Source organism: Henckelia pumila, chromosome 4 (genome assembly GCF_033568475.1).
Source record: "Henckelia pumila isolate YLH828 chromosome 4, ASM3356847v2, whole genome shotgun sequence".
Taxonomy (NCBI): Eukaryota; Viridiplantae; Streptophyta; class Magnoliopsida; order Lamiales; family Gesneriaceae; genus Henckelia; species Henckelia pumila.
In genome coordinates this window covers 131049618-131121706 of record NC_133123.1, presented here as the reverse complement: position 1 = coordinate 131121706, position 72089 = coordinate 131049618, and the positions used below count along the sequence as shown (strand labels likewise).

At 34.5% G+C, this 72089-nt stretch overlaps 2 protein-coding genes across 5 annotated transcripts; one reads left to right on the top strand and one right to left on the bottom strand.

Annotated features, from left to right (window-relative positions):
- Nucleotides 1-36564: 36564 nt before the first annotated feature.
- Nucleotides 36565-42255, top strand: LOC140863946 (uncharacterized). Of its 3 annotated transcripts, none has more exons than XM_073267755.1 (15): nucleotides 36565-36746; nucleotides 36822-36933; nucleotides 37025-37134; nucleotides 37656-37778; nucleotides 37916-38115; nucleotides 38670-38745; nucleotides 38838-38924; nucleotides 39032-39112; nucleotides 39216-39248; nucleotides 39428-39481; nucleotides 39565-39606; nucleotides 39806-39884; nucleotides 40000-40070; nucleotides 40152-40184; nucleotides 42143-42255. In XM_073267755.1, exons 1-15 carry the CDS (start codon nucleotides 36582-36584, stop codon nucleotides 42149-42151), a joined length of 1275 nt encoding a protein of 424 aa, XP_073123856.1. In that variant the 5' UTR covers nucleotides 36565-36581; the 3' UTR covers nucleotides 42152-42255. The 3 variants fall into 3 exon arrangements, with proteins under 3 accessions (XP_073123856.1, XP_073123855.1, XP_073123854.1); XM_073267754.1 differs by lacking the exon at nucleotides 42143-42255 and adding an exon at nucleotides 41039-41178; XM_073267753.1 differs by lacking the exon at nucleotides 42143-42255 and having other exon boundaries at nucleotides 40152-40416.
- On the bottom strand, nucleotides 40516-47953 carry LOC140863944 (uncharacterized). 2 transcript variants are annotated; one of them, XM_073267751.1, is made up of 14 exons: nucleotides 47717-47953; nucleotides 47495-47606; nucleotides 47270-47400; nucleotides 46807-46929; nucleotides 46516-46715; nucleotides 46345-46420; nucleotides 45146-45232; nucleotides 44746-44826; nucleotides 44414-44446; nucleotides 42185-42238; nucleotides 42008-42049; nucleotides 41036-41114; nucleotides 40764-40834; nucleotides 40516-40653 (listed from the first exon to the last, which is right to left on the bottom strand). In XM_073267751.1, exons 1-14 carry the CDS (start codon nucleotides 47879-47881, stop codon nucleotides 40564-40566), a joined length of 1344 nt encoding a protein of 447 aa, XP_073123852.1. In that variant the 5' UTR covers nucleotides 47882-47953; the 3' UTR covers nucleotides 40516-40563. The 2 variants fall into 2 exon arrangements, with proteins under 2 accessions (XP_073123852.1, XP_073123853.1); XM_073267752.1 differs by having other exon boundaries at nucleotides 47288-47400.
- Between the last annotated feature and the right edge of the window lie 24136 nt (nucleotides 47954-72089).

The window sequence follows — 72089 nt, the reverse complement described above, 5'->3', positions numbered from 1 at the left end:
TGGACTAAAAAAAACGTATTTTCCTTGAAAAATATAGTGTTTGGTTACAAAAGATGTTTTGAAAGGACAATTTGAAAATGCTTTTGTATAAGTTGTTTTTATGCTTTTTGGATTCTGCTTATACTTCTATTTAAAAATAAAAATAAAAACACTTTCTAACATTTATCTAAATGTCAAAACTGAAAGGTTTAACATGTAAAATATAAACTAAAATATCAAAGATGCCCCAAGGAGGTGCCCAAATTGGTGGAGTAGGTGAACTCTTGGCCAGAAGTTAGAAGTTCGATTCTCCCTAACAACATTTTTTTGGTCAAGAGTTTGACTTATTTAAGTGTTCGTTTAAGTGATAACTTCTGTATGTGATAGCTTCTGTATCCAAACTCATATTATATCAAATGCTTCACATGAAGGCAATTTTATTTCGTTTTGCCTAGCACATCTGCTGGACTCAAGCCATGCATGTCATGAACATACCTGATATTTTTCCAGTCTAAGACGAATTTTTAAAAAAAAATGTGATTCTCAACGAATAAACAAAGTAATTTTTTATGAGAATTTTTCTCTGAAATAAAACATGTAAAATATAAAATAAAATATCGAAGATCAAATAACATATATATAATTTTCTAAATAAGTAAATATATACAGTATGGTCAAATAATTAAGATAACAAAATGTTAGAAATAATCACATAAATATCACACGTCTTGTATTTTTTGATATAAAAAAATATTGACTAAATTTTCATAATCAAAATATTTGATTATTTTTTTGTTAATAATTGAACACATATATTATTGAATTGTTGTGCGAACAATTATATCAAACACTTTATATCTAGTAACTAATAATAACTACAGAAACATATCACACACATATATCATGCGAACTATTGCAACGAAAGATCATATAAATTAAAAAAATTGGAATATATTGTTGGGGAAAATTGCAAATTTAGTCATGTATGTTTGTCACTTTGCGATTTTGGTCCTCTATATTTTCACATTTCAGTTTTAGTCCTGCATATTCTGATTTTTGGCAATTTCAGTCATTTTTATTCGAAAATGCTTACGTGGAACTGTACACGTCAGCTCCACATCAGCACTGAATTGGTACCACGTCAGCGCCACGTCGAAAAAAGGACTAAAATTGTCAAAAAATAAAGATAGCGGACTAAAACTGAAATATGAAAATATAAAAGACTAAAATCGCAAAATGACAAATATATAAGACCAAAAAAGCAATTTTTCCTATATTGTTGCGATAAAAAATACTAATATTTCTCAAATCAATTAAGCAAGTGGTCTCAACCGCAGAGAGATTTTTTTTCCCTTTATATGCTAGATGATTCAAGTTATATAAAAGGCTTTAAAAAATTTAAATAAAGGCCCAAAATTTTTTTTCAAGCCCTTTATATTCTGGTTAAATAATTTAGGCTTAAAAAATTAAAATAATGGTGACCAAGATTTTTTTTAGCCTTTATATGTTGGATAATTAAATTATCTAATCTTAAAAAATTAAAGATATTTTTTTCTGATTCCATAACCAAAATACAATATATTCTTTTGGAGCTATCTAGCTGCTCTCTTGCGTGCATGCACACATGAAAATAAGTACATATTATCATGCAAATGATCAATAAATAGTTGCAACACTGAATATAGATGCAGCAACAATATTAAACATCAAAATAATTTGTATCTGTTAATAAAATATTATTTACCAACATTGTTATAAAAATATTCGTACGTGATATAATAAGGCACCGTTTGAAGTTCCGATCCACATTATTAATCAATTGATAATTTATCTTATCTAATCTCATGTTTAATTGATCATATTAATAATTATTTATCTTACATCAATCAAATCATTAATTATTTATCTTATATCAATCAAATCATTGAATTTAAATTACAATATTACTCTTAATAAATAATATTATTTATGTTTTATTAATTATTAAAAAGGCAAAATGATAATTTATTATCTTATTTAAAATTTAATCAATAAAATCAAATAAACTATTATTTATCAATCAAACTAAATACTACACAGTAATTATCATTTTTACTTTTTATTATTATTATTATTATATTAGATTATTTATCTCTATATTATTAACATATGTTTGACTTCAAACAGTGCCCAAAAATATTCAATATAAAACTCTCAAGGATTGGACCGAATATATTATTCTCATAATAGATGGGGGAAACTGGTGGCCCGTCATGCACAATTATTTTCATTATTATGGGCTTTTGTTTTATATGAACCATTTTTGTAAAAATCTTTCTTACCCATAATTTGTCATGGCCTTGTTCTTTGGGCTTTCAAGAAGTTTGTGACTCGCCATTTATGAGGTAAATCGGTTACCTCAAACAGCTGCTCGTTCGGAAATTCATCATTGATGATCTGACCTGTAGTGTCGTGACTCGCTAGACGAGACAAGTGATCTGCCACTTGGTTTTCCGTACCTTTTCCACGATCTCCATATCAAACTCCTGTAGCAGCAACACCCAACGAATCAACATCGGCTTTGCGTCCTTTTTGCTCATCAGATACTTCAGTGCTGAATGGTCTGCATGTACGATGACCTTGCTCCCCACCAAATATGATCTAAACTTATCCACCGCAAACACTAGTGCAAGGAGCTCTTTTTCTGTCGTGGCGTAGTTTAGATGGGCGGCAGAGTGTAGTGACCTGCGCCGTGATCACCAACTAATCAGAACTTAAGCATGCAATTAGTCAATAAAATAATCTTAATCAGAGTAACTGCAGAATTAAAGTAAGTCAAATACCAGGTAAGCTGTAACGCCCCGTTTTTATCTTAAATAAATTTATTTGAGTTAATCGGAGATTACAGAGTTCAAGAGCCGACTCGATTTTGATCAGGGTCTATTTTGCAAATTTTGGAATTTCAGGGACTAAAACGCAATTATTGGATTTTATATATTATCTTGACTTGGAATGACTTCTATCATTCTTCATCTCCTCCCTTACACGCCTCCTCCTCCATTTTCACGCCTCCAAGCTTTTTCAAGCTTTGGGATTTCAGTCCAAGCTCGATCCGGCCGTTGGAATTTATTTCTGAAGGCAGATTAGCGATCACTGTAGCGAGAGCTCCGTTATATCGTAAGTTTTTCTATGATCCGATACATTCTATTTTTCGGATGTTATTAGAATCGTTTGAGATTCGAGTATGTTGTTCTTGGCGGAGTTCTTATCGTTTATTATCTGTTGGTTTTGAGTTTGAGTGTCGTTCAAAATTGTTATGATTTTTGGAAGCAATTTTCGAAAAATGAGGTTTTGAGATTTGTTGGAATTGCCTTGTTATTGTTATATTAGTATCGAGTTGGGTTGATATCAATATTGAACTGCGGTCTATGTTTCCGGTTGGTTTAGTTATAGCCGTTATGCCGCCGGTTTGAGTTTTTAGAGATTTGAACCGTTTTGAGTTGTTGATCTTTGGCTTGTGTATTGATCGTCGTTGTTGATCTTCTATTTGTATCTGAACAGATTTGTTTGGAGTTTGTCAAGCCCGGTGTTAACAGCATTTGATCGTCAAGAGATTGGACGAAGAACGGTAAAGAGATTTTCCTTGAACCGTAGTTGTTGTTTAGATTGTGTAGTCTTTGATACAATCTTTTGTTGTAGCTTATCCAGAGTTGGAACTACTTGCATTGAAAGGTAAAAGCAGTCATCGTAGCGGGATAGCATACTCGGGACAGTTGGTTCTCGAGTTTCCCTTAAAATCACATATTGCATTAATACTTGTCTAGCATGTGGAACTCGTATTTTGTTGATTAATTGAGTTTGGTTATATGACTCATGTGTTATGTTTTATTATGCATTCATCTTGAGCCAACTTTGATTTCAGCGGGCAGAACAACCCTTTTTGTTTAGACGTTTTGGGGGCTATGTTGCGAGTGGCCTGGGTTGTAGAAGTTCACCTAGTGTCAGCATACTCCTCATAGTCGCACCAAAGTCTAGGGGTTTGGGATACGTGACACCACCTCGATTGGGAGAGTCGGTGAGTCGTTACGTGGTCTCATCCTCGGGATCCCAAAAATCACAGTAGCAATCCCTCTTTTATCAGAATTGATATCCCGATTTAAAGACATGCATTTCATTACGTTGATATTGGTTACGTTGTTACCTTGAATGCATGTTTGTTGTTGTATTACTTGTTATGTTGCTTTTACTGGGATTATCATTCTCACCGGTTTATCCGGCTGTTGCTTTGTTTTGTGTGTGTACTTGGCAACAAGTGGGGCAGGATCGAGTCAGCGAAGACCTGGTTAACAGCAAGAGGGAGAGTTAGTAGTGGGACTCGGTTTAGAAGTCGAATCAACATGTTTATCTAGTTTAAGATTGAAGCATGTTAGAACTCGAACTTGTTATGTTTGTTATTCGAATTTGTTTTGTATTCGGATTGTAATCTAGAATCGAAGCATGTTGGCGTTGTATCGATTTAGATCCTTGTTGATCTTAGGCTTTATGAAAGCATGTTTGATTTTGAGTATTTCTTTACACCCTGTTTTAGTGTATGTAATTGAATGCACGTCAGAAGCAAGCGCGGGATCTTTTTATTCAGCATGAGCATTTTCTGCCCAAGCCTTCCGCGCGCGAGCGAGGTGGTACCTCGCGCGCGCGCGAGGCAGTCCAGGGGGCTCGGGTTTGTTGGCCCGCGCACGCGCGAGCATTACACCTCGCGCGGGCGCGAGCCCTTGGTTGGGCTCGGGTTGAAAGGCCTGCGCGCGCGCGAGATGGCTATCTCACGCGGGCGCAAGGCATTTATTTTTAAAAAAAAACTTTTGATTGCTTTTAATCTTGGGTCCTGGTTTGATTATTTGTTGTTTATTCCGAGATTAGTTGTTTAGAACCGAGGTTTCAAATTAAGTGGTATCAGAGAGTAAAGATTCTTGGTTGAACTAGAGTGAGCGGGGTAGTTTGAGTCCGCATGTATTGGCTCCTTGCATGTGTTTGAATTATTAAATTGTTTATTTAATTCCATGCGAGCATGATTTATTATTTGAGAATTAATTGAATTACATGATTTTTTGATTTAATTTATAAAGCATGAACTACTTGAGATATAACTGTTTTTGTTATCGACGGGTATCCGGCATTCCATGCGGTTGTAAGGGCACCGAATCGTAGCGATTGAGTATCTTGTGTCCTAAAATTTGATTATCAGATGGGTCCTCGTCAAGTGATTAACAGAAATACACCGCCAGTCATTCCTACGACTGAACAAGCTAGAACTGAAGTTGATCAGTTGGATGCTACAGCGACGCCGATGGAAACCCTGCTGAAGAGGTTTTAGTCGTTTAATCCGTCGTTGTTGATGGGTACAGAAAATCCAGTTGACTGTGAGAGTTGGTTGGATGACATTGATCAGTTGTTCGATTCCATTGATTATACTGATGACCGCCGAACCAGGTTAGTCATTCATCAGCTTCGTGGTGTGGCCAAGAGCTGGTGGATCACAACCAAGAGATCCTTGGAGAACAGAGTAACAGTTGTCGATTGGTCTCTGTTCAAAACTGAGTTTTATAAGCGATTTTTACCTATTTTGTACCGAAAGGACAAAGGAGCAGAGTTTTTCAATCTGAGGCAAGGGAATCTGAACATTGAGGAGTACGTAGCCAAGTTTGATAGTCTGTTGCATTTTGCACCGCACATTGCCGACAGTGAAGAAGCCAAAGCCGATCAGTTCATCAATGGCTGGAATCCCGACATCTTCACATTGGTGAACACTGCTAGGCCAGATAACTTTGCGGATGCCATGAATCACGCAAAGGGAGCTGAAGTAGGCTTGTGGAGGCAGAGAGGTAATCAGATGGTGTCTCAGCAGCAGAGGCAGTCTCAGAACCAACCATCTCAGCATCAGAATCATCCACCTCAGTATCAGAACCAGCAGCAGAGGTATGAAGGTGGAAACAGTTCAAGAGGCAGGGGAACAATTCTTCTAGTTCCAGTGGTTCCAAACAATTCGGTTCAGGACGGAGTTCTGGATCTTCATCCATGAACACCAGCAAGTGTGGGGGAAGACACTCACCGGATCAGTGTGTGGGAGTCTTCGGGAACTGCAACACCTGTCAGCAACCGGGACACTTTTCCAAGGTGTGCCCTCAGCGTAGTAGAGATCGAGCTCAGAGTGGGAGTTCATCTACACCTACAGCTCAGCCTGAGAGACAGTCTTCTGCAGTTCACTCTTTCCAGCCTCAGCAGCAGAACAGACAGGGAGGTAACCCTAGTGCGAACCAGCCTCCGAGACAGCAAACACGAGTCTTTGCTCTGACAGAGGATCAGGCTCAGGCAGCACCTGACGATGTTATAGCTGGTAACTGTTCGATTTTCGGTTGTTCTGCTCATGTTTTGATAGATACAGGTGCTTCCCATTCCTTTATCTATGAGAAATTTGTGTTATTGCATGCTTTGCCTACTGAGTTGTTGCCTACTGTAGTAACTGTTACTTCACCTTTGGGTGGAGAAATTGTTTTTGTGCGATTAGTCAGGAACTGTGAACTCTGTTTTGAGGGAAATTTGTTAGAATTCGACTGTATTATACTTGGGTTTTCAGATTTTGACTGTATTGTTGGTATAGATGCTTTAACCCAGTACATGACAACAGTCGATTGTTTTCTGAAAATTGTCAGGTTCAGACCTGAAATGGCAGACGAGTGAAAATTCTTTGGTAAGGGTTCTCGATCTAGAATTCCTTTGATTTCAGTGTTATCTATGACTCGTTTGTTACAGAGAGGTGCAGAGGGATTTTTGGTCTATGCAGTTGATGTACTGAAATCTAGCCCTGAATTGGTTGATATACCAGTGGTTAGAGATTTTGCTGATGTGTTTCAGGAAGATGTTCCTGGATTACTGCCTATTCGAGAGATCGAATTCAGCATCGATTTGGTGTCAGGTACCCAACCTATTTCCAAAGCTCCTTATCGTATGGCACCTATTGAATTGAGAGAGTTGAAGGAACAGCTTGAGGATTTGATTGCCAAGGGATACATCAGATCTTGTGTATCGCCTTGGGGTGCTCCTGTTCTGTTTGTTCGGAAGAAGGATGGTTCTATGCGGCTCTGTATCGACTATCATCAACTGAATCAGGCTACAGTCAAGAACATGTATCCTTTACCCCGAATAGATGACCTTTTTGATCAGCTGCAGGGTTTTTCTGTCTATTCAAAGATTGATCTGAGGTCAGTTTATCACCAGCTGAGAGTGCGAGAGGAAGATGTTCCTAAGACCGCATTCAGAACAAGGTATGGTCATTTCGAGTTTATAGTCATGCCGTTCGGTTTGACTAACGCTCCAGCGGTTTTTATGGGTTTGATGAACCGTATCTTTCAGCGTTATTTAGATGAGTTTGTTATTATCTTCATCGATGATATTCTTATCTATTCAAAGAACCGTACTGACCATGCAGAGCACTTGAGGATCGTCTTGCAGATTTTGCGAGTTGAGCAGTTGTTTGCCAAACTGTCTAAATGTGAATTCTGGTTGGATCGAGTCGTCTTTCTTGGTCATATTATTTCTGGAGATGGGATTTCTGTCGATCCCAGCAAGATTGAAGCGGTTATGAATTGGCCTAGACCGACATCAGTACCTGAGATCCAAAGCTTTATGGGTTTAGCTGGTTATTACCGCCGATTCATCGAGGGTTTCTCGTCTATTGCCAAGCCGATTACCCAGCCGACACAGAAGAATGCGCCTTTTATCTGGACTGCAGATTGCGAGGCTAGCTTTGTTGATCTGAAGAGGAGACTGACCAGTGCTCTGATTCTGTCTATCCCGAAAGGTACTGGAGGTTTTACCGTGTATTGCGATGCTTCTAACCGTGGCTTGGGATGTGTTCTTATGCAGCATAAGCATGTGATAGCGTATGCATCGAGGCAGCTGAAGCTGCACGGACTCGTTATCCGGTTCATGATCTTGAACTAGCTGCAATTGTTTTTTCTATGAAGATCTGGCGTCACTATTTTTACGGTGAGTCATTTGAGATCTCTTCTGATCATAAGAGTCTCAAGTACTTGTTTTCACAGGCAGAACTGAATATGAGACAGAGAAGATGGTTAGATCTGTTGAAGGATTTCGACTGTGAAATCAAGTATTATCCGGGAAATTCAAATGCAGTTGCAGATGCCTTGAGACGAAAGCTTTGTTCTTTATCTCTTTCTACTATTGGTGTTTCCCAGTTGATCGATGATTGTTGCACTTCTGGTTTAGAGTTTGAAACAGATAGGAAGACTATCAGAGTGTTTGCTATTCAAGCCGAGCCGGAGTTGTTTATTGCGATCAAAGAAGCACAGAAGACTGATCTGAGCATTCAGGTTTCAGTGGAGAAAGTCAGATCTAGGCATCAGTTTGAATTCAAGGTTAGAGATGACGTTTTGTTTGTGAATAACCGTATTCTTGTGCCTGATATTTCGGAGTTGAGACAGCGTATTCTCCGAGAGGCTCATTGCAGTCGGTTCAGTGTTCATCCTGGAGGTCGTAAGATGTACAACGATCTGAAAAACCAGTTCTGGTGGAAGAGAATGAAGAGCGATGTTGCGAGGTTTGTATCTCGGCGTTTGAACTGTCAGCAAGTGAAAGTAGAAAGGAAGCGACCTGGTGGTCTGTTGCACAGTTTATCTGTTCCTGAATGGAAATGGGATCACATTTCTATGGATTTCGTCACGAAACTACCGCGATCTGTTCGAGGATGCGATGCTATTTGGGTAGTGATCGAACGATTGACGAAGTCTGCATGTTTTATTCCGTACAGGATGACGTATCGTCGCGATCAGATGGCTGAGTTGTATGTTAGCAATGTTGTGAGATTGCATGGGGTGCCGAAGTCGATCGTTTCAGACAGAGACCCTAGATTCACGTCGCACTTTTGGCACAGTCTTCAGGAGGAATTTGGTACTCGATTGTATATGAGTACAGCTTATCATCCTCAGACCGATGGACAGTCAGAGCGGACTATCCAGACGTTAGAGGATATGATTCGAGCAGTAGTGCTAGGCTTTGGCACTAGTTGGCAAGATTCCTTGCCTCTTGTCGAGTTCTCTTACAACAACAGCTTCCAAGAGAGTATCGGTATGACGCCTTTTGAGGCTTTGTATGGCAAGAAGTGCCGATCTCCTTTGTTTTGGGATGATTTGTCCGAGTCACCTGATTTGGGACCAGATATGCTTCGAGATATGGCAGAACAAGTTAAGATCATTCAGTCTAGAATGAAGTCAGCTCAGGATAGACATGCGAAGTATGCTAATGTCAAACGCAGACCTCTGAGTTTCGATCAGGGAGACCGAGTCTTTCTGAAGATTTCACCTTTCAGAGGCACCGTTAGATTTGGGAAGAGAGGAAAGTTATCTTCGAGATTCATCGGGCCGTACGAGATTCTCAAGGAGATAGGCGATCTTGCCTACAGACTTGCACTTCCTCCGTCTTTATCTGGTATTCACGACGTTTTTCACGTCTCTATGATGCGGAAGTATCATCCAGACCTTTCTCATATTCTTCAGCCTGATGAAGCCGAGTTAGATGAGAATCTGAGCTACTTTGAGCGACCGATTCAGATCCTTGATTGGAAGGAGAAGCAACTCAGAACCAAGTTGATTCCGTTGGTGAAAGTACAGTGGAGCCGTCACGAGGTCGAGGAAGCGACTTGGGAGACAGAATCTGACATAAGACAGCGATTTTCGGAGTTATTCGGATGACGTGAGTTCTTCTTACTGTCTTTAGTTCTTTATTCTATCTCATGAGTTGTGATTTGTATTGATTTCGAGGACGAAATCTCTTCTTAGAGGGGAAGAATTGTAACGCCCCGTTTTTATCTTAAATAAGTTTATTTGAGTTAATCGGAGATTATAGAGTTCAAGAGCCGACTCGATTTTGATCAGGGTCTATTTTGCAAATTTTGGAAATTTCAGGGACTAAAACGCAATTATTGGATTTTATATATTATCTTGACTTGGAATGACTTCTATCATTCTTCATCTCCTCCCTTACATGCCTCCTCCTCCCTTTTCACGCCTCCAAGATTTTTCAAGCTTTGGGATTTCAGTCCAAGCTCGATCCGGCCGTTGGAATTTATTTCTGAAGGCAGATTAGCGATCACTGCAGCGAGAGCTCCGTTATATCGTAAGTTTTTCTACGATCCGATACATTCTATTTTTTGGATGTTGTTAGAATCATTTGAGATTCGAGTATGTTGTTCTTGGCGGAGTTCTGATCGTTTATTATTTGTCGGTTTTGAGTTTGAGCGTCGTTCGGAATTGTAATGATTTTTGGAAGCCATTTTCGAAAAATGAGGTTTTGAGATTTGTTGGAATTGCTTTGTTATTATTATATTAGTATTGAGTTGGGTTGATATCAATATTGAACTGCGGTCTGCGTTTCCGGTTGGTTCAGTTATAGCCGTTATGCCGCCGGTTTGAGTTTTTGGAGATTTGAACCATTTTGAGTTGTTGATCTTTGGCTTGTGTATTGATCGTCCTTGTTGATCTTCTATTTGTATCTGAACAGATTCGTTTGGAGTTTGTCAAGCCCGGTGTTAACAGCATTTGATCGTCAAGAGATTGGACGAAGAACGGTAAAGAGATTTTCCTTGAACCGTAGTTGTTGTTTAGATTGTGTAGTCTTTGATACAATCTTTTGTTGTAGCTTATCCAGAGTTGGAACTACTTGCATTAAAAGGTAAAAGCAGTCATCGTAGCGGGATAGCATACTCGGGACAGTTGGTTCTCGAGTTTCCCTTAAAATCACATATTGCATTAATACTTGTTCTAGCATGTAGAACTCGTATTTTGTTGATTAATTGAGTTTCGTTATATGGCTTATGTGTTATGTTTTGTTATGCATTAATCTTGAGCGAAATTTGATTTCAGCGGGCAGAACAACACTTTTTGTTTAGACATTTTGGGGGCTATGTTGCGAGTGGCCTGGGTTGTAGAAGTTTCACTTAGTGTCAGCATACTTCTCATAGTCGCACCAAAGTTTAGGGGTTTTGGATACGTGACACCACCTCGATTGGGAGAGTCGGTGAGTCATTACGTGGTCTCATCCTCGGGATCCCAAAAACACAGCAGCAATCCCTCTTTTATCAGAATTGATATCCTGATTTAAGGACATGCATTTCATTACATTGATATTGGTTACGTTGTTACCTTGAAAGCATGTTTGTTGTTGTATTACTTGTTATGTTGCTTTACCTGGGATTATCATTCTCACCGGTTTATCCGGCTGTTGTTTTGTTTTGTATGTGTAATTGGCAATAGGTGGGGCAGGATCGAGTCAGCGAAGACCTGGTTAACAGCAAGAGGAAGAGTTAGTAGTGGGACTCAGTTTAGAAGTCGAATCAATATGTTTATCTAGTTTAAGATTGAAGCATGTTAGAACTCGACCTTGTTATGTTTGTTATTCGAATTTGTTGTATTCGGATTGTAATCTAGAATCAAAGCATGTTGGCGTTGTATCGATTTAGATCCTTGTTGATCTTAGACTTTATGAAAGCATGTTTGATTTTGAATATTTCTCTACACCCTGTTTTAGTGTATGTAATTGAATGCACGTCAGAAGCAAGCGCGGGATCTTTTTATTTAGCCTGAGCATTTTCTGCCCAGGCCTTCCGCGCGCGAGCAATTTGGTACCTCGCGCACGCGCGAGGCAGTCCAAGGGGCTCGGGTTTGTTGGCCCGCGCGCGCGCGAGCATTGCACCTCGCGCGGGCGCAAGCCCTTGGTTGGGCTCGGGTTGAAAGGCCTGCGCGCGCGCGAGATGGCTATCTCGCGCAGGCGCGAGGCATTTCTTTAAAAAAAAAAACTTTTCATTGATTTTAATCTTGGGTTCTGGTTTGATTATTTGTTGTTTAATCCGAGATTAGTTGTTTAGAACCGATGTCTCACATAAGCAAAACCTAGTGGTCAACCCTGCTATCCAGCCTTGGTCACCACCTAACCTCCCTATCTCCGGGAGAACTACCTGCAACTGCCCCATGGAATAGGACATCCAGCCAACAGAAAATAACCGGAAGTGAGCCTAACATGCTCAGTACGAGAGTATGAGTATACAGTGTTATGTGTGCATGTATGCAAGTGAACTTGATACCAAGACTCTCAGGTCAAGAAACATGCTCAAAGACCGGGCCCAGGGTATATAGCACGCCGCGCCGTCGCATCAGGAGGTGGCTCATATACCCAGTGGATAATGGTGACCTGATACTAGTACATGTGTCCAACCATAAAGGTGACCTAACACAAGACTTACGTATTCAACCATCCACAAACTCGTAGGGTGAGCGCCCTACTATAGGATACCTCTAAGGTAAAGACTCAATATGCTCATGTATGCAACATACAGTCATGACATGCTGCATATAAAGGCATATAAAATATGCAATCACATAATCCATGCAAACACATAATACATGCATACTCAATCTGGATATCTCGAATAATACTACCGTACCTTACTATGGCAGATCCTAGAAGCTCCCATCTAGGTCCAAGCCTACCATGCAACACTACAACATAAATAACCATGCATTACCTAGCATGCCAAACATCACCTACAAGGCTCTAAAAGCCTTAATTAAACTATAGTCCACTCTCTATTTTCTATAGGGAACCAAAGCCATACCTTCGTCTGTCGTCAGCCCGCTGATGTCGCATGCCCTAGAGCCTGGGCATAGTCTAGCTATGACCCCTAAACGCCTTGCCAGAGTTCCGCCGCCTGGCTGCTACTGCGGACATTGTCCGCTATAAAAAATACTATTTCCAACTCCAACTCTTAAAGAAAGAGTCCCGAAGCCCTTAAAATAGAGCCATTACCGGGAGAGGAGAGGAATTTTGGCATTCAAAATGAGAGCCTCGGACCCTTTTTTATAGGTCTGGGTTTGGACGGTCCGAACTGGGTTCGGAGGCTCCGAACCGGGCATGATTCCCACGTGTAGAGTGCATTTTTGACACCTCAATCTGGCGGGAGTTCGGACGGTCCGAACTGGGTTCGGAGGGTCCGAACTGCCACTTGTTCGAGCCATTTTTGACACATGGACTGTGCTGAGTTCGGAGGGTCCGAACTCGGGTTCGGAGGGCCCGAACTTGTCCGTGTGCTCCGAACTGTTATGGTCCTTCCAAAGTCATTTTTGGACCCCCGGTGTAAGGCCCGAAAATATTAAATTATTAATTATGGGATTTGAGAATTAAATTCCATAGTTGGGGCAAATATTGATTTTAGAAGTGATGGAAATTATAGATTTAATTTTCGAGCCGAAAATATTTAATTTGAGAATTTACGGATTTTGAGAATTAAATTCCGGGAATTCTTAAAATTAAAAGAATAAATATTCGATTTGAATATTTATGGAATTTAAGATTAAATTCCAAGTTTTGAGAATTGTTATGATTTAATTTGAAAATGAAACCGGATCAGGGGTTGATTTGAGAATATCAAAGTTGCAAGGGCTAAAGTGCAAAAGGCCGGAATTATTTAATTTAATCCGAATTTATTTCATTTTAATCCGAGTATATTTAATTTGGGAATATTTAGAGTTTCGATTTAAATTCTATTATTTTTAAATTATTTAGGATTGAAATTGAATTAAAAAAAGGCCGAGGACTGAATTGCAATTTATGAAGTTTCAGGGACTAAATTGCAATTATGCAACACATATCCGATTGTAATCAGATTTATCAACAAGTATACTTGTAATTATCATATTCCATTTAGCAATCATGAAGCAGAGGCCGAAACCTTCCTTGTTTTTATTTGATTTTTGATTTTCAAATTGTCGTAACTTTTGATCCGATCGTCCGATTTCAATTCTGAAAAGTGTTCTGGAATCCTTGCAACGAGCACTTTGATTTGATGCAAGTATTTTGATGTTTCTCATAGGTTTAGAAATCAGTATGTGGCCAGAGATCAGATTCTTATGGTTGATCGTGTTCTTGACATGTTATCGCTTATATATTCGAAACTAGATCGAAGATTGATTATGGGATAAATTTGTTATGATTCCAGCATGTATATCAAGAGTTATAGTAGATTATTGTGTTGGATATGCTGGTTTATTAGATTATAGTGCTGATATATCACACGTTCATGAAGTTAAATAAGTTAGATTCGAATTTGATATTTCGTCGGTTATCAATTTTTTATCGCTACGCCATCGATTAATGATTTGAAGCCATTTTGATAGCCTATGACTGAGATGAGATGTTCTTTTAGATCTTATCGATGATATATCAATTTTATTTCTCAGTTTCAGACTGGTTTTGAAGGCTACTGAATCAAGACGCCAAATTTGACCCGAAGAAGAAGAGGAGAGGCTTGAAATGATTTTGATTGAAGATATATTGATGATTTTGACTCGATTCTGAAATGATTGAATATAATGAAGTTTGATATGAATGTTTTGATGCTATGTTTCAGATTTGAAGCGTTCAAAACCGAATAAATACGAAGGTATAATGACGACATCGCAAGTCAGGGATTTTGAAACTCAATAACGATTATTCTTGAGTTGTCTCGCAAAAACCACATACTTGTTTATGTTTTGATTTGTTTTTGATGTTGTCGATCCATCCCAGGTAGTGGATCTTTGATTTGAGTCGATATGATTATGATACGAGATGATATTGAATTGATTCTATGCCGAGGTCGGAGGGTGACCTTATTTTCGAATCCGGAATGATTTTGATAGATGGATATCCATATCAAGATCGGTTACGAATCTTGATGGCAACGAAGATATATGAATCAATTCCCGATCGATCGATAGAAGCGTTAATTACTTTATTTGTTGAGTTGATTTGAATAAAATCTTTATGATTTATTTAACGCTTTATATGTTGCTTATACTGAGAATGTTTTCTCACCGGAGTTTATCCGGTTGTTGCTTTGTTTTGTATGTGTGCATTGCAACAGATGAGACAGGAGCTGGTCTGAGACGACATTGACAGCTTGGGAGCGAGACTTAGCAAGTGTGGACTCGGGTTTAAGCTGAAGAATGGTAGTTATATAGCATTGAATTTGACATGAAACTTGTGATTTAGAAGCTCACTTTTAGGAATTAGTGTAGCTTATCGTTTCATGCTTTTACGCTATTCGATTGATGTATTAAATGCATGATTTGATACTTGAAACTTTATACATGTATATATGCATGAGCTAGAAATGATAAACCAGGATTTGAGTTGATATTGAACTGATTTGGATTGAATGATCTGGTTTGGACAGCAACAGAACAAGAGTTGGTTTGCTGATTTTTCGAATAGAGCATGCCCGCTCGATCGGTAGGATTTGACTGATCGAGCAAGGCCTGTTTTGGTTGGAACCCGAGAATAGCAAATTTTTGCCCGCTCGATCGGTAGGATTTTACCGATCGAGCGAGGTGCTGAATTTTTTTTAAAAAAAAAAACTTTGCTCTTGTTTTAGTTTATTCTTTAATTGTTTTATTAATCGTTAATTGCCCTTAAAACGAGATTAGCAACCCGAGATCCCCACAACAGGTGGTATCAGAGCGTAAGTTTCTTGGACTGAGATAGAAGTTGAGCGGGGTAGATTGAGTCGCATGCATTTATAGTATTGCATTATTATGTTTTACTTGATTTGATAAATTGCTTGCGAATATGATCTACTATTGAAACTAAACTGCGTTATTTACTGATTTGTAATTTTTTGAATTTTTTACTGATTTGTTATAATATTTCCTCGGGTGATGTAAGCACCCAGAATTGAATAGAACGGTGTTATTTGGGTGACGTAAGCACCCCAGACTGAACAGAATTGTATGGTCAAACTGAACAGAATTGTATTGCTCAGCTAAAAGAAGTATCTCTAATTGAACATAACAGTATATTAGCAAATGAATAGATGATATTGCAGGTAGAAGTTGGCTTGAAGAACTTGATCAGTTGTTCAACTACTTGAAATATACAGATGAATGTCGTATCAGATTGGTTGTATACCAACTCCGAGACCTAGCAACTAGCTGACAGATTATGACGAAGAAATGCTGAAAGAAAAGAGGTATATTGTTTTGCTGTTAAGTGTTTAGAACAGAGTTTGATTAACGGTTCTTTGCCATAGCAGATAGAAAAGCCGAGAAGGCAGGTTATGCAAAGAAAGAAGAATAGCCAGAAAATAGAATATATTAATGTATTGCTAGATGTTCAAGCCTACTACGATTCTTTGAATTGGGAATGATGAGGAATGGCTTGAATGTGAAGATTATGTCTGAATAAATGGTGACGACTGAAACATTTGATGAAAGACATAGACATGACTAAGAGAACTGAAACTGAATGATGAGGCAGAAGGAATGTAATTGTAGATATGCCACAGTGTTGTGAGATAATCACCACTTCAACTATAATTTCCTTTCGGAACGGATATGAAGTGAACGATATGAAAGTAGCTCTCTAACTCTAGCGAACCGAGACAGATTGGTCTGGGTCTAAATGCAGAGTATGTTAGAGCTTATTGCACTTATTGTGGAGGAGGATATCTTAGCAATCAATGCAAAGACATTTCAAGCAAATGTGCTAGAGTATGTTCGAAGCAAATCACATTCTTAGATGATTCAAATAAAGAACAGTTTCAGAAAAATACAGAGGATCAGAATGAAAATGCATCTGGAAATGAGATTGCAGGTAACAGATTTATTTTGTTTTAACCTGTTTATGTTATTGGTGCAAGAGATATATGATAACTGAAAGTTTATTATATTTCTACCTCTGTCTTAGAAAAGAGAATTGTGAATTGAACTGAAGAATGGCACTACTGCTTCGATGAAATGAAACTGAACATGATTTTGTTCATACTTGAGATATTTGGTTACGTTGCATGATAGATGATGATGCTATAACCAAGTGCTAATTAGTGATGTTTCAGATTATTGAATCACTTGATTTTGTGATTTAAATAATCAGCATGCTTTATGCTTTACCAAGTACATGTTTACCTGAATATCTGAGTTGAGTGGAAGCATGTATTACGTGACACTAAAGAAGAACTAGTTCTTGATCAGAACACGAGTTATTGAGAATGTATGAATAGTCTGATCAAAGGAGGACTGAAATAGAATTGATGAATAGCAGAAGATTGATGATAAGAAACGATTGAATTAGATCAACAAGAACATAATGTGAATATGAATATGATGATATAGTATGGAATCTAGAATTAAGATTATTTGATTTCGGATCAGTGTATATTGTGTTGATTACAAATATATTCCGAAATAAGTATATTCTATGCACTAAATATGTTCAAGATCTAAACAAGCATTGGTAGATATACCAATGAATAGAGATTGCAGATATGTTCCAGTAAGAGTTCAACTTTAGTTTAAGTTGTGAACTGGAATTCAATAGTGAATTGATGAATTTATGAATTGAATACTGCTTTTGAGGTAAATAGATGATGAGATGAAAATCAGTTACAGTTGAATATTTTCTTTAATTATGCTGAATCGATTACATCAATTGGAGATATAATTCTTGAAATGTTTGATATTGAGTGGATCTCCTTGTTTTGTTCATAGAGCCTGCGTTGATTTACTCATTCTGAGTTATGAAATGCAAGTGAATTGTTTTCACTTAGCAGAGTTTGTTATCCAGAACATTTGATTTTGGATGACCTTGATTGAGAGATTTTCTCAATCTTGATTTATTCTTTTGATTTTGAGAATTATTGATCCATTGATGGATATTTCGGCATATTTTAAGATTTTTGGCTCGTAACTGATAGAAAGATTTGATTACTATCCAGATTTTGGAGTGATTGTATGATTTGTCAGCAGTTTGGAAATAGAAATGAGAAATGAAATAGGCATTTGATCGATTAATTTCAGATTTCTGTGTATTCTGGTTTGAATATATTCAGACGAATGCATAACCAATCAGAATAATTTTCGATTAGAAATGAACCAGATTTGTTCATAAGATGAAAGAAACACAGAAAGTAAATCAAAGTGATTAGAATTTTGTAAAGAATGTCAGATTGAGATATCGCAGATTAGAATGGATGAATTACATTATGATTGATTATATGATTATGCTTGATATTTCCGAAAAGAGATATCAGATTCTGAAAGAAATGCACAACCATGAATTCAATATTCATCCAATAATTGTTTTATCCTCGGATAAAGCAAACAGATTTAACAAAATTTGTACGTTTTAGAAGCTAAACGTATAGAGAGAGTTTCAATTGAAGTTGAAAAGCATTGACCAGATGGGTTCAGTGACAGTTTGGAGACTCCAGAATTGGAGTGAAGCCATGATTTGATAGATTACGTTACTAAACTACCAAGATGAAGCAGTATGCATGATGTAAACTGTGGTAGTGATGATGGAATTGATTTGAATTACTGAAGAATATGATATGACTTATGAACAGATTGATTGAAATTACTGGATACGATGATCTATAATCATGATCAGATCACTGATTTGTGACCAGAATTGTTGTGAGATTACATAGTAAGCCAAGGATTATTGTTTCATATTGAGACAGTAGGTTACTATTGAATTATGATTCAGAGTATCTGAAATTCTGAGTACTCTTTGATGTGAAAGTACAACATATTACCCTTGAATTGAAGGGTAGGCAGGGCAGATGAATCGGATTTCAAGAAAAAACTATATCGGATAGGATATATATTATCAAAAGCTCTGAGTACTTTGAAATCTGTAAATACATCATATTATTCTCTGATTAATGAATAGTCCAAACAGACTAATCAGATGCTTTAGAAATGAGAGGTGATACAGATATGAATAGATAGCTGTTAAGAGTTAATGATATGATGAGATTACAGGAATGATTGAAATCTATAGTCAAGATAGAGACTTTAGATTTCTTTGATAGATTGTGACATTGATTGATTGATGTTCTGAGTGTTTGGTTATATGTGATTACATTATACCATTCTCTGATCGATGGATTATCTGAGTTGATTTTTCAAATTTTGAGAATATTCTCAGAACTTTAATACCTGATTCGGTATTAATTGAATTGATGTATTGCCACTTGATTATGATGATTCCTGTAACAGCTATCGAGTTGATATTGAGATAATGCAGTGATAATACGATGAGAAGGAAATAAGATTTCTTTGTGTTGAAATGATATCCCAGAAATATCCGACATCAGATCAGACCTGATTTGAGAAACACAGAGAACGCGAATATGAATCTGTACGAAATGAGAACAGAGAAGAAGAAACAGAGTTAGCAATTGAATGATAGATATAACTTTTAAAAGATGGAACTGATTGTTCAGCGAAAAAGTTATTCTTGAAACATCATTCGATTCAGAATAGAGAAAGAGCAGTATATGAAATACAGATTCATAATATAAATGTTGGATACTGATCGTGAAACGATGAACAGAATGATAGTGTAGACTTGATATATCTTCTATGCAAAGCATAAAATGATATAGAGAAAGAAAAAGTTGTCACTGAAGCTGAATTTCACTGACTGAGATGTCAGACAGAATTGATGATTTGATTGAATGATTTATTCTTTTCACTTTGATATGATGGATCCGATTCATTCCATCTAAGATAAGGAAATATCAGTTCGATTTTTTTCTATGTACTTTAATTAGAGATATTGACGAGATTCTGAGTTAAATCGAATATTTGACAGATCCTTGATTGAGGAAAGAAACAACTCAGAAAGAATTATTTTCAGTTAATTAAAGTACAAGAAAATAGAAGCAGATTCGAAGAAATAGTTTGATAAGAAATGAAGGGATGAGATATGAAGATCAGAGTTGGATGATTGAAGTGAGAATTACTTCAGATAATCATTCAGTCTATCAGATTGAATAGTTCGATTGAATACGATTTCGAGGACGAAATCATTCCTTAGAGGGGAGTAATTGTAAGGCCCGAAAATATTAAATTATTAATTACGGGATTTGAGAATTAAATTCCATAGTTTGGGTAAATATTGATTTGAGAAGTGATGGAAATTATAGATTCAATTTTCGAGCCGAAAATATTTAATTTGAGAATTTACGGATTTTGAGAATTAAATTCCGAGAATTCTTAAAATTAAAAGAATAAATATTTGATTTGAATATTTATGGAATTTAAGATTAAATTCCAATTTTTGAGAATTGTTATGATTTAATTTGAAAATGAAACCGGATCAGGGGTTGATTTGAGAATATCGAAGTTGCAAGGGCTAAAGTGAAAAAGGCCGTGATTATTTAATTTAATCCAAATTTATTTCATTTTAATCCGATTATATTTAATTTGGGAATATTTAGAGTTTCGATTTAAATTCTAATATTCTTAAATTATTTAGGATTGAAATTGAATTAAAAGAAGGCCGAGGACTGAATTGCAATTTATGAAGTTTCAGGGACTAAATTGCAATTATGAAACACATATCCGATTGTAATCAGATTTATCAACAAGTATACGTGTAATTATCATATTCCATTCAGCAATCATGAAGCAGAGGCCGAAACCTTCCTCGTTTTTATTTGATTTTCGATTTTCAAATTGCCGTAACTTTTGATCCGATCGTCCGATTTCAATTCTGAAAAGTGTTCTGGAATCCTTGAGACAAGACTTCGATTTGATGTAAGTATTTTGATGTTTCTCATAGGTTTCAAAATCAGTATGTGGCCAGAGATCAGATTCTTATGGTTGATCGTGTTCTTGACATGTTATCGCTTATATATTCGAAACCAGATCAAAGATTTCTTATGGGATAAATTTGTTATGATTTTCAGCATGTATATCAAGAGTTATAGCAGCTGATTGTGTTGGATATGCTGGTTTATGAGATTATAGTGCTGATATATCACACGTTCATGAAGTTAAATAAGTTAGATTCGAATTCGATATTTCGTCGGTTATCGATTTTTAATCGCTACGCCGTCGATTAATGATTTGAAGCTATTTTGATAGCCTATGACTGAGATGAGATGTTCTTTTAGATCTTATCGATGATATAGCAATTTTATTTCTCAGTTTCAGACTGGTTTTGAAGGCTACAAACTCAAGACGCCAAATTTGACCCGAATAAGAAGAAGTGAGGTTTGAAATGATTTTGATTGAAGATATATTGATGATTTTGACTCGATTCTGAAACGATTGAATAGAATGAAGAAGAAGTGAGGTTTAAAATGATTTTGATTGAAGATATATTGATGATTTTGACCCGAATAAGAAGAAGTGAGGTTTGAAATAATTTTGATTGAAGATATATTGATGATTTTGACTCGATTCTGAAATGATTGAATAGAATGAAGTTTGATATGAATGTTTTGATGCTATTTTTCAGATTTGAAGCGTTCAAAACTGAATAAATACGAAGTTATAATGACGACATCGCAAGTCAGGGATTTTGAAACTCAAGAATGATTATTCTTAAGTTGTCCCGCAAAAACCACATACTTGTTTATGTTTTGATTTGTTTTTGATGTTGTCGATCCATCCCAGGTAGTGGATATTTGATTTGAGTCGATATGATTATGATACGAGATGATATTGAATTGATTCTATGCCGAGGTCGGAGGGTGACCTTATTTTCGAATCCGGAATGATTTTGATAGATGGATATCCATATCAAAATCGGTTACGAATCTTGATGGCAACGAAGATATATGAATCAATTCCCGATCGATCGATAGAAGCGTTAATTACTCTATTTGTTGAGTTGATTTGAATAAAATCTTTATGATTTATTTAACGCTTTATATGTTGCTTATACTGAGAATGTTTTCTCACCGGAGTTTATCCGGCTGTTGCTTTGTTTTGTATGTGTGCATTAAAATAGATGGGACGGGAGCTGGTCTGAGACGACATTGACAGCTTGGGAGCAAGACTAAGCAAGTGTGGACTCGGGTTTAAGCTGAAGAATGGTAGTTATATAGCATTGAATTTGACATGAAACTTGTGAATTAGAAGCTCAATTTTAGGAATTAGTGTAGCTTATCATTTCATGCTTTTACGCTATTCGATTGATGTATTAAATGCATGATTTGATACCTGAAACTTTATACATGTATATATGCATGAGCTAGAAATGACAAACCAGGATTTGAGTTGATATTGAACTGATTTGGATTGAATGATCTGGTTTGGACAACAACAGAACAAGAGTTGGTTTGCTGATTTTTCGAACAGAGCATGCCCGCTCGATCGGTAGGATTTGACCGATCGAGCGAGGCCTGTTTTGGTTGGAACCCGAGAATAGCAAATTTTTGCCCGCTCGATCGGTAGGATTTTACCGATCGAGCGAGGTGCTGATTTTTTTTTTTTAAAAAAAAAAACTTTGCTCTTGTTTTAGTTTATTCTTTAATTGTTTGATTAATTGTTTTATTAATCGTTAATTGCCCTTAAAATGAGATTAGCAACCCGAGGTCCCCACACCCGGGACCTACCCCACCATTTTCGGACGTTTCGGATTTTATTTTCACCAAATAAGGACTCCTTAAATATGTTTTGACACTTTTAAAATTATATGTCATTTTATAAATGTTTAAAATCACTTAATCTTGTAAAATGGAACCGGGCTACTACATTCTCCCCCTAATTAAGATATTTCGTCCTCGAACAATCTTAAGTACTGAATGCAGTAAAATATTGAATAAACATCTTTTATTCAAACTGATTCATTTTAGAAGTTACAATATGAAAATACAAAAATTCAAAATAGCTCTGGATAATTTGTACGCATACGACTCTCAAGTTCTCAAGTGGCCTCCTCAGTGCCAATATATATTGATATCTATCTCATAACTTGAGAATACACCTGAAATGAGAATACTGATTATCCTGCCATGGATAATAACTCCTTCGCTGAATTCTGACTTGCGCTACTAGTTGAACAAAACTGTTTCATCCTTCTTTGGAAAGTCCTAAAACCAATACAACCTAGCAAATCCCTTGAATCGATCTCATCGAATCTAACATATCAATGATCTAAAACATCCAATAGACATTCCGGAAAATTGGAGACAACAATCCCGCTGGACCAGATAACCTTAGATCTCAGCTGCTATCCTTTTTTCATGTCTAAACACTTGATGCTATCATGTTAGTATCCATTAAAATTCAAACGCTTGCTAGATCAATTTTTGACACTGAATTCCCAGAATTACAGCAAATCATTATTGAGAACTAAATATCTGAGTACTATACTCATCTTATCAGTCTACTAAAAAGTGAACAATTCCAATTCGTTCTTTAAGCAAAAGAATATATAGCTCCCCATCACGGGTTATAACATCTGTATTTACCTCAGACAAATAGTTGCAAATAGTCACTGGGCATCAAACTTGTACCAGTTTAACTGACCATTTCAAAACATACATGAACACCTATGTGCTCATCTTTCCACTATCCAAATTAATTCTTATATTGTCGTATCCATGCTGTAACTTAGCAGACTCATGACATCTGTCAATTACTAACTAGATCAATTATCTTCCAATTATTACAGAGAAACTTACCTAAGTAAACTCATCACTTAGAATTTTCTGTTCATCTCGTAATCAAGATCCTGATCACTAATTATACCTCTGATAGAATTAGACAATACTGGTAAAATCTCATGGTTCTCCCCCAGTATCACGTGCGATAACTACCCGTCTAGAATATTCACTTGTCAAGGAATCCTTTCCAAGACTATTCTGACAAAGGAAACTAAAATCTGTATCTCTGATAAAGTCAGACGACAGCGTTCAAATCTCTTGGCACTAATCCAGTACCAATATCAAATTCATAAAAACATTCCTTTTGATAATTATAACCCTTGCTATAACTGTGCAAAATATCAAGACTCAGGTAGCCTTCCCCAATAGCCTATCTGGAATAAACTTTCCAGAAAACACCGGCGTAGGTCGCGCTTCCTATCCCGTCTTGAACAACCCATCACCTGGTATAATCTATCACTGAATCTATGATGAAAATTCATCATCAATAACCAATGACCCTAACACCGAGTCTCTGAGGAAACAATTCAAATCTGGCACTATATCAAACCAATGACTTTTTGAATCATAGGAAAAATCCTAGAACTGATCATCTGAAAACTAGCACAACTCTAACCCTTGGTTATGCAAATATCTATCATACTAAAACGCCTACGATCATCTTGGCGATGGTGATGACAACCCGACGATGCTCTCGATCGTCCTGATTGCCCTAGCGTCCACCCACGCTACTATGGCTACTTTCGTCACCAAGTCCCGCCATCTATACGATGATCAAAATGTTAAACCCAATTTCAACAATCTAGATCCCAAGATTACTATGCATGCTCTGATACCATAAATGTAGTGACCCGCGCCGTGATCACCTACTAATCAGAACTTAAGCATGCAATTAGTCAATAAAATAATCTTTATTCAGAGTAACTGCGGAATTAAAGTAAGTCAAATACCAGGTAAGCAAAACCTAGTGGTCAACCCTGCTATCCAGCCTTGGTCATAACCTAACCTCCCTGTTTTCGGGAGAACTACCTGCAACTTTCCCATGGAATAGGACATCCAGCCAACAGAAAATAACCGGAAGTGAACCTAACATGCTCAGTACGAGAGTATGAGTATACAGTGTTATGTGTGCATGTATGCAAGTGAACTGGATACCAAGACTCTCAGGTCAAGAAACATGCTCAAAGACCGGGCCTAGGGTATATAGCACGCTGCGCCGTCACATCAGGAGATGGCTCATATACCCAGTGGATAATGGTGACCTGATACTAGTACATGTGTCCAACCATAAAGGTGACCTGACACAAGACTTACGTATTCAACCATCCACAAACTCGTAGGGTGAGCACCCTACTATAGGATACCTCTAAGGTAAAGGCTCAATATGCTCATGTATGCAACATACAGTCATGACATGCTATATATAAAGGCATATAAAACATGCAATCACATAATCCATGCAAACACATAATACATGCATACTCAATCTGGATATCTCGAATAATACTTTCGTACCTTACTAAGGCAGATCCTAGAAGCTCCCATATAGGTCCAAGCCTACCATGCAACACTACAACATAAATAACCATGCATTATCTAGCATGCCAAATATCACCTACTAGGATCTAAAAGCCTTAATTAAACTAGAGTCTACTCCCTATTTATTATAGGGAACCAAAGCCATACCTTCGTCCGTCGTCAACCCGCTGATGTCGCATGCCCCAGAGCCTGGGCATAGCCTAGCTACGACCCCTAAACGCCTCGCCAGAGCTCCGCCGCCTGGATGCTACTGCGGACACTGTCCGCTATAAAAAAAAAAAATACTATTTCCAACTCCAACTCTTAAAGAAAGAGTCCCGAAGCCCTTAAAATAGAGCCATTACCGGGAGAGGAGAGGAATTTTGACATTCAAAATGAGAGCCTCGAACCCCTTTTTATAGGCCTGAGTTCGGACGGTTCGAACTGGGTTCGGAGGCTCCGAATCGGGCATGATTCCCACGTGTAGAGTGCATTTTTGACACCTCAATCTGGCGGGATTTCGGACGGTCCGAACTGGGTTTGGAGGGTCCGAACTGCCACTTGTCCGAGCCACTTTTGACACATGGACTGTGCTGAGTTCGGAGGGTCCGAACTCGGGTTTGGAGGTCCCGAACTGGTCCGTGTGCTCCGAACTGTTATGGTCCTTCTGAAGTCATTTTTGGACCCCCGGGACCTACCCCACAATTTTCGGACGTTCCGGATCTGATTTTCTACTTATTTTCACCAAATAAGGACTCCTTAAACATGTTTTGACACTTTTAAAATTATATGTCATTTTCTAACATGTTTAAAATCATTTAATCTTGTAAAATGGAATCGGGCTACTACACAGACAGAGTGATACTGGCGTAGTAAATCACATGAAGGATTTTGTCTCTCTTTTGCCCTAATACAGCGCCAAACGCCGTGTCACTAGTATCACACATAAATTCTAAGGGTAGACTCCAATATGGGGCTACTATGATAGGTGCAGTGATCAGTTTCTGCTTCAGTATCTAGAATTCCTGCAAACACTTATCAGAAAAATTAAAAGGCACCTCCTTGATCAATAAATTTGTTAAGGGCTTAGCAATAGAAGAATTTTTTTTAATAAAGCGTCTGTAAAAACCAGCATGCCCCAAAAAACTTCTTATGCCTTTCAAATTAATTGGAGGTGGAAGTTTTTCAATAAATTCAATTTTCGCTCTGTCCACCTCTATTCCAGCTCAGATACTTTATGCCCCAAAACCAGTGTTCTAAAAAGCGCGCTTAAATGCCGATTAAGCGCGATTAAGCGTGGAGCGTGGAGAAAAAGCTCCGCTTTGAAGCAAAGCGGAAAAAAAAAACGGTCAAATCATAGTTTGACTGGATTAAGCGTAATTAAGCGAGCTTAAGCGTGATTAAGTGAGCTTTTTTATTTATTTTATTTATTTTAATTTTTTTAATTTTGAAGGTATGTATGTTTTTTTAAATAATAAATTAGTTTTAGAATTTAGATGTTTATTTTTTAAATTTTAATTATGATTAAGCGTATCTGACAATGATTTGGTCAATATTTAACATTTTTTATATGGTCAACAACTAAAGATTGTAATTTTGAGATTTTTATTATTTTATAAAAATGAGAATAAATGCATTAGACTTAAATTTATCATATTTATGAATTATTTTATCTATTTATTGGTTTGAGATAATTAAAATTACACTAAAAATAAAAAATGCTTTTTCTCGCTTAAGCACGTATTAATCCCGCTTAAGCCTGAAAAACTTGGAGCTTGCCATCCACGCTTCGGACCGCTTCGCGCTTTTTAAAACCTTGCCCAAAACTATCCCCACTCTCACCATGAAGTGACACTTCTCCCAGTTTAAAACCAGATTAGATTCTTCACATCTCTTCAAAACTTTAGACAAATTAATTAGACACTCATCAAATGAAGAACCTACCACAGAAAATCATCCATAAATACCTCGATAAATTTCTCAACCATATCATGAAATATTACCATCATGCATCTTAATTTGAAAATTTTCCGGCGCATTACACAACCCAAACGACATTCGTTTATATGCAAATGTACCATAGGGACATGTAAAAGTAGTTTTGTGTTGGTCCTTTAGGTCTTTGAGTATTTGCATATAACCGAAATAACCATTTAAAAAACAATAAAAAGCATGCCCGACCAACCTTTCAACCATTTGATCAATAAAGGGGAGGGGAAATGGTCCTTACGGGTGGCGTCATTAAGTTTTCTATAATCAATGCAAACACGCCACCCTGTAACAGTTCGAGTATGAATGAGTTCATTATTCTTATTTTCTACCACAGTTATCCCACCTTTTTTGGTACCACTTGTAATGGACTAACTCATTCACTATCAGAAATAGGAAAGATAATACCTGCATCGAGCAATTTAATCACCTCTTTCTTTACCACTTCTTGCATTGCAGGGTTAAGGCGTCACTGTGGCTGAATTGACATCTTATGGTCGAGCTCCATGAGAATTTTGTGCATGCACATAGATGGACTGATCCCTTGATGTCAGCTATGCTCCATCCTATTGCTCCAACATGATCACGATTACCCTCAACAGCTTCTCCTCTTCGATGCCTATCAAAGATGATGAACAAATTATTGGAATTTTGTCATTATCCATCAAATATAAATACTTCAAATGCGAAGGAAGTTGTTTAAGTTCGAGAATAGGAGTCTCTTCAGTAGATGGTTTCAATGGCTTTGGGTTGTGTCCAAGCTCTCCTATTTTCGAATTTACCAATTTGGACAGTGGCTTGGTTACATTCAAGTAGTGTGCACACTCCTCCACTTCTTCACTATCGATCTCATCAGTAGCCGTTCTTGTCATGCAGATCTCGAGTGGGTCTCTAGATTACTGTTCCTGCAAATTCCACTCAACTAACTCGTCACTAACATCAATTTTGAAACAATCAAAATTGTCCACATGATATTTAATACTATGAAAAACATTAAAAACCACACTCTCATCATTCATTCTTAAAATCAACTCTCCTTTCTACACATCAATAACAACTTTTCTAGTGGCAAAAAATGGTCTTCCTAAAATAAGGGATATCTCACGATCCTCTTCCATATCAAGTACACCAAAGTCTATTGGAAAAATAAACTTGTCAACCTTTACCAACACATCTTATATAATTCTCCTAGGATATTTAATAGATCTATCAGCCAACTGCGGGAAAATTGTGGTTGTTTTAACTTCACCAATTCCAAGTTTTTGAAAACATGAATAAGACATCAGATTTATGCTAGCTCCTAGATCACACAACGCCTTACTAAAGAAAGAATTCCCAATGGTGCAAGGAATTGAAAAACTACCATGATAAAATTTCTTTTAAAAACTTAGCATAACTGGGCATTTGAGCTAAAACATCTGTAAACGGAATATTTATATGAATCTTTTGGAAAATTTCCAAGAATTTCAAAAATTGATTATCCAATTGCAGTTGTTTTGCTCGCTGGGGAAAAGGAAGTTTACTCAAGTCTATATCCACATTAACATCAGAGTTAGAAGACTAACCTCTCTTACCTGTAGGTGAAGAATTTGCATAGATGTGCTTGTCCTCCTTTTTCTCATCAGTGTTAGGCATCATGGTCTCCTCTCCCTCAACATTCTTTTCAGGTCCTTCAGCTTGTGATCTTGTCATGACCATGATAGCATTCATATCTCTCGGGTTCTTTTCAGTGTTGCTAGGCAACGATCCTGGTGCCCTGGTTGAAAGTTGGGTTGCTATCTGTCTCATATGTGTTTCCAACTTCTGCAACACTGCTTCTTGATTTTGCAGCCTTGTTTCAGTTCCAGCAACATATTTCATCATAATTTCTTCGAAGCTGGGTTTTTTCTCCTCTGTTTTAGACACGTTCGCAATATTTTCCGAAGGCTTCCATGAAAAATTAGGATGATTTTTCCAGCCCGGATTATATGTATTGTTGTATGGGTTATACTGCTGTCTTCTTTGGTTGCCCACAAAATTTGCTGCTTCAGTTCAAAAATCTGCTGTTCCTCTGGCATATTTCCCTGAATTTGATTAACAGGGGCTGACTGCTCTGCGACATTTAATGAGTAAGAGCGTCAATATTAGCCGTCAGTGCTGTTAAATCATCAACCTCCAAAATTCCTGCTTTCTTCTCCTTTTTCAAATCTGTCCACCCAATATTACTCTATGTCATATTCCCTATGATTTCCCATGCGTCTGTTGGAGTTTTTCTGAATAAACTTTCATTTGCTGCAGCATCCAACATAGATCGCACCATGGGTCGGCTCCATTGTAAAAAGTCTGAGTTTGTTGGCTTTGTGTTAGATTATGCTGAGAACACATCCTCAACATCTTCTTGAATCTGATCCAGGCTGCATTCAGAGACTCACCATCTTTCTGCTTGAAGGAGATAATATCAGAAAATAATTGCGCCATCTTAGTAGGCGGAAAGTACTTGTTCAAAATGACTTGAACAAGCTCCGTCCATGTGCTAATAGAGCCAACAGGTAGATCATCAAGCCACTTTAAACTTGAATATGTCACAAATTGACAGAAATCGCTCTAGATGAGCGTAAGGATCTTCCAACGATGCTTCTCCAAATCGAACTTGCAGTTGTATCATCTGGATGATGATAGGTTATAGTTCAAAGTTGTTCGCCTCAATAGCAGGATGGACAATGCTAGATCCATATCCAGCAACCGGCGGTCGAATGAGATCCAAAACTGTGCGATTTTCAATGTTGTTTGCCATCTTTGGTTCAGATATCCTATCACTTTCACGCTCTTCTACCGAATCTGATTCAAGCGCCAGGTTTATCTTCTTCTTAGCTTTCCGTATGCTGCTGAGTGTGCGCTCGATTTTCAAATCAAGTGGTACGAGATCTTCGGAGAGTCGAGCGCGGTGCATACAAGAAAATATAGTACCTGAAAATCAGAAACAAAGAGAAAGGTTCATAATTCAGTAAATAAATACGCAAAATAAAAGTCTAATATCAAGTAAATAATTAATCTTGATATCACTACAGTCCCCGACAACGGCGTCAAAATTTGACCTTCTAATTTGGTTATTAAATTAATCTATCAAGTGAACTATGTCAAGTAGTAGTATACGGACGAAGAGTCCAGATGTCGATCCCACAGGGACTGACTGATGCTTACCAAAATAAATTTATTCTACTTAATCTAGACTAAGCAATAAAAAGTGATTGATTTTACTCAACTAAATAGAAATAATAAATAGATTAATCAGAAAAATAACAAGAAAACAATTATCTCTTAACGAATAAATTCAATATTAAATAAATCTATTAAAGCACACAAAGGTACCGAGCTAATTTATGTTTACGCGTGGCACAATCTAAAACTCAAGATTAATTCAAATCACGACGAATTTTTCTATTCTATTCAACAAACTATTTCTAGATCTTGTTAAAGCTGTTCAAGTTGTACAAATTAATTATTTCTAATTAATTCTAATCAAACTCAAACACATTCAATAATTATGAAAATTCAGTTTTCACCTAAAGCCGCACAATGAAATCGATTACTATTTCTAGTCGATTTAACCTTGTGTTAATTGTTGGAGCAAAGCATAATCAATTCCTAATCTTTCGATGTAGAATCAATCAACAATCAAGCAAATAACTGGCCAAATTATTCACAAGAACAACCTGATAAATCCAACAATCAATAATAGAAATAAATAAAAAATCATAAATCATAATCCATATGTTCAACATAAATCAGTCTCGGCCCTGTCTCGTGGTCTTAATCGAAAAGAAAAGTCTACTCCATAATCATAAACATGATTCAAAATAATGTTTTAGTCATCAAACACAAATTAAGAGAAATAAAGAAGAAAAAGTAGAGAGTTCTTCAATTTTCTCCAAGCCTAGCCGCCTTGCTCTTGATAGAATTCTCCAATATGCTGAATATCTCGAATTCTGCTGCTTTTTCGGTATTATACAGTCCCAAAAGTCCATAAAAAATGTGTTTCAATTCTGAAACAGTCCGAAATATGGAAAACTTCTCCCTCGATCGCGCTCGAGCGCAAGAAGTTGCTGCTTGAGCGCGAACTACTCTGCCTTGCACAAATATTTTTCACGAGACGCGCTCGAAAAAAGAAGTCCCCGCTCGAGCGCGTCCATTTCTGCCCAAATTCTTCAAAAATCATTCTTCATGCGCTCGAGCGAAAAAAGCACCCGCTCGAGCGCGAAGTCTTCTGTCCAAAGACGTCTCAGTTTTTCAAAATTCCTACAATTAACCCAAGGAAAGTGAGGTGGAGACAAAATGCATAAAAAAGAATAAAATCATACTGAAACAAACTAAAATAACATGAATGCATGTAGAAAAAAAACTAAAAATAACCACAAAACATGAATTAAAACAAACCTATCACACAATAACGAAAATACCAACATTTTTTTAGAAAAAAAAAAAACAATAATACAACCGTCCTTTGGATGGTTTTGTTTCAGTTTGGACAACTTTAATATCAGCCATAACATTGCACTTACACCATGGAGTTTGAGGATACCTAACATCAACCTTTGATTCCATCTTCCAAAATATTCCAAGTGAGATTTGACACAAGAGAAAAATAGATGAGACGAAAGAGACGAGAGACAATACATTCTCATATATCAATCATTTAAGGGTATTTTAGACTTTTTTTAATAAAAAAATTGTGAAGCCCCAAGATTTTCGTGCATGCACATAAAGCCTTGTACAACTTTTTTTTGCCTCCTTGTAGCAATTTTCGAAAATAATAGGATGGAAATAAATGAATGATTGTCCAAGATCATGTAGGAAAATTTCAAAATCCATGCAGCCATATTTCCGAAATTTAAAACCCTTCGGCAACATTTTTTTTAAAAATTGAAATGACAAGATAAATGCAACCTTTGACCAAACCACCACAACTTTTTAAATTTCGAAATGATGAGCCTTATAATCCCCATAAAACTACTGAAATACAACAGCCACAAAGCTAATCAAAATCAAAATTTGAAGGAGAAATAAAGAAGTTTTGTAACTCCTTGTAACCTCCATCCTTATCACGATGATTAGTCATCATTAGGCTGATTAAGGATCCTAATTAACACATTTTATGACCCAATTTAAGAGGCAAAAATGTCTGCCATTCAGCTGCAAGATTTCCCTATAAATACCCCCTCAATTGTGAAGGAAAGCACACCACAAAGCTCTCCAAACTTCCAAGCCATTATAGGCTGCAATTTCGAGTTCTATCAGCTGATTAATAGTGATACTCTGCCCCAATTTTTGAGCCAAAGGTTTTCCACTCCAGCAAGAATTCGAGCTAGGAGAAGCTGTCCGAAATACTTCCGAAGTGCTGCCCGAGTAGGTTTCCTAAACTTTTTCGTTTGATTCTAATGTAAGTGGGCTTATTATTTTACAATTATCTATGTTTTTAACGCGATTTTTCATCCTATGTTTCTCTTGTTAACCGCTTTTTTTGTTCTATTTCGTATCGTTAAGTTTTACTCAAATTTTGAATTTAAAGAACTGTCTAAAAATTTTCTGTAAGTGGACTTATGTATATATGTGTTTAAAATGATCATGTTCACGTTCTGAAAACTCAATCGTACATTATCCATTTCATGCTACTTTGATTTCGTACATGTTTTGTTCTGCATGATTTCTTGTTATGCCATGAATTTTGAAAATGCACTATTAGAATTTGAATTAAGAAGTGATAAGGAAATTTCCGAAAACATGGTAAGATATGATAAGACCCTAATGCGGTGGGTTATAATAACCGATATTAGGCCTCGTTCTCTTAGAGGAGTAACAATTAAGGACTGATCAGTATACCATGATTAAAGAGATGAATAAAATTGACATGTATAAGTTTATGCTTTAGCTTTGATATGTCTTGATGCCTTATTTCGAATTCTATTTGTCTCTTGTCTTGACTCCTGTCGCGACATGTTCTAGAACATGTCCTCTTTTGATCTCATATTATTTATATTTTGATATTCGTGTGTACGATTGGCCTCCACTTACGAAGTGTTTTCCAAAACACTCACTCTCTTACTTTCCTCCCCAGATACGGGTGAATATCATTTGGAAGATGATGAACAACATGCGTTTTGGGGTTGGTGATCAAGTTCAAGATATGAAAATTCAAGTAGCTTTTCAGTTTTATTCTTTATTACGTTATCGCTTCCGCACTTGTGTTTTTCACTGTAAAAACAATTATAGTTTATATAAAAGATTGGTTTTTGGCTATTTTATGTACTACGTGACTTGTTGTTTCATGATTTTGAATTGATAAACAATGCCGATGACGTGTCTCGCTTCCGGGACATGATAAAAACTTCAATATTTGCATCTCATAGCACGTGAACCACAAACCATAGCGGCGGCGCGTATTCTACCGATCCAGAAACACAGGGGATTATTAGCTCAAAAATATTTCACAAGGAGTTATCAGCGAACCCAGGATTTCACATGAGTGACATATGCAATTTTTCCTAAACAAATACGCTATCAATTTGCTTGGATTGTGTGTGTCTATATATATATATATATTGTAGAGCTCTGTGTTGTTAGCTATTTTTTAACAATGAAAATTCAGTTTGTTGTTGTTGTTGTTTTTATTTATTTATTTATTTATTATTATTATATCAATTTGTAAACCTAGAACAAAGTTTTATCATGAAGATTTTGTAGATCAAGACATAGTTGCTCTGGAGCATGAATTGGTACATTGTAAACTTGTATGAAGGCATCTATACTTGTTGAGTTGTTCAGCAGTTGACAGAAACTGGACGATCAAATGTTTAAGTTATGTTGAACTAGATTGATTCATTTTGTATTGGCGTTACTTATTTCTACTACCACTACTAAGCAAGTCATTTCAGTAATGAATTATGTGAAGATGACACTTCCCAAAATGGAGGACGACTTTCTAGCTTGCGATCGTTTGACACGGTAAATTAGATTCTATCAGGCACTGCTCCAAGAAACATCTAAAGGTGGAGATTTATCGATACATGTGGAGTCCACAATTTTTTTCAGTTGATCACACATATATTGATAAATCTCCATCCTTAGATGCACTATTAAGGCAGTGTTTGTACCGATAAGGTGATTTTTGACTAAATATATAGATATAAATTCTATTATTAATAAACTATGTATCAAGATATCATAGAGTTCAACTACGTTCAAAAAATAATGCAATGATTTTTTTTATTTTTTATATTATAAAATTCAAACCTCCTCCAATTCTAATTTTTAAATCCTTCTCAGTGTGCAACATATATGAAGTGCAACATATATAGTCTTTGCCTTCATTGATTGTTCTTTTCATATTAATTCCAATCCATAGCTAGCTAATCACTCTAGGGTTAATCTAGTCTCATAATTTGCATTTGGACTCGGAAAGAAATATCAAAGGAAGATTTCAAACGATTCAATTTTATAAATAGAAATCGGAGAATATTACATTAATTATTAATATAAAATTTAAGAATATATTCCTCCGTCCCGATTATATAGACCACATATTTTTTTGTCCCAAATATATATATGCATACACAATCGTTTAGTAATATAGTTTGACAAAAACTCTTTTTAGACGGTTTCGCGTGTAATTATGAGACGGGTCTCCTATTTGGGTTATCAATGAAAGAGTATTACTTTTTATTCCAAAATTGTCGCTTTTTATTGTAAATATGAGTAGGGTAATCCCGTCTGATAAAGATCATGAGACGACCGTCTCACAAGAGACCTATACATATATTTTTTATACTTTTTTTTACTAATATACTTCTACTAACTAAATTTTGAAAATCGTAGCAATTATTTTTTGAATGTACTAAATATTGATAAAATAAAAAGTGTGTAATTAGGGAGAGAGAGAGAGGAACGCAATAATAAATGGAGGACGGAGTTCGATAACAATGGATAATATGAATTAATGGTTTTTTGAAAGCCTTTGATTGAAAATTCTGCTGTCCAAATGGTGTGAAAGGCCTATGAATTCAATTAACTTTTCGGAACCTCAACCACTTGTATAAAATATCAATTTTAGGCGGCTTTGTCTTTCTTTTTTCTTTTCTTTTTTTTTAAAAAAATTATATCATCTAATTTTAAACGTGATGAACATTATTATCCTATGAAAAAATTGTTAGAAAGGCAACTAAAAAAATGTTCATATCTAAAATAATCATAAAAGTTTGGATTTATTAATTGGTCGAATATTTTCACATGTTATTTTTGATAAATATATATTATAATGACTTTGTTAGAAATTAAATATATATATATATATATATATATATATATATATATATATAGATATATATATAGATTTGATATTATGAGCACCCATGATGTGCACTTTTGTGTGCACCGCTGACGTGACATCCTTTACAGCCAATAGGTAAACGCCACATCAGCAGGTGCACACATAAGTGCTCATGATCGGTGCTCACCATATCAAAACTCTATATATATAATACTAAATTTAGATTATGACATGGGTTATGTGTATTAGATCTGGAGGCTTCTTTTTTTTTCATGAGAGATTTTATTTCGCGTGCAAAAAAAATTAACCGTTGAATCTTCGTTTAGAAACTATCATAATAAAATAACGGCAGGTTCTATGCTACACCGGGTGCTCTTCACCCGATGCAGCATCTGCCCTTGATTGGGCATGGGGTAAATGTGTGGGCTCCATGTCCAATCAAGGGCCAAGATCCACCGGGTGAAAGAGCACCCGATGGAGCATAGAACATCCCTAAAATAGCATGACAGATCCTGTGATATGATCCAGAAATAGAGCTAAATGGAGTTGTAATTGTGAAGTATGGTGTTAGGTGGGGCTATATATGCATAGAAGAGCACGTGCATGCATTTGTGTGGGGCCCATGTCCAATCAAGGATCAAGATCCACCGGGTGAAAGAGCACCCGGTGGAGCATAAAACATTTCTAAAATAGCATGACAGATCATGTGATATGATCCAGAAATAGAGCTAAATGGAGTTGTAATTGTGAAGTATGGTGTTAGGTGGGGCTATATATGCATAGAAGAGCACGTGCATGCATGTCTTTATCTTCCTCATATCATATCAGTCTCGTTGATATTGACAAATCTTGGAAACAAAATTATGATACGTAACTTTTTCAATGGGTACAGATAAAAAACACAAAACAACGATCAATGTCTTGATACGATCTTTAAATTGGTTCATCATATCTTAAATTGTATTTAAATCATGCATTTGATGATTCATATTTTTACTATATATATGAATATAATTAATGATATATATTGATGTAACAAATAATAAGATATTAAATTTATGTTTATATTAATATTTTTTTTGTGACTTGGAAACACGCATGCAGTTACTATGTTTAGGTGCGTTCTGGTTAAACCTTCGAACTAAGGCAATATCATGCAAATTATGCTAATCAGCCACACTGGACAAGACAAATCCTATACAGGCTAATCCAAGAAAGCAATGGTATATATATATATATATATATTATATATATATATATATATATATATACATATATGATTGAAGTTGAATTGAGTGAGCTCAAAACATGGAGAACTGGCGGAGGCTGAGCCACCTCTTTGTGACCATGTTTCTGTCGAATTTCGCCGATTTGATTGGAAGTCCGGCGATCCCCGACGTCTCCATTGCCGCGCTTTGCCCCGGAAAAGATGAATGCTCTTTAGCCATTTACCTCACCGGCTTCCAGCAGGCGGTAATTCAACTAACCCATTTGTTGTTTTTGGAAGTTCTCATCAGATTCTCATCAAATTTCTGTTACAATTACTAGGTTTCAGGATTAGGATCTGTGATCGTGACTCCATTGCTTGGGAATTTCTCTGATGCTTATGGTAGGAAAGCTTTGCTCGCAATCCCTCTTTTCCTTGCTATTATTCCCAACGGTATGTATGTGACAGCACAAGTGTTCTTTGTTTTTTTTTTTGTTTCACCGATAATGCGTATCTTGGGTTATGTTTGGCCATTTTTGTGCAGTTGTGTTGGCTTGGAAGAGGGAAAAAAGCTTCCTCTACGCGTACTATGTCATTAAGACTATAACTGCCATGTTTACCCAAAGTGGCGTGTGCCTTGCTATTGCTTATGCGGTAACTTCCTTCTTGGTTTCGTAATAATTCTCTAGTTTGGCGTTATGAATTCCACGATATGCAATTTGACCATTTTCCCATTTGATTTACTTGCCAAGAAAAAGAAATGTTACAGCCTTCAATCCATTTGCTAAGTATCCTGGCAAAATACATGGGTCAAAGTACGTAGTGGGGCTCCTTAAAATTTAGCTAAATGGTGGCAGGCAGACCATGCCCAAAGCATCATCTTGTTATTTGTCGGCTAGAGATGTGCATAATTTTTTACTGGAAGAAAAATCCTCTATCAATCTCTGATTGTTATGAATTTTGTGAGATTGGAAAATGCTGGAAAGTGGAAAGAGAAGCAGTGATATAAATGGTGCAAAGTGAGAGCTTGATAGCTGAAATATCGGCAGTAATTTCTTTTACTAGAGTGCATGTTGGATTATCACTCGACTTAGTGTAATTTGATTCAAGAGAAACTAATGTTAGTTGGGAAGATATTCAAATTCTAAGTTTAGCCGTATGGGGTATGTTCTCAGGCAGACAATGTATCAGCAGGGAATCGTGTCTCTGCATTTGGACTTCTCTCTGGTGTGATGTTCTCAGCATATGTTGGTGGTACTTTAGCTGCTCGCCTGCTCTCCACAATTCAGATATTTCAGGTCTTTCCTTGATCAATGCAGAAACCATTAATTTTTCTTTGATTAGCCCCCAGGGTCTCTGTTACTTCTCAGCAAAAGTCAATCTCAACAACTTTTTATCCTTTACAAATCATTGATCTGTGATTCAATCCATTCAGGTTGCAGCAGCTGCAGCTATTGCTGCAGCAATTTACATGACAATTTTTCTGAAGGATACAAAACTCCCTTCTGATGCTTTGGAGCAGCCAATTTTGAAGGAAATAGAAAGCAATGAAGACAGTGTCGAAGCATTGGAGAAGATGGACTTCAGTAAGAAAATTCCATCACCGAAGGATATATATTTTTTGCTAAAGAGCAGGTATAATCGTTGAATTCTCTTGAATTTTTTGGAAATTCGTTGTATTTTTCTATCTTCTGGTCCTGATGATCCTAGGAATTTCTTCCAGAATAAATTAACTCAATGCCTGCAAGCACAATAAGAAGATAATAGCTCTTTAAAAATTGTTTTGTTGCTAGTATATTTGGAACAGATAAATAGAGGTTTTGGGAATGAAAAACAGTAGCTCACAAATTCCAAAACTTTCTTGATGCCTGAGTAAATCAAGGGCATTGGTGTCTCTGATCATATTGGTTTGCTTTGCAACCTACTACGTTGAAGAAATGTCTGATCTCATGTGGAAATGAAACTTTAATGGATCATTATGTTGACGTGACATGTTATTATGAAAATTCTACCGTGCTAGACTAAATATTATCCATAGGTGAACGGTAACACAACTTCCAGCTCTGATTTCCCAGCAGTTTCTTGATATGACATGCCCTTAAAAAGCTTTTAAGCTTACATATTTTTAAAAAATTGCTCGGGCCCCCATTCTTCTCCCTTTGCTGAATGACACAATCCTCTTGCTGCAGCTTTGCTTTTTCATTAGCAGCATTTGTTGCTTTCTTCAATAGCCTTGCTGAGGGTGGACTTCAAACTTGCTTACTGGTATCCTACATTCCTTTTTCCGTTTGATTGGCTGGTGTTTAGCGAGCAAGTTTCTCAATGTGCTCACTTTATGATTTATCCATCATCCGCAGTATTTCTTAAAGGCACGGTTCCACTTCGGGAAAGATCAATTTGCAGACCTTTTACTTATTGCATACATTGGAGCGGCCCTATCAAATGTATTTTACATCCCATCACCTATCGTGCTTCTTCTAATGCTATTTGTATCTTCTTTTTTTAATTTTATTTTGGCCTCTGCTGGATATTAAAATGAAAACTTGTGCAGATGATCTTCATGCCTCTATTTGGTCCTGCTATTGGAGAGGAGACGTTGCTATCTATAGCACTTTTTGCCGGATTCTTAAATGTGTTTTTCTCAAGTCACCTTTCATACATAAAACCTCTGCGTATACATGAATATATTGATGTATCACGTAACATTATTAAAAATTGGTTCTGGTTTGCTGCAGATGTTCTTTGACAGCATCGCATGGGCAACTTGGGTATGCTCTTTCATATTCCATGAATATCATGCACTTGAAACTCCCTATACTTGTTCAAGAAGTTTACTTTGGGAGTGCAAATGAAAATCCTTGAATCTTGTTCTGCTCGAGTAAGTACCAATATATTGAAGGAATACATACTTTAAAAAATCTTTTTTCCCCCAAATTTTGTCCATTAGGTACCCTATGCTGCTGCCGCGATGGGTCTATTCCTCTTTTTGTCGAGCCCAAATGTGAGTTCACCACAGCCAATATTAACTTATGTTCGGTTTTGATTACTATTTGTTGATATGTGGTTACCTTCTGAACTATGCAGATAAGAAGCATAGTTTCAAAACAAGTTGGACCCAACCAACAGGTATATTGTAGTTGAAACCATGAGAAACGAAAATCAACTTAATGACTTGTTGGCTGTGATTATGTAACGGCCATCCCAATCTTAATTTTTTTGGTGCTGATCACGATCAGAACTGCAAGGAAACGTAGTATTATACCATCATTTTATGGAATCATTTTATCATAAACTACTCGCTTATGTTGCCTCTTCGGTTTGCCAGGGACTTGCACAAGGATGCATTTTGGGCATCACCTCGTTGGCAAATCTCATCTCCCCCTTGATTTACAGCCCTTTGTCAGGTGCTACAAAATTTTGTTCTCTTGCATGCTTACAGGACACCACACGAGACAACACGTTAAGTGTGATCATATTTCATACTCATCGCTCAACCTTTAAACCATATCCTTGTTACAGCTTTATTTTTGTCTGAGAAGGCTCCGTTCGACTTCCAAGGTTTCAGTATCCTTTGTGTTGGACTTGCTTGGGTAAGAAACAACTTGTCACACACAACATATGCCCCAAATGACTAATGTTGGCTAATCTGATCTAAGTTTAATCTTGTGCAGCTGGTAGGTTTCTTTCTGAGTATACTAATCAAGGTATATCCCTTATTATCAAGAAACAGAGATAGCAGCAGAGTGTTAGCCTAAGTCTATCTGATTTCTAAAAATTACTGGAAAAAATGTCATAATTCCAGTATGCAATCAATATGGAATGCATAAATCAAACATCATTCTAAAATTGGTTATTTAGAACGAACTCAACGCACGTTGAACACTGGAAAGGCTCTTCATTTCTTAGTAGTAATTTGTAAAACACAATTTACCAAGCTCCATTATTTAACAAGTAATCACATGATAATTAATAAGCAATACACATTTGCTTCCATTTACCGAACAAGTTCTCTCTAATTTGAGAGAACCTTGATTTGCAATTGCTATATTTCAAAATAAAATATGCTTTGAGCACGAATTCGATTTAGGCTACCACACAATGCTGGTTGCTAACTCGTTCTTTCGAGGAACTCGGAACGAGTTTTATGATCATGCTCAGAATGAAAGCCATCAGCTGCCAATGGTTGATATAAATAGTGATTGGCATATATTGTTCTTGCATTAGTGTGTGTGTGTGTGTTTTCCCCCAAAAAGAAATCATGAAAAGGATGAAATGAACCTTACATAACAAAGTCCAATGCACAGCACACAGAACCCAGAGAAATGAAAGGGTGCTTCCTCAGACAGAAATAAAGCTGCCAACAGAAAATAAAATGTTAATTTGGGAGAGTGTACATCACCTTCTTTTTTGCATTTTTTTGAACGATCCTATTTTGCATTTTAATATATCAATTTTTTTAAAAAGAAATTAATATATATTTTTAAAAGAATATAAAGAAATTAATATCATTGAAGAAACAAAATAATTGATTTATGATTTAAATTCTTGAAATTACCAGACAAAGGACTAAAGATCAAGGGAGAAGTCACGTTGGCCAATGATGTTATGGCCATCATGCATCCTTGTGCGATGCCCTGAGACATTCACAATCAATATGTTGTGATTAATTTAGAGAATCAAAATACATTGATTCATGAATTTCAAATTTTTGTTATTTTTGTAGGAATGAATTTTATGTAGTTCAATTTTGAATTTACTCTTTATCTACTTAAGCATTTCTTAGTCTAATATTAGTGTGATTCGAAACATATATATATAAGATTGAAATTATAATTATTTTTTTTCAAATTAAATCTCTCATTTTAAAATCAAATTCATCTAAATGTACATGAATAAAGTCATGCTGCAGATACAACGAGATTTGTAAAACAATTACAACACAAAAAATTCGATTTATCAAAATCTCAAGATAAATTCAATATAAAATTTTATAATATAATTATTGTAAATATTATTGTACGATATATAGTTGTACATTTAGTATTATTCGGTAATCTATCCTAGATTAATGACATGTTTTTTTACACGTACAAATTAAGGACATATTGTTAAGTCTTTGTGTGTGTGTATATATATATAAACGACCACTTTAACAATTATAAGAATTTTAATAATATACACGAAAAATTTTTATTAGACTATCTCACTGGTTAATTTTATGGATGAATCTCCGACCTGACCCGACTCATAAAAAAATATTACCTTTTATGTTAAAGGTATTATTTTTTATACAAATATGGATCAGATCGATATTTTTCATAGATGTAAATCTGTGAGACTATCTCACAAGAAACCTAGTCTCTTGTATAATAACCTCATAACTTCATTACACAAAACTCATTAACTTCATTACACAAAATATAATATTGGTTATCCAGGAGTACATATTGTTTATAAATACGATGTACACTATCTGTAAAAAAAATAATAATAATAAAAATACGATGTACACAAAATTTAAACACACCTGTTCACTACACCCAACTTGTTTTGAAGCAATGCTCCTAACCTGTTGTATTTGCCATTAATTAATATTCTTTTGATCAAACATATGTGTGTGTGTATTTGTATGTATAACTTGGGTGAATTTTTTTTTTTTAAGGAAACTTGAGTGAATTAATATTCCAAAGAAATGGCAACTCACACATGAGGACCACATAGTAAAGACTATCCCGAGGGATGCAGCAGTATAAGGTACCTGCATAATCAACTGAAACTCAATATATTTTTTGTTTTTGTTTTTGTTTTAAAATGTAAAGTAGCAAGTATATTGCATTTGGGGCTTGATAAGCACCAGTCCTATAACATATTTAGAACCATATTTTGTCGTATTCGTGTTTATTTGACGTTTTTGTCCCTAGTTTTGAGCATAAATCGTCATACTTTCATTATTGGTAGGTTTGAATGAAATTGAAAAAAACTTGAATATTGAATAGCAAGTCAAACACTACAATGTCAAGTTGGAATTTGGCCGGAAGACAAGAAAAAATTACAAGAAGCCAAGAAAATTCAAGAAGATTTAATACACAGACCTTGTAGATGGTCTGGAAAAGGGTCTGTGCATCATCGAAAAGAAAATTTGAAAAAAAAAAAAATACACGGACCCATGCCCGGACCTTGCACGGACCACCTTTAGAGGGTTGTCCGGGTCCTTGCATGTCGCAGCAAAAAAATTACTCCTTCGCGAAGAATTTTGGAATTTAAAGAAACTTTGTATTTTACTCGGTTTTGGACATTATTGAGCTTTAATTAAGGAGAAAAATAGGGCTTTTTTTAGAGGAAAATATAAAAGAAGACCACGGCCCAAATTTAGAGGGCTTTTGAAAATTTTTTAAGACGACGACTAGGACTTGGAGCGAGGAGAGAAGAAGACGCACTTCACGCGACAATGACATCACTCATATATATTCTTTCTGATATTTTGCTATTTCTAATTTAATTCTCATGGATTCAAAACATAAGATTTTTTCCCTAGTTTTGTTAATTTGATGGAGTAGATCACGTTTTTTGACTGAGGCTACAACATGACCATACTATTGATTTTTGCTAGGGGTATCAAAACTCAACCCAATCCGTCAACCCGAAAAATATCGGGTTAGGTTTGAGGGTTTTTAAGTTCGGGTTGAATCGGGTTGACCCGAAAGCGAACCCAAAAAAATTAATCGGGTTCGGGTTGGGTTCGGATCAACCCAAAACTTTTAATTATTATTATTTATATAAAATTAAGAAAGATTTGCTACATTTTTATACGTTGTATTGCTTGAAAAAATATATTGTATATTGATATAATAAATTTTCGTCATTTAATGTTTATTTTGTACAATTTTTATTTTTTAAAATAATTTTTATTTTTTGTAATAAGTATACTTTAAATTTTTTACAACTAAACTTTCAAATTTAAATTATATATAAGCTTAGATTTTATTATTATGTGATTAAATTAAATATTACTATTATTATTGTGTGTTTTGAATTTTTATTTAATTATTTTGTTAAAAAAATTAGTTGGTTTGTGTTGATCGGGTTAGTCGGATTAGCCGGGTTGGGGTTCGGGTTGAGAAATTTTTAAAGACTATTTTCGTCAACCCGACCCGAACCCACCCGACCCACCCGAATTAACACCCCTAATTTTTGCTCATGTATTGAATTGATTATTGCTTGGATTTATTTTAAGTTATTGATTGATGTTTGCATAAATCTCTTGCTTTTAATCTGGTCAATTAGCTTCATGTTTGTCGTTTGATCTTGATTCGAAAGATAATGGATAAGAAATTAGCTTGAAAAATATCTATCAACACATAGTTAAACCGACTAAAAATAGTATTCGATTTCAGTGTGCGATTTTAGGTGAAAGCCGAACTTCCATAGTTGTGAATGTGTTTTTGTTTAATTAAATTCAATTAGAAATAATTGAACTGTTGAATAAAAATATATTTATTAATTCTAGAAATAGATTAACAATTAAGATAAATAATTTCATCGTGATTTTAGATAATTATTGCTTGATTAAATCAAATACGTGACAATAATTGATGTTTGGTACCGTTGTGTGCTCCCGGTCATTTTAATTTGAATTTCGCATTCTCCTGAGTTTAATTCATCGTTTAATTTAATTGTGCTCTTTGCTTTTGAGTAATTTAGTTTAGTTTAATCATTCACAAAAATCACTTCTCTTATTTAGCCTAGATTAATTAAATAATTTATATCTTAATAAATATTAGTCACGTCTTTGTGGGATCGATACTTGGAATCATCATCATTCGCTATTACTTGACTTAGTACACTTGTTAGAATTTCCAATCGATATTTTCGATCAGGGCTAGATCATAATATATATATAGACACACACACAAAGAGAGATTAAAAACCTCACCCAAGGTGCCCATGATAGGCTATTGAGCAACATCTGCAAAAAATATAAAGACCACCATGTGTTGGTTGGTGCTTAAAGAATATAATATAGTATAATATATATATATAAAAGTTTTCAGCTTTTCAACAATTCCTCTCAACTTCATGTCCGATCACTAAAAATCGTTGATGGATTTTAGTGGTGTAAAAAATCAAAAACAATAACAACTAAAACCCACCACCGTGTTTTAGTGGTTGGGGATGAAGTGAGAAAGAATTTTTTGGGCAGCTGAAAAATTCTATATATATATATATGTGTGTGTTTTTATTTTGAAGGAATGTAACATAACATACATTTAAAAACGCAACGAAGAATGCGAAAGAAAGCAATGTCATTTCTCCAAAACGATGTCCCAACTTAGGCACGAAAACCACCTGCAAAGGAATGATTTGAAATCCACAGATTTAAATATATTTTATTGTTTAGATATCTTGCATAAAAAAAATTCAAATAAATTTTTATATTTATTTACACTATAATTGAGCTAATCACACTTCAAATCCTTAAAATGTTGAAATGATAATCCATTATGGTTAGTATAAATAGAGTGTAAATAAGTATGAGATTGATTTGATTTCTCATTGTTGAAATTATTTAACAATGAAAATGAATTCAAAATTCATATATGGATTTCAAATTATTCAATCCAAACGGAGCCAATTATTAATTCATAATATATATATAGATACATACATTTGATAGCGCTGCCCCGACGTTGATAATGAGGAAGATGATTGCAAACTGGTTTTTGTTGAATCCGAACCGGAATTTCAAGAAATACTGCATATATAAATTAAATCAAAATAAGAATTAGAAAAAAATAAATGATGATGATAGAAAATATAATAATTAAATATCTTCAAAGTTAACTTTAATTTGGCTAATATCCTTAAATTAAAATGAAGAAAATTTTAGATATGCATGAAAATAGTTCATTGAAACCCAAAATATAGCTTTAATTTTCTAAACATTAATTTGTTTTAGGGAATAATAAATTAAATATTTTTCAGTATATAAAATATATTTTATGCGTGTCTGATTCAAGTTAGGGTGGACCTCCTCAATTCATCCTATTGCGTGGATCAATGGGTGAACCTACAAAATATGAGAAAGAGACTGGGAAAACTTTGTCGGGGATTTAATATCCTCACGTGAACCAATTAATTTATAAACAGGGAAAATAGTTTTTTCTGGCAAATTAATTTGTTTATTTTTTTTTATTTTGGTCCATTAACTTCTCAAAAATTGATTTTGGTACACTGACTTTTAATTTTTGACTATTTTAGTTCAATGGATAACGTGACACCAGAAAATACTGACATGACATCGAAAAATGCTAGCATGACACCGGAAAATAATGACCTGTCAAGCTGTCACGCAAGCAATTGGACCAAAGTAACTGAAAAATAAAAGTTAGTGTACGTATACCAAAACCAAATTTTGAAAAGCTAGCTAATAGAGCAAAAACAAAAAAATACACAAGTTAATGGATCAAAAAATCATTCTCTCTTATAAAAATTTTGTAGTGCGATCAAGAAAGGAAAACAGGTCGATATATTCCAAAATTAATAAGTACGATGATCTTGATCATTTTCGATACCATGTTTAATTATAAGATCGAACTATATATGCATGTTTTTATATGATCGATGATCTTCTGTTTCAAACATCATCACCGAGCCGTCTTATTGGGAATAACAAGAGCATACATGTCTAAATACTAAGTTTCATATCTGAAGCGAGTTTTCAAAACACTGCTGGAGTTATATTAGCAAAAGTAGATGGTTTAATTGAAATGATAATGGAAATTAATCCAAATAAGTTGATGATTTAGAGAAATGGGGGTTATAAATTTGTAAACTCATGTAAAAGAGATGGTATATATGGGGTACCGGTAAGAAAGTTTGAGCTCCAGCATCAGCCAGGCCGCCCAACAATGTAATAGATGCAGCAAGTGCAAATGTAGTGCTGTAAAATTTCATTATTATATTTATAGCTACAATATTATATAACTTATAATAATTAAATTAGTGGCAGTGCACGTAATATATATAATTATAAACCTGGTGTTGATCAAACGAAATATATCCTTTGGCGATGGAATTCCATGAAACCTAAGATTATTACAACTTTCTGTTCTCTCCTCTAATGCCAAAGGAGTACTATGATCAATATGATCATCACGACTACTGCTGCTGCTACTCCAATCCTTGACGAATATTCTCATGTAAACCAACGTGAGAATGGATACAAACGCCCCCACCTGCGTGCTATAATTTCATTGTATAATATATATTCTGGACGACAAATGAAACTAATAAATACTACTATATATAATTGAATTCGAGCAGGACCTGAAATATTTGAGAAGTGGAGAGGAAGCGAGCACCTAAGTTACCAAGAACATTTGCAAAGGACACAACTCCATACAGAACTGAAAACGCTGCAACGCGTTTCCCTTCCGACACACTCTCTGCCTGCAGTCATGCACAGGTAGTTATCTAACAACGACTGTATATATATCATTGTTTAATTTAGGTTGAACTTGGACATAAGGATTTCAATTAAATCCATAGATTCCGATTATAGTTTTATTGTTAACAATGAAACAATATATAGATCATATCTTAAATTTTGTACATTACTTATTTTAAAAAGCTAGATTAATGGATCGATTTCAACCCGTGAACCTGTATCCATCCTAATTAACATCAAATATTGTATAAACATGAAATGGGTTAATTTGAAGTTTATGATCTTATTTGATTATTTCTCTAGTATATTTGAAATTCATTGATTCGAAATCGATCCTGTAACCTTAGATTTTGAAGTTACCAAATAACCAAAAGAAAGGCATAGAACACCCCCATCCGCAACCATGGCAGTCAAAGTCTTGAATGCATAGTATGCATAAACCCAGTTTTTCGTCCTCTTCAGTGCCAAGATTGCTGTTTATATGAATGCCATTAATAACGTACGGGATTTTTAAAAAAGTTCAAAGCCAGCAAAATTAAACAACATAGTAGTATACGTCATATATACCTAGCGGCACAATGGCAAGAGTCGTGGGAATTGTGAGTAAAATTTTCCTACCATAGGAATTCGAAAGATTACCCAGAAGTGGCATCATTATCACAGAACCTAACCCTGAAATCTGCCAAAGAAGAAAAAAAAAAAACAAGAAAAAAGCAAAGTATAAATAGATATGAATCATATATATATATATGGACTAATTAATATAATTATATGATAATGAGTACGTACAGCCTGCTGGAAACCGGTGAGGTAAATGGCGAGAGAGCAGGCATCTCTACCGCCACACAGTGCGGCGACGGTGACATCGGCGATGGTGGGAAGGACAATATATGAGTGGAAACTGAAGAGGAACACCGTCACAAAGAGGTGGCTCAGTCTTCCGCACTCCTCCATTATCTGTTTAATCTGCTAACAGTACTCATGCAAAATAATAAATTCTCAAAAGTTTCAAGAATTTAACTAAAAGCCGAGAATGCTACATGGGTTCGCTTGATCTAAAGGTGGTGTGGGCACGATTTTAAATCCAAAACCTATAATCAAAACTGTATTAAATACGAGTGACTTAAATGTTGTGTAAACTAACTTCATGTCACGGTCGTCTTTATTTAATATCGGAAAAACCCTTATCTTTATCTAATATATAAATGATTGGGAATTCATTTGCACATAAATATTTCTGTAATTGGAAACTGATTTCATAATAGGATTAATTCACCAACTTCAGTCAATAATTTAAGTAAATTTCTTCAACTGTAGGTATGTATTCTGTAAGACGATCTTATGGATCTATATATATTTGTTATATGGGTCGATTCAATCTATATTTGTAGTGACAACTAATACGTTTGAGGTAAAAATGTAGGACCGAACGCTTGTCGTTTTACCAAAAGCTATAGTGATAATTATGCAACTCAAATTTTTTTAAACCGCACAACAGCCCAAGCGTCATGGATCGATCGATCTACTCAGCAGGGATAATTATTGCACCATAAACAAAAATGCTAGATGTACACCTTGTAGTGTACACCTTGGTTTACACTCTTACTTATTAATTACAAAATTTTCCTTGACCTATTAGATATTTATTTCTTATCATGAGTAGTTTTATATTTAAATTGGGAAAAATGATTGATTATTTTTATAAAAAAATCATAATTATAAATTTTGTTAGTTGACAGATTAAATTTTATAGATTTTCTTGTAACCATACATTTATTTTTTCTTGAATATAATTTAACATTATTATTATGGTGGTTGTTTTTGTTGAAGATAACAATATTAAAACTTCCAAAATTATTAAAATAACGTATTGATGCATGTGTTGCGTGCTTCTATAATATTTTGTAATTAATTTGATTTATATTCAAATAAGTTATAATATCATAGTTGTAAAAATTATCGAAGAATAAACTGCAATTTGAAATATCGAAATTAAAGAAAAAAAAACAAAAGAAAACAAAAACCTAATATTTATATCACATAAGGGTAATTTTAGTAATAAAAAAAAAATGATGTCTAAGGAAAAATTCTTTATATATAGGAGAAGATATAGGTGATAATCATTTTAGTTTATAAATTATCAGCTCGTGTGTAATATTTTTGTATCTAATAAAATTTTTTCATGCTAAAACAGCTTTCCCTAAAAATTAGCTTATGACTTCTAATTTTCTAGAGATAGTCATGACTCATGTGTCAATGTAACAACAAAGTTTGTTTATAACTTTACCTTTCATAATATTTTTTAAAATTTTTTCTAGTATAAGTTTATTAATAATTTTTGTACATCTCTCAATCTTTAATTTTTTTTTGATTTTCTCCACTCTATCTCAAAGTTCAAAAGGCCAATGAAATCGTATTTAATCTATAAATATAATATCTTAATAAAATAATAAATGTTTTATATAAAAAATATCAAACAAAATGTTTTTATAATATGTATACACGTATTGTGTGTCACGAAACACTAATATTATTAAAACTAAAAACCGTGGCACGTGATTTTCACGTATTTGATAATTCAATTATTTGGGAAAAAACGTAAAAATTTACAATAGAGAAAAAACATGTGAATTTTTAAAAAGTAAAGAAAATTTGTAAAAATGTATTTGGATAATTTAATAAAAACGGATAATGAAATTTAAAAAATAAGATAAAGAGAAAATAATAAGATAATGATGTTGCCTTCAAGGGGGTGTCCAAGTTGGTGGAGTAGGTGAACTCTTGACTAGAGGTCAGTAGTTCAATTCCCCAACGTAGTTTGCAGGCTATTGCATTAATCCGAGAGTCTACCCAGTGCGCACCGAAAGGTAGCGGCTGCAGGTTTCCACATCATAAAAAAAAGATAATGATGTTAGAAAGAAATGAGAATACATTTATAGTCATTTGAGATATAAATTAAAGAAGATATGCGTTAAATTAGAGATAAAATGGGAATAAAATTTGGTGTGATTTGACACACCAAAACCGGTTAGTAGAAGACCCTCGTCTATTATAATATAGTATAGTATCGATTATGATATTAGAGTTTGATTTTTTTAAATAACATAGTAAAGATTATTATAAAATAAAAGCTATTGTTATATTTTAATTTTATATACAAATTCAAAAGAATAATTTTTGATAAATTTTTTTTAAAAAAGCACATTTTCAGGATTAATATTTTTAAGGTATGCGTTATTTTATTCTCTGCAACACATAACTATGTATATTACGGATTATTTTATGCTACACCTAAAGTACTTTTCCCCCCATGATGTGGTCAAATATTAACCATTGGATCATTAACAAATATATCAATTTTCATAAAAATATAAAGGTCTCATGTGATCTAATGGTATTGAAATAGGGGAATAAACACTCCCGATGTAGCATAAACTAACACGTATATTACATAATGACTGATTATTACACATACAATGCACGTGTTCCACAGAAAAAATAAATATCGAAATAGTTTTTTTAATTTTAAAATAAAGTTATTATTTTCATAATCGAAATGGTAGGAGAAAAAAAATTAAAAAAAGTTTTTAAAAAAGTGTATATATATATCACTACAACAAAAGTGAGTTTTCGCAACGTGTAAATTAGCTATCCGCAGCGCACATCGCGCACTGCATAGTAGTAAGCTGTTGAAACTCATGGGGTATCCGCAGCATGCAACGAGCGCTGCAAAAACTTACATCCGCAGCGCGTTGCCGAAACTTATATCCACGCTGCGGAAATTTTCATCAACAACGAACGTTGCATGCTACGGAAAGTTACATCGACAGCGTGCAAAATACGCCGTGGATATATTATTGACAGCATACAATATACGCTGCGGAAATAATTCAACCAAATAAAAAAAAGAAAATGAATGAAAAACTAAAAAGAATATTCCAATTTTATTCATGAAAACAAGAAAAATAAGATATTTACAACAAAATGATTGATCGCAAGTTTTTAACTCTAATCATATACAGATAGATAATAAAAGTCACTTTTTCGTTCATCGTACCAACACAAAAGTCGCAACACCAAAAACAATATACAAATCTCTCATAAACTAACTACACTCTCATAAACTAACTACACTATACACATGACAATTATCAAACTTCCAATCCACGCAACTCCAAAGCCCTTTCCGTGCATTCTGCATTGAAATTTTTCACAAATTTAGATTTCTTACTTTTTTTTCTTTTGACCTTCTGCATATAAAAAAGAGTATATATATATTAAAGATTAAAAGTATCAAAGAATCAAATGAATAGAACTCGTACCTGGAATGAATAAAAAAACTATCAAAGAATCAAATGAATAAGATATATATATATATAAAATTATTCTGCAGATTAAAATTAAACTATGATATTCTACAGATTAAAAACTATCAAAGAATCAAATGAATAAGATCTACAAAGGGTATGAGAGTAAGCTAAAAAGAGAGAAAAAAAGGATAAGTCAAAATATGATGTTCATATCTAGTACGACATAAATTTCACATTTGAAAAGCACATACCTTTGGTTACATACCCACCAACTCCTACCCACGATGCATAGAACTCTTAATTAGCAAGGCATACACCTCGAACTTAGTAAAAGCCTCAAAATTAACATTAATAGAAGATCACTTTGCACAAACTTTCCTTATCGAACATCAGAACCAGTACTCCAGCTATGTTTTGCACCACTAGAATCTTCCTTGGAGTTATGCCCAATACCGTGTTTACTGCATTCACTCGCATAACGAATAAATACCGACAAGAAAAATTATTCGCAAGCATGAAGCAACTCTCAACAGAAAAACATTTCACATTTGAAAAAAAAAAAAGACTTAACAAATCATAACACCGAGCATAAAACAAGATATAAACTATAAGTGTAATTTTTTCCCCATAAATTTCATGTGGTTTTCAAAGATTCAATGCTATTTACATCATAACACATAGCATAACTTAGATCTGCTACCACATTAGCAGGATCCATTGTGATCATTGAATGAATTTAAACGGATCTATTTCTTAACGATATTAATGGATCTATCTATAAAGTACCTCTAAAAGAAGTCTCATCTACTTCAACCTCAAGCAACATTATTAAATTCCAAAAATCATCAAATACTAAAGATCACACAACAAATGGAATATGGCCATGAAAACATGAAAGTGCAAAAGGAAGCAATATAAACTAACCACCACCTCGATTCAACTAGTTGGACCATAAATAAATCATGCTTGAAGTTAAAAAAAAAAAAACTCAAGCTTTAAGTTAGCCAAAATGATTAGTCAAAATTCAAGGACAAAAATAGAAGTGCTTTCCAAATCCTGAACATGGTTACTGCAGCCTACTATCTAAGCAGCTGAATAAAGAAAATTATTAACAAAATCATAAACGCAAGCACTAAAATAGAGGCAAACACAAAAAAAAATTTTATTCTCATATGCAACATATATATACTTTGAATCTTCAGCCCATATTTTCAAATTTCAGCGAGCTAGCGAGAAAAAAATAAAATAAATCAAAGTTTGCATCCTTCAAGTTTTTGTTAGTTTATAAACATTAAAATACCAAATATCTATAACTTCAAGGAAAAATAATATAATCGACATGAAGAAATTATTGAAGGACACCAAACTGTCAAAAAACACGAACACGCCACGTAGAATCGACACTCTTTGGAAATCTTATATATATATATATATATATATATATATATATATATATATATAGTTATATATTATCATATTGTGTTATATCATAATGTATTAATTAACATATTATTAATTTTACATAAGATATATCGTGATCTTTCAACTTTTCACAAAGATCGTTAATGCATTTTTTTTGTAAAACATTTATTGAGACCAAACAATGACTACTTTAAAATAAATTCAAAATAAAATATAACAATTTTGTTAAAAAATGGTATGAAATAAGTTTCACATGTTCTTACATGCATAGATGATTAATGAAAACTCAACCTTATCCTTGTCTTTCTGCACCATCTTCTCTTCCAGCCACAATCTATTCTCCATCCCACTTCTTGTCCTGAACATGAACACCGCGAATTATATAACTAGTCGCGATTGAGGGTACTGCAACAAAAAGAGCGTATCCAGCCGGCACATAACCTGCAATAGAACAGTTCTACAGGAATTTGAGGAAGAAATATTTCTTTATAAACTTACATATAAAAACAAACAAATGTTTATTCTTGAATTTCAAAGATTTGACTATCCAAAAGCTGACAAAAAAGATCCAGAATTGCTCTACGCAATGCCTTCTGGTTGTGATTCGTAAATGCTTTAGAATAGATTCATTTATCAAACAAGTAGGCGTAATTTTGTTTGCTTCAGCAACTGACCATTGCAACTAAAAACCACAGTATTATTTAATGCAAAAGGATCATTAAAATTGTACAAAAAAGATCAAAATCTTGGTTTGGTGGATTGAGTTGGTCAAAACACCAAAAATCAATGAAAAAAATAAAATAGTACCTAAGACTCAAATTTCAAACTACAACTATCAACCAAAGATTTTCCAATAAAACCAACATATTCAGATCCTAGTTTGCATCTTTTTTTTGGTCACCATAGATGCCAATTTGTAGAACAGAATTAGCCCAAGCAGTGACATGAACAACTTGTTCAGCTAAGTTTATAAGCCAATTAAAACAACTTATGAAATATTCAAGTTAAATTCAAACAATCTCAATGTTATTCCTATACTCTAAGTTATTTACAAATCCATTTTTCTTCTCTATTCTCTTTTAATCTTTAGATGAATTTGTTTTTTTCCTCTACCCTCTAGTTTGTATTTCACTATAACTGAATTTATCTTATTTGACAACTTTAAAAGCTCAGTTTTAGGATATCATACAAGCTTCAAACAATATCAATTTCACTATATTTAGCCATAGTTTGTTTCCAAACTGAACATTAACCAAATTCAATGGAGACAACAGGATTGAATTTGGTTGCAGTGTATCCCACTGCAATGGTCAAATATGCAATGCTTAGGGGTTGAGGATCTTCAAGTGATTTTTACAAACCAGTAGCCTGCAATTCAATGTAGGGGTGAGCAATCAGCAGAAAAACCAAAATTAACAAAACCGAACAGACTGATTTTCTTTAGACCAATCAAAACCAAACTTTCTAGGGCATAATTCGGTCAACAATAGTAATCTAGCACATCTAACTTTCCCAATATTGATTTTAGTAGAAACTCAAAAATTAAAATTTCCAAATAATTAGCAGAAACTCCAAGTGAATCAACCAGTTTATATATCCATTTTTGCAAATAAACAAAAGAAAAAAACGTGAAACAAAATAAAAAAGATTTACCTGAATCGAGTTCTCGTCCGTTTGTGCCAAAGTTACGCGGAAAGGGAAATCAGAACGATGACAGACGCAAGATGATAAGATGATGTTGGAAATTTTTTTCTTGTAAAAGGAAATTAAAGTATCCCACAGCCCTAAATCCACTGACCACACCCACAAGCAGGATCCCTGCCAAGATGCAACAAATTACTTGAAAAAACATTTACGAGGGATGGGTATAAAGGCACCTCTACAAGGAAGAGGGAAGGATTGAGGGAGAAGGAGAACAAACTTACGAGGCTGAGATGGGATCGAGGCGTCCAAATTTGAGAACACAACGAAGAGAAACGAGACGAGAGGCGCCGCTGTCGGGAAATTATGAATTATTTTTAGGGATTTGGGGCGGAAGATAAAAGAGAGAAATTATTTATCTTCACCTATTAATAGCGTGCAGATTACACGCTGCAGATACATGTTTTAACGGTGTTCTTTAAAAGAATGTCGTTGAAAATATTATTAACAGCGTGCAATAAATGCACGCTGTTATTGTTATAATATATCAATATATTAATAGCGTACAAAAATGTGCGTGCTGTTAAAAATAATATCAACAGCTTACTTTTAATGCATGCTGTTGATGTTGCGCTGCGAAAAGTCATATTTGTTGTAGTGTATAGTAAGATAAGATAGCAAGGCGATGTTTTGAAAATTATAAATAATATTCATCAACGTACCAAAGTTAGTTTGTAAAGGGAATTCACATTTGATTACTCTTGAGAAAAATAAGACCGTACCTATTTATACAATCACAAAATCTCTTGTGAGATGGATATCTTAATTAGATCACCCATGATATATAATGTACTATACTTTTAATGCTAAAAGTAATAAATATGAACATAACTGATTCATCTCACAATAGAGCTGCTCTTATACAATTAGGTAGATTTGCTATCAGATCCAGTTAGTTGGTATCAAATATATTAAATATTTTTTTATAATTTTATTTAGGAAATTATTAGAAGACCCATCAAGAAATGTGCATATTAATTTCTATGATGTTTTGATGTTGAAAACGCATTCGACTATTTTTTTAATGTAAAACCCCAAAATAAAAAGTAAATATTTATTTTTTAAAAATAAAAACTATAATAAATTTTTATTTACATATATTAAAAATATAAAAAAATAAGTATATTTATATCGGGTCAGTTTCGGGGCAGGGAATGAAGAGAGACCAGAAGAGTGATTCATTTGGATCTTTAAGCGAAGAACATGAAGTAACGGCCATTATCTCTAATTATCTATGGTGTCGAAATTCTGGCAAAAAAATTATACAAACCTGAAACCACGCCCTTGGAGAGTTTTCTGTCATGCTAGTTTCCTGACGGATTAGTCTATGCTACACTGAAAATGTTTTTTTTTCCTATTTCAATACCATTAGATCACGTGAGACCCTTATATTTTTATGAAAATTGACAAGTTTGTTGATGATCCAATGATTGACATTTGACCTTCACTGACGTATCCTTTTTTGCAGATATATATGTAATTAATTACTATCTTTATCTTTTCATAATATTTTTCCAGTTACTAATTTTCAATTCATTTAGGTCCCTAGAATTTAATAAATATAAAATATTAATCCATGAAATTATATTTAACCATGTAAAATTAAAAGTGAGAACTAAATTTGATGTATTTTTAAAAAAAATTGAAGGAATAAGGGTGCCAAGCGGGTCAAGTTATTCGTGAATAGCTCGTGAGTGGTTCGATCAAAACTCGACTTAAATTTTGATTTGACGAAGTCGAGTCGAGTTTGAGTATCCCGATTCTTCATTTGATTCGAGTCCGAGTTTCAATTTTTTTTGCTCGAGTAGCTCTATATGATTTATTTATTTTTGTTTAAAAAGAACATAATTTAAGGATATTTTGTCCATATAAATATAAAATTTAAACCTTAAAACGACGCTACTAACACTTTCGATCCCATCGAGCTCGGGTCAAGTAAATTGATCTTGTCACGAGTTGAAATCAAACTTGAAATTTAATACTTAGTCGAGTTCAAGTGGAGCTCGAGTCGGCTTGTGGGCACCCTTACTTACGACATGGAGCCAATTAATGTACTCTTTATAGTGTACACCTTGACTTACATTAACTTACATTTTTCCTTATCAAATACAAAACTAAATCATGAAAATAAATAAATATCTTGTCAATCAACGACGACTTTGTAATTGATAGAAAAAATGAAAGTTAAGATGACAAAGTATATATACATCTAGCATTACTCTAACCCCACATATCAGGGTAAATATATATGATTAGATACACATGCACCTTTAACTATTGCCTAATGATATGATGATATTTTCTGGCATTCATCATATCCATTTCGCACTCCATATCAATGAAAATCGTGACAGTACTCTCTCAATGAATCATAATATAGTTGCAGCATTTTCAGATCAAATTAAATAAAATATAAAAATCATTTGGTAATCTATATTTGACTATCATATTTATTTTTGAAAATATACAAATAAATTATTTCAGAAAAGATTGGCTATTAAAAGTAATAAATGATGGGAAGTTGGCTAATTATTATTTCCAAACAAGAATTGAATTACATTTAATTCAATTTCTGACTTTAACATAGAAATGAGAAAGATGGGTTTCAGTGTAATTATAACTCTCTCAATCCCACTATTTAAAATTGTGTATGTTTTCACACAGATTAAGAAAGTGTTTAGAAATATAATTTTGTAAAACTATTTCTCATTTTGTTTTTATTGAATAAATATTTTAATAATATAAAAATGTTGTATATATATAATTAAGTAGTTGATGGTATTAATTGAATAGAGATAAATTGATAAAATAGTTGAAAAAAGAACAATAAAAATGAAAAGTAGATTACATAATTGAGACCGAAGAAAAATAAAATGCAATCTAATTAAATAGGACAAAAGGAGTATATTACTTTCCAATTTTAGTTAAGCTGGAAATTAACTGACCGACTATTGATCAGAACATGCCGGGTAACATTGTGTATTAATTGTTAGTTGGTGTATGGTTGCAAAAAATTGAACTGACCTGTCTCCCATGGATAACATGAAAACAAAAGAAATACAAAACTCATGTGACATCATTCATTGATCAAATTTGTGACTTGTGAGATAAATTTTGAAAAAATATAATTTTTTATGTCAAAAGTATTATTTTTTTACTACAATTATGGACGTGGACACATCTTAAAGATATAAATGTCATTTCACAAATTAAAAGACCTACTCTATGAGACATTATTGAGATGACATGTACCTACAAAAATATGAAAAGCTAACGACGACGACTTGGATTTACCAGCTTGCATCATGTATTAATAATTATAGGTATGATTTGAGTTAGTCTATATTACACTGAGAGTGTTTATCCTCTCGAAGATGGATTTGAAGTTTAGGGAAACCTGAAGAACAAAAAAAGAGATTAATTTTTAGATGTCCCACCCTACTCCTTAATGATAGCTATAAGTTAATGAGTTAATGTAGCTGTCCTTTTATGACTCTTATTGGTCTTTTATTGGCTTAATAGGGCTTTATAAAGAGCTGTAAGAAGCTACTCAAGGATCTATCTATATAGATACAGTATTTAGAAGACTCCCATTTTGGATGTATAGGATCATCATTAGATCGTGTGAGTCTCTCACATTTTTATGAAATTTGAAATATGTGTTGATGATCCAAAAACTGACATTTGATCATATCATAAAAACAGAAGTAATCCAGGTATAACATAGAATAATCCGTATGGTTTTATGGAATTACTACTTTTGTTTTGACACTATTTTCCTTAACATATATATTGACTAGATTTTCTTGGAGATTGCATATGTAGCGGCGACTTATTATATAGGATTCACAGGATTATTTTCTATATGTGGAACACTCTAGACGGGGTGATCGAATGCGGATTGGTTTGGTTTTCAGTAAAATAAAAAAAAAAAGTAATCAAATCAAACTAATTAATCTTGAATTTCAGTTGGTTTGGTTCGATTCGGTTCGATTCAGCTTGGTTTGGATGAATAATTTTCAAATTCCGTTTGATTACTTTTAATAATTTAAATTTTGTTAACTAGATATTATATGGCACAAACATCGATATTCGTACACATTAAACCATTTAACAATAATGTACATAACATCATGACAAAATTTGCATAAAAAATATAAATTTTGAAGATACAAATTTTGTAACTCCAATTTAGGTTAAAAGATTAAATGTACGTAGAAGCTAAAACTTGGTATATTGGTTCAATTTGAATTTTCGTAATCCAAATTAAACTTTGAACCAAACCAATTTTTTGAGTTTGTTTGGTTTAAAAACCAATAAATCGTGCGGTCTGATTCGGTTCAGTTTGGTTTCGATTCATCCCGACGTAATACCGATCAAGTGATAGACGAAATGTCGAAATTGTTTTGGTCTACATATCCTTAGGGTTGGGTGAATTGAATACTGAAATGATGTTTATCAGCCATTTAATTATCGCGTTGTGTTTGACAACGTGCTTATGTACCTCTGTTTGGATCGGATTTATACTAGCTAGCTATCCATCCTTTTGTGTTATAGTACTTAGAATTAAATACTTGCAGTACATATATTTATTTTGACATTTTTTGACTAATTAACATCCATCTTTGAAAGATATTTAGCAACAAATTGTCACACAATTTATTATCATTTAACATTGAATTACTGTTGATGAGCATAAAAATTCAAATTGAAAATTAGTTTCGACCACAAGCAATCTGATCCTGTAAACTTGGTTGGTTAATCTAATGATTATTAAATGAAGTGTAACACCCATAAAATAATAGGTGGTTAATTGAAAATTTCAAATTTTCTATTACTAGTGCTACTCTTCCCAAAATGTATAAACAATTAATTACCAAAATAACATACTTTATAAACCCAGAAAGTGTTTTAAGAAGGAGGTTTATAAATCACCAGTCAAATCTGTCCAAGAAATTCGAAACCGTGAAGAACATTAAGTTGCCAAACCCAGGAATATCAGCTTTAATTTGACAGTTTCAAACTTCAACTTCTCTAAGTTCTAGTAATCCGTATCAGGCAAAGATTTGAATGCAAAAGTTGTTTACAATTTTGTCTAATATACATATATTTTCACGCCCCGAGACCTAGATGCGGCACCGGCATTGTTAAACAATTTATATTACAACAATAAGCTTCATACGTAGTTCATCAAAAGACCATAAAGCTAGTATTACATAAACGAAAATTGTCTTTACAATACGAAAATGAGTGCGGAAGCGAAAACTTGAGGAAAACTAAAATAAAAGCAAATTCCAGAAACCTTCATGTCTTGAAATGGTCTTCACTCTTATTTGGGGAGGAAAGTAAGGGGTGAGTGTTTGAGAAACACTCAGCAAGTGAGGGATATTCGTACACCACAATACAAGAACATATATTCACAAAAATAGTTCTGGACGTGACTTGTCTCAGAGCATGTCACAACATGAGTCAAGATAGGACATAAACAATGTTCGAACGGAGCATGGAAAAAATTCAGAAACGATAAAAGAACGTAAATATATGATACTGTAAACCATTTTGCTGTACATAATAGCAATATACATGTAAATATGATTTTATAGATGACATGTTTCAGGACGTGTCACGATATGAGTCAAAACATGACAGAACATAATTCAAATCAAAGAATCAACTCGCATCAGAAACTAAACATATACATATAGATCGAAGCACTGAAATTTTATTTCATTATTCATGGTGAAAGGAATTTTATTCCTTGAATATTTCGGCCCTAATTAATTGGAAATTATAAGATTTTTTTTTTCTAGACAAGATAGGATATTTGGTAAATATTGAGTGTATATTTTCGAATATGTTAATGATATATTTGCCAAAATTTAAATTAGATCTTGATAAGGTGATTATTTGACATAATATAATTCGATATTATCAAGATTTGATTTACAAGATTTGATAGAGTTTATTTCCTACTAAAACTAGTTTTCTTATTTATGTAGGACTCTATCTAAGGCAATCTTCAAGATTTGGATGCTTATCTATAAAAAGAGATTTCCACGCACAAGAAAAGTGAGAGCTTCAGACGAAAAATACTCTGCGCATACTCTGAAGAATTCGAGGAAGATCTTGAAGAATTCTGAAGCAAAGTTTGCAACCATCGTTGTTGCATGTCCCCGTGTCGCCGTTCGTGTTGAAGACATCAGAGACAACACTGTGGGAACTGTGTTGTTGAAGATATTTTCTGTCTCTTCAATTTAGGCTACGAGAGTTGCATCCAATTTCTTTTATACTCTTATTGTATTTTAGGATGCAAGTTTGATTTCTCAACTCGTTGAGAAATTTAGAATTTAATGATTTTTCGTAAAATCACTAGGATTACTTTGTAAGACTATTCTTACGTTTACTAGTGATATTTATCCCTAAGGCACCCGCACAAATTTTATACTCGTGCAAAATTATTTACTTGTGTTTTTATTTACGCTTTAAATTTCCGTTGCACTATGTTGTCTGTCGTGTTACAACACAAACGACAACACTGCCTTATTTTACATAACAACCACGTACACCGTTTCTTTCACGTGGTATCAAAGCCACCACTTGACTTTACTAAGTGAGTACCTGGTTTGTGTTACAGGTTAGTTATGGACACTCTGTACACAAGTGCAATTCGTCCACCTATTTTGGATGGGACAAACTACGGCCCTTGGAAATTGAAGATGAGCATGTATATTCAATCCATTGAGTCCAGGGCTTGGCAGCGTGTTCTTGACGGTTGGACACCACCCATGAGAGATGATGATGTACCAGGACCAAAGCCAAAATCACAATGGACAGCCGATGAGAATACAACGGCTATTTATAATGCTAAAGCTCTTAATGCTATGTTCACTTCAGTTGATATGAACATGTTTAATCTAATTGGTACTTGTACTTGTGCTAGGGATGCTTGGGAGAAACTACAAACCCACTATGAAGGCTCGGCTAGTGTCAAGAAGACAAGTATGCATCTCATAACTTCAAAATTTGAGAAAATGAGAATGGAGGAATCAGAGACCATCATGGAATACAATGGAAGGTTGAAGAGCCTTGCGAATGAAGCATCTATTCTTGGTGATCCTATTTCGAACGAGAGACTTGTATCGAAAGTACTTCGTTATGTTCCCAAAAGATTTCACACCAAGGTTTGTGCTATAGATGAATCAAAAGATACATCTATAATGGGTTTGGATGAGTTAATTAGTTCTCTTCGCACCTATGAGATGGAGTTGGAAGCCGAAGATGACTCGAAAGGTAAGTCTATTGCTTTTCAAGTATCTAATGATGTTTACAATGATTTTGCTGAAGTTCAACAAGAAGTAAAGGATTCTGATCTTGAGGAAAATTCTATTGCCTTGATCTCGAAGAAATTTACTGATTATCTCAAGGTAATGAAAGAAAAGAAGGATGTGAAAAGTGCATAACCCTCAAAGTTTCCTAGACTGCCTACGTCAGAGAAACCTCAAAAACATGCTGCTACTCGAGGACCTCGTCAAAGGTATGAAGGTAAGAATCAGTCCTCAAGTAAAAATTTTGATAATGTTCAATGCAGGGAATGTAAGGGATATGGCCACTATGCTTATGAATGCGCAAATCACCTTCGAAAAGGTATGAATGTTTCTCTGAGTGATGATGATTCTGAAGAAGAACAAGAAAAGGTTGAACAGGCAGATCTCATATCTTTTACTGCTTTACTGGATAGTAAGAAAAATTTTCAGATTAATCCTCTCGGTGTTGGCTCCGGTGTTGCAACACCTGGACACAACACTGTTCAAAAATCTGTTTGTTTTGTTGCTTCTAACCTTGACAATTTCAGCAATCATGAAGAACATGTAGCTGATCCTTATACTCTAGAAGGTATTCAAAAACTCTATGAAGAGTTATACAGTGATTGAAACAAGAGGAATCAGTTGAACACAACTCTTACAAAAGAGAATGTTGAATTGAAAGCTGCTGTGGCTAGACTGGAAATTCTCATGAGTAAGAAAGATCTGGAATTAGGGTTGCTGAATTCTGAACTTGAAAGAGCAAAAACTACACTTGATAAATTTAATTTCAGTTCGAGCAAACTTGATTCCATTTTGATTATGGGTAAGAATGATAAGTTTGGACTTGGTTTTAAAGAAAGTGTTTTTGAAACTGGTGATTGTTCCAAAACACCAGTGTTTGTGAAGGAAGGTAATGATTCCTTGAACCATCCTTCAACTGCTTCGAAAGGTAAGAAACTCATTGTTGAAAAGGATGTTTCTGTTCCTAAGCCAAAACAATGGAAGCGTCCTTTTGTATGTCACTATTGTCTCTAATCTGGTCATATCAGGCCTTTTTGTCGTAAGCTTAAAAATGTCTATGTTTTGTGGGAATCTAAGAAAGTGTTACCCTCCGTGTTGTCCAACACCAAGAGCAACACTGGTAGAAAGAGGCCCACTGTGAAGAAAGTTTGGATACAAAAGCCTAATGTTAGATGTTTTGTTATTTATACTTCCTTGAAAGCTAACACTGCAGGTAATTGGTATTTTGATAGTGGAAGCTCTTGGCACATGACAGGTTTGAAAGATCACCTCACGGACTACATTGAACAAAATGGTGGTAGAGTGACCTACGGAGGTGGTGCAAAGGGAAGAATTGTTGGCAAAGGAACACTCAATGTGGAAGGGTTTCCAAAGCTTCATAACGTCTTACACGTTGAAGGACTTAATGCAAATTTAATTTCAATTAGTCAACTGTGTGATGATGACTTGCATGTGAAGTTTGATAAGAATACTTGTGAAGTTTTTGATAATGCTAATCGTTGTGTTATCACAGGTACAAGATCAGTTGATAACTGCTACCAACTCGGTGAAGAATTGGCATGTAGACACTCAAAGGTTGATGAGTTTAGTCTATGGCACCAAAAACTTGGACATGTGAATTTCAAGAACTTAAAAAATCTGAGTAAGTATGAAGCTGTCAGAGGTCTTCCAAATCTAAAGATTGGTGTTCCATATTGTAAGGCCCGAAAATATTAAGTTCTTAATTACGGGATTTAAGATTTAAATTCCGAAAATGAGAAAAGAGTTATTTGAAGAAGTTAAGAAATTTGAGATTTCAATTTCGGGTCAAAATATTTAATTTGAGTATTTTCGGATTTTAAGATTTTGATATCCAGAATTCTTAAATTAAAAGATTAAAAATATTTGAATTGATATTTATGGAATTTAAGATGTGAATTCCAAGATGATAAATATCAAGGATTTAATTTGAGGATGACAGCCGAGCAAGGACCCATTTACAAATATTGAATAGTTCAAGGACTAAAGTGCGATAAGTTCCGAAATAATTTAATTTGAATTCGAGAATATTTAATTTGAGAATATTTAGAGTTTAGAATTAAATTCTATTATTCTTAAATTATTTAGGATTGAAATTTAATTATATCGCTTGTCTGGGGACTGAATTGCAATTAGGCTAAAGTTCAGGGACTAAACTGCAAATAGGCCAATATATATCTAAATTCACATATTCCTAGCCTTCATTCACGTGGGATTCAGAGGGGAATCAGAAAAGAAACCGTGAGAAAAGAAAAGAGAAGGGTTAAGCCATTTTTGCCTTTTCAAACTCCGATATCTTTTGATCCGTCTGGTAGAATTTCCAATTGAACATATATTTGCGATCACAGCTCCGAGTGCTACGTTTTGATGTAAGTTTTATGAAGTTCTACCATGTTTGAATTTTAAGTTGTTGTTAGAATTAAGATTTGATTGTATAAACATGTTCTAACATATACGACGATAGCATATCTAAAACGGATCGTGAAAAGATCGTCGTTTGAACATGTTTCCGATTTTTGAAGACTTGTTGAAATTCTGAAATTATGGGGCTGCATATTTCGAATTTTAGCTGTAGAATTGGTGATGATATGAGATTGATATGATTATCATATTGATGTTTATGCTTTTGGAAAGACTGAAATCGTATCGTTACGCCGCCGGTTCAAGATTTTGAATTGTTATGCATTCTCAATGTCTAGAGCTCATCTTCAAGTTATTGTGGATGAATTGAATATGTGATTTTGTTGAGAATGAAGATATAATGATATTTGAATCGAAAAGATTTATCGGACTCGAATAGTTGTGACGTCGGTTTGAATTTTGATTGTATTAGCAAGATTTGAACTGTATAAGCTTTGAAGAACCATCGATTCAGATTGGAAATTGATGTTTAGATATGTTATAATCTATTTTAGATTTGAATTAAAGATTATCGAAGTTGAATCGACGAGTTCAAGTTCGAATGACTTGAAGTGTTTGAAGTTGAATCAAAAACACCTTCAAGTAGCACTGATTGAAATGAGCAGATTTTGATGACCGATTTGGCTAGCTTTGAGATACTCAGCATTGGAAACAGATTCAAGATGTTTGAATCGCGATGAAAGGTATGAGTTGACATTATTCTTGCCAGGTAGAACAACTCGAGAACGTGGTGGTTTTCGAGTTATCCTGAAATCACATACTTACTTGTTTAAGTGTTTTTATGTGCTTCTTATTATGCCTTGAATGATGTTTGAATGGTGTGTTCAAGATGTGTTAGCTTATTTAATGCATACAGATTATGTTGCATTCATCTTGAACCCTACCTTGAATAGCACAGAGGGCAGAATGGCCTAGAGTGCAGATGACGTTTGGAGAACTGTAGTGAGTGGCATGGAATGTAGATTTACTTTCAGAGTCAGATGACTCATGGCACGGAATATAGATTTATATCCAGAGCTAGATGACTCACTATAGTTGCACCAAAGTCAGGGAAATTAAGATATTTAACACCACCTCGATTGGGAGAGTCGGTGGTTAGTTAAAGATTTTATTTCCTGGGATCCCAAGAACTAAGCTTATTGGTATCAGATTTGATAGCCTATTCCTTGGCACATGCATTGCATTTATGCATTAACCTAGAGTTTTCTATGGTTTAGAATATGCAGTTATAAATTCTAGCATGTTGTGATATGACATTCTAGATATGAATGTTTTATTATGCTTTATATGCTATTGCTTTAGATGAATCATTATGCGTTAAGAGTTTAAGAGTCGATGATGATTCTATGATCTACATGTTATTACATGTTTTATGATTTTAGAGTTTTATAGCATATAGATTTCATATGCTTTCATGATGTATATGCATGTCTTTCATACTGAGATTTATTCTCACCGGAGTTATCCGGCTGTTTCTTTGTTTGTATGTGTGCATTGCATCAGGTTGGGGCATGATCAAGCTAGAGTTGGCTTGGATAGCTTGAGAAGAGAGATAGCATGTGGTGATTCGGGTTTTAAGCAGATGACATGTATTTATGCCTTGGTAAACATGTTAGAAAGCAAGAACAGTTGTATATGTTGTTTTTGTCAAGTATTGATTTATACTTGAGAGTCCATATATTCTAGATCACTTGATATTAGTATGAATACATGTAAATTATTTAGAAGCATGTTTAGATATATATATGATGTTTGTATGAGATTTGGAATCACTTTGTACAGCAAAGTTGCATTTTTTATTTCCTGGACATAGTGCCCGCTCGATCGGGTAAACTCCACGGATCGAGCGCGGGCTGTGATTTCCAAAGCAGAGAAATGAGCTTTTGGGCTCGCTCGATCGGGTGATTTCCACCGATCGAGCGAGGCCAAAATGAGTGCAGGCCGAGAGTTTGAATATTTAGCTCGCTCGATCGGTAAAGTTTGCCCGATCGAGCGAGGGGCCTTCTTTAAAAAAAAAAAAATTTTGTTTTAGCTCTTGGTCTATTATTCATGTATTGTTTGATTAATTGTTAATTAATCATTTAGTTCCCTAAGATGAGATTAGCAACCCGGGTCCCCACAACAGGTGGTATCAGAGCATAAAGTCTTGGACTAAGCTAGAAGTTGAGCGGGGTAGATTGAGTCGCATGCATTATAGTATTGCATGCGTATGCTTTACTTGTTTTACAGAATTGTATGCGACTCTGATTGTTTGATTGAACACTGCTTGCTTTATCGAGATGCGAATTACATGCTTATATGCTGATATGTATGCATGATTTCTTGAATTCATTAGAATAAGTGAATTCGTTGCAAGCATGTATTATTTGAGAAAGCATGATATTTTGCAAGTATGTGTTCTATTCAGAAGCATGAGATTATATGTATGTTATACTGAAATTGTATTTTATAATCTCTGCCCTATATATTGCTTCTGTTATCGAATAAGACAGCTTATGCAGATAGTATGAGAACCTCAGATAGAACAGAACCGTGTTGAGGTAAGGTTTTGAACCGATTGCACTGAGGAGTATGTTAGATGAACAACTCCAAAGCTATGAATCATCAACTCAGAAAGATACAGAATATGCTATGTCTAGAAAGGAGTTGATTTGAAGAGCTGGATCAGTTGTTCAAGAGAAGCATATTCAGATGAACATAGAACCAGCCTGATTTTATATCAACTCCAGGACTTAGCAAGAAGTTGATGAAGTTGCCAGAAGAAGTACTGAAATTGTTTGGCAGGTAAGTAAACAGAATTGTTTCTACCCATATATGATAAAGAAGATAGAACAGTAGACTTTGCAGAATAGAAGCATAAGTTGATTTCAAGCCAGTAATAGAGACACGAAATCATGAACCGATAGTACGAGGCAGAGTTGAATTTTTATTCACGCCTCTATAATTGTGAAAATCTATGATCATCACCTCCACTACAACTTCCATAGCAATATAGCTATGAAGCAAGAGATAGTGACAACAAGAGCAAAGATCGAGTCAGCCTAAACGCTAGCAGATGAAGACATATAAGCATAACTCCCCCAGCTGAAACAGATCAAGAGAAAATTTGAATGACAGATAATGTCATAAGCAAGAAGCAAGTACAAAAAATGAGGCTCAAGTTGTATCATATAAGAATAGTACAGGTAAGTGAGTTAATTCTAGTTAACCGCTTATATATTGATTTCATAGCATACAGTCATAGATTAGTGATTTGAGATGCTATAATCCGTATCTGATGAGCCTTTATTCAATATATTTGCTAAGATTTTGCTTTTGAGTAGAAGAAATGCATTTGAATGATTAGACAGATAGACAGAGAAGATAAAATGCAGACTTGAGGACATAAGATTGAATATGCTAATATCAGACGTGAGATATTAAGCTAGAATGCATTATAGATATTAATGCAATAACTGAGTACCAGTTACCAGTTGATTGAATCCGTGCACTGATAAAGCAATAGACATGACTAGCAATTTATGATATGAGTTTCAAAAATTAGATTTTTGTTATTTCGGTACTGATTATATCACGATGACCGTGGAAGAATGTCAGTAGAAGTTTAGTCGATATATTGAACTAGTACAGAATTAACCTAGAATTGACAGCTATGTCAGTGGTTAGAATGTACAGAAATAGTTCAATGACATATTTCGACCTTTCTACGACATGAATGCAGTTCTATATAGAGTGGTGTCTAGTACGAAAGTATTATGGCAACTCGTATAGAAGAGCATTACGTGAACTAAAGAACTCCAGAAACAGCTAGAAGATTGAGTAGAAAAGGGTTATTTAGTACCGAAATGATGATTAATTCTATGACAATAAGTTAAGTCGAAAAGAGTATATTCGACTATTGTCAGCTGAGAATTAAGAAAGGAACTCATATCAATAGTGAATAAGACAAATCAGTTACAGTAGAGCTTTTTCTTCAATTTTGCTGAAGCTATTCCATCATAAAAATCATGATTCTTGATTTTCTTGCTATCGATTCTGAGGTTTTTGTATTCGACCTCGATCGATTTTGATTGACTCTTATTCCTTTGCTAGAGTCTGGTTTGATTTACTCGCTTTAAGTTTTGATATGCAAGTGAGTTGTTTTCACTGTGCAGATTTTGTCATTCAGAATGTTTGATTTTGGGTGACCTTGACTTGAGCGAGTTCCTTTGATTTGAAATTTGAGAATTCTTGATTATTTGATGTGAATATTCCGTTTATCTTGAAGAATTTGGCTTGTAACTGATAGAAATTCAGATTCAGACTATTAGCAAGATTTCTGGGTTTTAGCTAATTGCTGGATTTATTGGGTACAGATCTGTACTTTTTGAATATTTATGTTTGGCAGATACTTAAACAATCAGAATTGTTGTGATCCAAGCTAAACTCGAATTAGTTTGGACAGATAAAAGCAATAGATTGATTGAGAACGCTAGATTAAGATAAGAGATAAGACAGCAGAGAAGAAAAAATGAATTTTTGCGGTGAATAATCGTTTGATAATGTCAGATATTCTAGATATGGAATATCAGGTTCTGAAAGAAGCATATGACAACAGATTTAATATCCATTCAGTTGTCTAAACATGTATGACTTATATGTAGTCATTACTTGGAAATCAGTATTAATGAAAGAAATGAAAGCAGATACGACATAATTAACAGTACCAATACGAAAATTCCAGTAAAAGAAGCAGAAAAGAAGAACTCAAGTGGTTTATGTAACAGATTAGTTACATAAGAGTTGAAATCAGATCAACTTTGTGAACGACTTTAGTTTGAATCTACACGAATCGTCATGATTTTGCGGTTTAGAGTGTAGTAAAGTTGGACAGATTCATGAATATGTTGTATTAGATATGATACAAACATAAAGAAATACTGGTTATGCATTTAGCAAGATGATCAGATTACAGGAATTATGGAAATCTATTGTCGATATAGAGACTTTAGATTTGTTTTCTAGATTGTGGCATTGATTGTCAGATGTTCTGAGTGTTTGGTTGTATGAGATTTCATTATACCATCCTCTGATTAGTGGATTATCAGATGTGATTATCCAGATTTCCGAGGATATTCTCAGAACGATAGTACTAGATTCGGTACTAATTGATTGATTATTTGCCACTTGATTACTATGATTCCTGTGACAGCTATTTGATAGATATAAAGACTATTTTGATGATTGATTGATCAGAAACACAGAATTGTCTTTATATTGAAACAATCTTACAGAAATATCAGCTATCAGACCAGATATGAGTCAAGAAACGATAGAGAATGTGAAGATTGCTTCGAACAAAATAAGAATAGAGCAGTATGAACAGAGCTAGTAGATGAGTAACAGATAGAGATTTGAAGTCTGAACAGAATGATCAGTTAAGAATTTATTTTCCCAAGCATCATTAGGTTCAGAAAGAGATTTTAGAAGCTATGAGTATTTGATCTAGCTAGTTGATTAATACTCAATCGTGAATTGTCAGATAGATGAATTGTTATCCATGTGCATTGGCTGAAGAATATCAGCTAGAATATGTATGTGCATTCAATTCAGATACAACAGAAGTCGATAAGATTGTAAGCAAGACAGACTAACTGAGGTAGAATTAGATCACGAGAAAGAGCAACTTAGATCTAAGTTGACTCAGTGAGTATATATTTTACAGAAGCAACCAGAAAGAAGAGTAAGATACAATAGAAGAGAAGATATCAGAATAGATATCGAAAGCTCGAAGAATTTGAGTTAGTATTACTTTAGTCAGCTATACAGTTTACGAGAATCAGCAGTAAGATCGAATGTGATTTCGAGGACGAAATCATTCCTTAGAGGGGAGGAATTGTAAGGCCCAAAAATATTAAGTTCTTAATTACGGGATTTAAGATTTAAATTCCAAAAATGAGAAAAGAGTTATTTGAAGAAGTTAAGAAATTTGAGATTTCAATTTCGGGTCAAAATATTTAATTTGAGTATTTTCGGATTTTAAGATTTTGATATCCGGAATTCTTAAATTAAAAGATTAAAAATATTTGAATTGATATTTATGGAATTTAAGATGTGAATTCCAAGATGATAAATATCAAGGATTTAATTTGAGGATGACAGCCGAGCAAGGACCCATTTACAAATATTGAATAGTTCAAGGACTAAAGTGCGATAAGTTCCGAAATAATTTAATTTGAATTCGAGAATATTTAATTTGAGAATATTTAGAGTTTAGAATTAAATTCTATTATTCTTAAATTATTTAGGATTGAAATTTAATTATATCGCTTGTCTGGGGACTGAATTGCAATTAGGCCAAAGTTCAGGGACTAAACTGCAAATAGGCCAATATATATCTAAATTCACATATTCATAGCCTTAATTCACGTGGGATTCAGAGGGGAATCAGAAAAGAAACCGTGAGAAAAGAAAAGAGAAGGGTTAAGCCATTTTTGCCTTTTCAAACTCCGATATCTTTTGATCCGTCTGGTAGAATTTCCAATTGAACATATATTTGCGATCACAGCTCCGAGTGCTACGTTTTGATGTAAGTTTTATGAAGTTCTACCATGTTTGAATTTTAAGTTGTTGTTAGAATTAAGATTTGATTGTATAAACATGTTCTAACATATACGACGATAGCATATCTAAAACGGATCGTGAAAAGATCGTCGTTTGAACATGTTTCCGATTTTTGAAGACTTGTTGAAATTCTGAAATTATGGGGCTGCATATTTTGAATTTTAGCTGTAGAATTGGTGATGATATGAGATTGATATGATTATCATATTGATGTTTATGCTTTTGGAAAGACTGAAATCGTATCGTTACGCCGCCGGTTCAAGATTTTGAATTGTTATGCATTCTCAATGTCTAGAGCTCATCTTCAAGTTATTGTGGATGAATTGAATATGTGATTTTGTTGAGAATGAAGATATAATGATATTTGAATCGAAAAGATTTATCGGACTCGAATAGTTGCGACGTCGGTTTGAATTTTGATTGTATTAGCAAGATTTGAACTGTATAAGCTTTGAAGAACCATCGATTCAGATTGGAAATTGATGTTTAGATATGTTATAATCTATTTTAGATTTGAATTAAAGATTATCGAAGTTGAATCGACGAGTTCAAGTTCGAATGACTTGAAGTGTTTGAAGTTGAATCAAAAACACCTTCAAGTAGCACTGATTGAAATGAGCAGATTTTGATGACCGATTTGGCTAGTTTTGAGATACTCAGCATTGGAAACAGATTCAAGATGTTTGAATCGCGATGAAAGGTATGAGTTGACATTATTCTTGCCAGGTAGAACAACTCGAGAACGTGGTGGTTTTCGAGTTATCCTGAAATCACATACTTACTTGTTTAAGTGTTTTTATGTGCTTCTTATTATGCCTTGAATGATGTTTGAATGGTGTGTTCAAGATGTGTTAGCTTATTTAATGCATACAGATTATGTTGCATTCATCTTGAACCCTACCTTGAATAGCACAGAGGGCAGAATGGCCTAGAGTGCAGATGACGTTTGGAGAACTGTAGTGAGTGGCATGGAATGTAGATTTACTTTCAGAGTCAGATGACTCATGGCACGGAATATAGATTTATATCCAGAGCTAGATGACTCACTATAGTTGCACCAAAGTCAGGGAAATTAAGATATTTAACACCACCTCGATTGGGAGAGTCGGTGGTTAGTTAAAGATTTTATTTCCCGGGATCCCAAGAACTAAGCTTATTGGTATCAGATTTGATAGCCTATTCCTTGGCACATGCATTGCATTTATGCATTAACCTAGAGTTTTCTATGGTTTAGAATATGCAGTTATAAATTCTAGCATGTTGTGATATGACATTCTAGATATGAATGTTTTATTATGCTTTATATGCTATTGCTTTAGATGAATCATTATGCGTTAAGAGTTTAAGAGTCGATGATGATTC

What these genes read in the sequence shown, in the direction of transcription:
- LOC140863946 (XM_073267753.1), top strand. Translation starts at nt 36,582, where the DNA reads ATGGAGAACTGGCGGAGGCTGAGCCACCTCTTTGTGACCATGTTTCTG. An exon ending in AAGTTGGACCCAACCAACAG is followed by an intron (nt 39,607 to 39,805) that starts GTATATTGTAGT and finishes TCGGTTTGCCAG; the next exon opens with GGACTTGCACAAGGATGCAT. An exon ending in GATTTACAGCCCTTTGTCAG is followed by an intron (nt 39,885 to 39,999) that starts GTGCTACAAAAT and finishes TCCTTGTTACAG; the next exon opens with CTTTATTTTTGTCTGAGAAG.
- LOC140863944 (XM_073267751.1), bottom strand. Translation starts at nt 47,881, where the DNA reads ATGGAGGAGTGCGGAAGACTGAGCCACCTCTTTGTGACGGTGTTCCTC. An exon ending in TCTTGCCATTGTGCCGCTAG is followed by an intron (nt 47,401 to 47,494) that starts GTATATATGACG and finishes TCATATAAACAG; the next exon opens with CAATCTTGGCACTGAAGAGG. An exon ending in AAGTTGGGTGTAGTGAACAG is followed by an intron (nt 41,115 to 42,007) that starts GTGTGTTTAAAT and finishes TGAATGTCTCAG; the next exon opens with GGCATCGCACAAGGATGCAT.